Raw genomic sequence first — 72089 nt, forward strand, 5'->3', positions numbered from 1 at the left:
ACATTCTGAAGATTGTAAGAGCGCTGTCTCAAGTGATTCGGTTGTCATGGAAACCCACACGCATCGCCTTTGTAAAGATTTTAGAGCTCAGTGGCACGCTGATGACGCCAGGCATTGAGGCGCGCTCTGAATAAAGGATTCGTCAGAGAGGAATGTGGGGATATTGCGTTTTTCGATCATGCCGTGCTCTGATTGGTCGAATATATTTACCTGTACTTGGCGTGAGCGTGGTGCCGGTAGCGGATGCATAGGAATTACTCATCAAAAATGATGCATTTGAATATCTGCTTGGTCAGTGAAATCACCCCGACACCTCATGTAGTTCATTGTGATTATAATTAAGGCATAATTTACTGCAATAAATAATAAATGTTTTTAATGCTCATATTTGTGAAGATCGAAAGAGAGAACATTTTGGGGAAAAAGTAAATAAATAAATCAGCAAACTAAAATTTTAATCTAAATAAAAAATGATATAATTGTAATAAATTATGCAATGATACTTAGTTTTTTTGTATCACATTTTATTTTTGCAGATTTTAATACAGTACAATTATTGTATCCAGGACAGTATGTTTATTATTATTATTGCAGTATTACAATATATTGTAGAATATAATGGAATCGCTATTAAGAATGAATGGGAAGGAAGGAAGGAAGGAAGGAAGGAATAAATAAATGGGGGAATTCCCTTCTAAATTTCTTTCTCTAAATTAAACACAATTTCCTTTTTATATAATATAATATATAATTTTCTTTTAATTTTGGGGTGAATCATGACCTAGACATGTTCTCCATAAGATTCTGTCTGGTCAGTGTACGTAGACAGCCAGTAAAAGCCTAATAAGATCATTATCTGTCTCTGCTGACTGAGCTGAGTTTGAATCTGTGTGTTTCCATTGGGGATCTTCTTAAGGATCTTCTTAAGGATTAACGCTGACTGTGCTGGTTCACATTGCCCATTCACATGGCCACCTGCCAATGGACATCTGTAATTGATTGAGAAAAACTGCTGTGTACTTTCTCTCTCTCTCTTTGATAGGGTTTAATTTAACCCCATAAATAACGTGATGAAATAGAAACACAATCAAAATATACAAAACTTCGAATCCTAGCCTAATGCACAACTGCATAAATACATATATTTTGCATGAAACGTCAGACATGTGCAGAAACATTTACTTCTTGTAGGATTTATGTGTCTGTGTGTGTACGAGAAAGTGAGACTTATCTGCGTCTGACCCGGTTAACGTCTCGCTGCCGGCGGCGTGGAATGTGCATGTGCATTTAAGTGTAGTAAATGTTTAGTTTAGAAAGTGCATCTGTGCGCACATGACCTGGCCCATAGCGGGCTGTCTGATTGGCTGGTGGGGAGGGTCGCTAACAGGCTGCCCATTGCACGTGACTGAGAAATCATGTGGAGTGAGGGAAATAGAAAGGAAAAAAAGTGTCCCCTAAAATATAGGCTAATGGTGAGTTGTGATTCTGTGTATGCACATATTTTCATCAAAATGTGACTGTGTATTTTATTTTCTCTTTTATTTTAGCACGTGGAGGCCCCCACCTGGCAAACCCCCCAACGGTGATAGTGATGGTAGGGCTTCCTGCTCGGGGCAAAACCTACATATCAAGGAAACTCACACGCTACCTCAACTGGATTGGTATTCCCACAAAAGGTACAAAAAAATCAAGAAATGTTAAATAAATAAATAAATATGTTTATTATTTATTATTATTATTATTATACACATTTTGCAGGAATTCTTAATTACTGAATATGTGTATTTTTAGTTTTTAACGTTGGCGAGTATCGTCGAGAGGCAGTGAAACACTACAGCTCTTACGATTTCTTCAAATCGGACAATGAGGATGCTGTAAAAATCCGACAGTGAGTTGTGTGCCTGAACTACACAATGCCATAATATGAAAATGAATTCTTCTTCAACTCGTTTATGTAGATATGTGGAGTAATTAATCAATTTGTTTTGGCTCCAGGCAGTGTGCCTTGGCCGCTCTAAGAGATGTCAAGAATTACCTCACTGAAGAGGAAGGTCAAGTGGCTGTAAGTACTGTATCTTTTAGTACTGTCAAACGATTAATCGCATCCAAAATAAACGTTTTTGTTTACATAATATCTGTGTATATTTATTATGTATATATAAATACACACACATGAATGTTTATATTTAAGAAAAATAAAAATGTTTATATATTAAATATATTTATATATTATATAAATTACATGATTGTAAATATGTACATGTAAATATTTTCAAAATATATACTGTATGTCTGTGAATTTTTATAGACATAATCGCAAATTTTGGATGTGATTAATCGTTTGACAGCACTACTGTAGATGTATAAACAGCTTGCAGAACATTTAAAAACAGAGCAGATCCTCAACGCTGTATCTTTCCACAGGTTTTTGATGCTACAAACACAACCAGAGAGCGACGAGATATGATCCTGGAGTTTGGTGCAGAAAATGGCTTCAAGGTCAGTCATAATATCTTGAAAATTGCTTTTGATGACAATTACAAGGACGAAGACCACTAATACAAATGTACTTTTGCAGATTTTTTTCATTGAGTCTGTTTGTGACGACCCAAATGTCATCGCCTGTAATATCTTGGTAAGTTGCATGATTAAGAGTTTCAAACAATATAATTTCACTTTATATGCATAACTTAATTATATACATTTTTGTATAATGACTGCTAAATTGCTGACGTGCAAAAGTGTGCAAAACCACTAAACTTTGCATTAATACTTAAACAGGAAGTTAAGGTGTCATGTCCTGACTATCAAGATTGCAACAAGACGGATGCCATGGAGGATTTTAAGAAAAGAATTGAATGTTACAGAATGAACTATCAGCCGCTCGACCCTGACCAATATGACAAGTATGTTAGCAATACACACACACCCCTTCTTTGTCAATGACTTGTCTTTAATATTCCAAGATTAACCACTTTTTGTCCTCACAGAAATGTGTCATTCATCAAAGTGATTGACGTGGGTCGCAGATTCCTGGTGAACCGCATTCAAGACCACATCCAGAGTCGGATCGTTTACTACCTGATGAACATCCATGTGCAGCCGCGGTCTATTTATTTGTGTCGCCATGGTGAGAGCCAACACAACTTGCAGGGCCGACTGGGCGGAGACTCTGGACTATCTACACGTGGACGAAAGGTACTATGCTCATAAGTCTTGGAAAAGAATGAAAATAATGCTGGAGGTTCGACTTATGTTGGGTAATTACTTTTTAATAGTTCTTGACTCATCTTAAAATGACATACCTTTCATAAACAAGCATGTTGTTGCCAGTTAGCTCAATTTGGTGCCAAGGACGGTATTTGTAAAGTTTGAAACGGGTGTCCTAGCCAAGAGTACTAAATTACCTGTGTGTCCAATTTGTCCAAACTCTCCTACAAACCATCCTACTCTGTAGTACGCAGGAGCTCTTGCTAAATTCGTGGAGGAGCAGAACTTGAAGGGCTTGAAGGTTTGGACAAGCCAGCTGCGTCGTAGTATCCAGACCGCCGAGGCCCTCAACGTGCCGTATGAACAGTGGAAAGCCCTGAATGAGATTGATGCTGTAAGTTCTCCAGCATGCATCTTTGGTTTGGTGTTTCTGCAAGGGTGCTCCATTTCAATCTCCTTACAATGTTCGTATGTTGTCTACAGGGTGTGTGTGAGGAGATGACTTATGAAGAAGTGAGGGAGAGGTTTCCAGAAGAGTTTGCACTCAGAGATCAAGATAAATATTACTACCGCTACCCCTCTGGAGAGGTACAAACAAACGAAATGCCTTTATTTTACTAAGACAAAGTGTAAGTATGTGTCCTTAATAAAATGCTTCTGTCTTTCTCCAGTCATATCAGGATTTGGTTCAGCGGGTGGAACCTGTGATAATGGAACTGGAACGACAGGAAAATGTTCTTGTTATTTGTCATCAGGCTGTAATGCGCTGCCTATTAGCCTACTTCTTGGACAAAAGTGCAGGTGAGATTCTTAAATAAAACCTTATGTCATCATTTACTCACCTTCAGGTCATTTCAAACTCATATGAGGTTCTTTCTTCTATGGCAAACAATAGAGGTTTAGCAGAATGCTCTTTTCTACACAATCTTAAGATAAAGTTCCACTTAAGCGCCAAAAAAAGTCCATATGGCTTCTGAAGTAATTGAAACTTTCTTGTGTACCCTGGTGACAAAGCAGTACACTTCAGCATACTTTTAAAATAGTAGGTAAAACTAGATTAAGGAACACTAGTCACTATTAACTAGCTGCTTATTAGCATATTACTAGGTCATTGGCTGTTTATTAGTACTTTTATAGCACATATTAATTCATGACCATATTCTAGATCTCTTAACCCTACCAAATACCTAAACATACTGTAACTATTACAACAACTACCTTACTTACTATCAATAAGAAGCAAACTAGGAGTTTGGAATGACATGAGTCATAAGTAAATTACTTTTCCATACTTATTTGCAGTGCAATCATACTAACCTTTAATTTCCCGTCGGTAGATGAAATGCCGTACCTGAAGTGTCCACTCCACACAGTACTGAAGCTGACCCCAGTGGCTTATGGTAAGATTATTATCTCTGATAATATTTTATCTAATCTGAATAACATTGATAAGTATAACATAAACTAACTGTGTGTGTTTTTTAAAGGATGCAAAGTTGAATCCATCTCTCTGAATGTGGATGCAGTGAACACGCATAGAGACAGACCAGAGGTAAGCACAAACATTATACACTTGCATATACACTACACACAAACACTGTACTATTTCAGTTTCTAATCTCTTGTTCTGTCTTCTCTCTCTAGGAGGTGAAGAGAGGCCCGAGCACTTTGATCAGGAGAAACAGCGTGACCCCTCTCACCAGCCCTGAACCCAATAAGAAGCCCCGCATAGAGGGTCTGGATGATCCGATTATCAGAGAGGTGACGCCCGCCCAACTGACCCTGTGTTCAGCTTCACACACCACTCTCGCTCTGTCCACACAGGTGAGCCACAGTTACTGTCCTTATATCTGTGTCATATCTGTCATATCCATAACCCTGTAGTGACATTCTAATCATTTCATGCTTCATCCTTTCACATTCTCTTCCTGTTTATCATGTTTCCTTCTATTTATTCTTCCTCATTCCACTTTATGTACTACAGCACTGGCTTAGTGAAGCTTGTCTGTAAGTATTTCCTCCTTCTGTTTCTTCCTTATCTTTTTCGAGTAATTGCACTCCCTCAAACTTTCAAAACTTGACATCACTTCCTTATAATGGGCCATACAATTAATTTTACTTAAATTATCGACTTTTAATGCAACAAGAAATGTTTCATATATCTTTTGGTTGTTGACGTCCAATATAACTCTTGGTTTTGTCACTTTGTGATTTATTAAAACTAACCAATCAGATGTCCTCATAATTATGATGAGCTCAGTACCTAAAGTTTAGCCAATAATGACAACCTTATTTGCATATAGAAGACTTAAAGGTACAGCAGAAATCTTGTTTGTTTTAGAGGTAGGGTAGAAAACAGTAGTGATGTCAAACGATTAATCGCATCCAAAATAAAAGTTTTGCTTTACATAATATAATATGTGTGTATACTGTGTATATTTATTATGTGTATATATAAATACACACACATACAGTATATATTTAGAAAATATTTACTTGTATATATTTATATTACAGATAAATATATTTAATATATAAACATAACATATTTTTCTTAAATATTAACGTGTGTGTATTTATATAGACATAATAAATATACACAGTACACACACATATATATATATATATATATATATATATATATATATATATATATATATATATATATATATATATATATATATATATATATATATATATATATATATATATATATATATATATATATATATATATATATGTGAACAAAAACTTTTATTTTGGATGCGATTAATCGTTTGACCACTAGAAAATGGTCATGTAAAACAAAATTACAAAAGATTATGAAGTTTAAATGTTATAATTTTACAATATGGCCCCTTTAAAGGTAGTATTAATGAAGATATATTTACACTATCCTTTATGTTTATATCTTCATTTATAAGATCTTCACTTTCTCGTTTGTTCTGTTATTGATCACTGTCTGTCTCTCGCTCATCTGTTGCATGCTTAAAGACGCACTTTTTTACATTATCTACAAGTGGTATCAGTGCTTCTCTTTCAGAGGTAATAGTCATAGAAACTAATGTGATAGAGTAGCTAAATAGTACTGCAGATTTATTTAAATAGTAAATAGTATTTGCAGACTGCAAACATTTTCTATACTGATTTTGGGATAAAATCTACAGAATCTTACAGATTGGATTTTAATCTTGTAAAATGTGTTAAATGGAGGTAGAATTGCGCCCTGTTTACACCTGGTATTAACATCTGGTATTTATAGCTAACACAGATGCTAATAACAAAATAACAGGGTTACAATTAGCTAAAAACATTGCCAAATAAACTCATAAAGTGTGCAAAAATATGTAGAGATTGCATTTGTTGTTCAAATTCTCTGGAAAAGTTCTGTTTTTGAGTGCAGATTCCATATAGGCTGGCCAAAAACAATAACAACACAGTTTTGTGTTATGCTAACTGCTGTTATGCTAAAATGCTGTGAGCTAGCAGCTAGCTTGTTGAGTATACCAACTGTTCAGTTATTAACAAAATGATCTACATTCTTTTTTTCACAGAACCTGAAGATATGCTCCATAGAGTGCCATGAACCCCCTCAGCTCTGCCTATGAGATTTTAAGGCTGCATTGCTTTACTCAGCACGGAAGAGTTTCCTGCCGAGCCGCTTCCGCTTTCCCTCCCAGAGAGGTGTGTGTGTGTCCATCTTTCAAAATATGGACACTGAGTGCAACATGGGTTTTTCTATTTGTCCTTCATGAATTCGTGATTAATGTACGTATCATGTGGTTTGTCCTAGTAAGGAGTTAAGTGATTTCTGTGTGTGTTTTTGCGTATGAAGGTAAATCAGAGCCCAGTGGCAGGGATTAAACAATGTTGTCAACCACCCCCACATTTTTGGACACTATTCCCTGTTTACGTAACAGGATACCACTTGTAGATGTTTTTATTCTGGTCTTGGCCAGTTTTTTTAACACTGACAGTAAGAATATGCCCTGAACTTTGAAGGACGATGCTAAAACAGACCAAAGATCACCCGCAGACGCTTACGGGCTGATTCATGGCTTTTCTGCACGCACTTTCAAATATATGCTGCAAATAAATTGCACATTATAATTGCACATTTAGACAATTTGCATTTATTTGTCTTAAATTCTGAGGGCAATAATGAATATTACCATTTGTAATGCTGCTCGCAGTTTTGAAAGCTGTTTAAAAGTTCTCATGTTGTCCACTGCAGTTTCAGATGATTTGTGTTATGGATATGGATTGTGAGTGTGTTTTTTATGTAATTTGTGTGTTTTTAAGACGTGATGACAAGGTTGATGTGCAAGGTTATAAAAACAGGGTGTTTTATGAGTGTTTGGATGGGACAAAGTGAAGCAGTGTTTATATTTGTTGTTTATATTTAATGTATTTTATGGCGTGACAGATATCAGATACATTTTTATACTGTTCATTTATTAATTCCCTAGAGTGCCTAGTGCTTGAGCTATCAGGCCAGAGCTGCTTTTTTACATTCTAATATGAGAATTTTATTGGGGAAAAAAATAACATTTGGATTTAATTGTACTTTTTATCATTTCGGTTTCAGTTTTGTTAGCATGTCAAAGCCTAATTAAGAGATTAAACTAGTGTTTGATATTGTATGTACAGATTTACCCGTGTAATCCAAATGTTTACAATTTGAATTTGTAAGAGATTTTATAGGAATGGAGTAAAATTTTAACACTTTTGAATCTAAGTACCAGCTTTAATTGTAAATATACAGTTCTGAGAAGACATCTACTTGCTTTGAACAGCCATTTTGGGCTCCATTTTTAGTGTAAAATATTCTGTTTATCACACGACTAGGTGCAATGTTGTACATTGGCTCTTAACGGTAATTCATCTGATCGCTTATGATACTTGAACCTCATTTTGTAATATCTTTCCTTTTTTTTGTAAAAATAATATTTATTTATTTGTACTAGGCATTGTGTTTCGAGCACTTTGTTCATTACTGAGATCATACAGTATATCAACAAGTCTTGTAATTGTCTCTTTCTGAAGAAAGTGAATCATTTATATGCATTTACTGAATCAATAAACAGTCTAAAAGAGGATTTGTGGGTGTTTTATTTGTTTTCACAGAACTGCATTTCCTTTTCTTGCAATTTTTCCATAAATGGTCAAATATAGGGCGACAGTTTCCCATCCCACTGAGCATCCTGCAGCTTTCAGTCAGTCTTCTGTTTTTATTTAGTCACACAGCACTATCACCCCTCATCCATTTCACCCGCAGCCACATCCGCCTCATTTCTAATGAGCGCTATCTGTGTTTTATGGTCCTCTGGACTCTTTGCTTTGCTTACCTTTCGGAGCAGACTATTGCTATCAGTGGAAATCTGATGTTTAACCAGTCAAACCTTTCATTTACCATTCAAATTATTGTGAAATTATGCAATTTACATGAAATGCTAGTCACATGGCATCTGTCACATGCCCACAGTTCACTGCAACAGGAGTGCAATATTAGATTAAACTTGAAAACATGGAATGTGTATAAACAATATAATAACCATTGTAAACAAAAACAACCTTTGGTTGCAGGATCAGCACAGACAGCAATAAAATAGCAATGATAGCATTGCATGGAGAGAATATATATTTGCATGATTCTCAGGAAGAATTTTTAAATCTTTGTATATATTTAATTATTTATTATGTGTGTTTGTTTTATCCATTATAAAAATATACATTTTACTGAAAAATATAAATTTTCCTTTCATTGCCTACATATATAAATAAATAAATAATATTATTTGCTAATGCGCTTTCAACCCTGTTATGCAATTTTCCTCCTTTTAAATAAATGTTTTCATAAACTAAAGAAAAAATTTAATGTGATAGCTTTGTGGATAGAAAATATAGCTGAATAGGATTGGTTGATTTATTACTTATTTGTTTGTTTGACTGTTTATTTGTTCTTATATTTATAATAATAATTCATGCTTTAACTAAACTTTATATAAAATATTTTTCTACTATTGCATTTTCATAGAAATCGTAAAAAAAGTTTCTGTACTTTAATTTAAATTTGTCCTCCTTTTAAATAAACAGTTTTGTTTGATGCATGTAATTATGGGAACAACGTCATATTGCTGATCTCATGGTTCAAATAGAGGTAGCTGTTCTCTCTATTTCAGTAAAAATCATCTTCAAGCTCGATAATCAAGGATAATTTTTTATACAGCATTTTTGTGGCTGCATCTTCCTACTTCCTAAATGTCTATCACAATAACAGGCATGCCATTGAAACTGGAATATATATAATTTTCAAATATGATTTCTTAATCAGCGCGAACCTTTTCAAAAGAAATGATCTAAAATCCTAAAATAACACCCAAAATATACTTAATTATACCCCTTGATTTAAAATGACCATGTAGAAAATGACAGTGTAGATCAGTGTATGTGATATTATCAGCCAGCTCTAATGGTTATTTATAGCTCAATGTTGAGTGTGAGCTTTAGGCTAAAGGGATGCAGGACACACATCGGCCCACTGCAATCAGATCAGTGTGAAGTCAATCAGGCCATCCATGTTCCAGCTTATCACATGAGACGAACCCGACGCCCCCAGTTATTCACGTGCAGATGGATACAGTCAGCTTATCCTGCACGGTATGGAAATGTCCCACCAGTTGTTTCCATTGGTTTTAGAAATGTCTATAACATCTGTAAAGCAACTCGTGATTGTGGAATGTCGCGCATATTTTAAATAATAGTGGATTGTTATTATTAAGACCTGACAAAATGTAAGCCTATAAAAAATTATGATGAGCATAATTTTCTTTCCTTTGTGGACATTTACTATTCAAACAGGAAGTTGAAGGGATTATCCTTCTTTTTTTTTTAAATAGCCAGTTGGCTTTGGTTTACGTTGGGGTTTTTCAAACCTGTTCCTGTAGAGGACTGTCCTGCAGAGTTTGGGGTACTTGCAAGTTCTCCTGCAATCGATCGAAGTTTGTGTGAGTCGTTATTACAAAGTCAGGTGCATTCAAGAGCGATATTATAAAAAATTAAATTCTGCAATATTTTTTATTTTTTTATATTCTAAGACATGATGAATAAAGTGATTAATTATATATTTATTTATTCTATCCCACTTGTAATTAGGCTACTTTGTGGTGCCGCTTGTGCATTCAACTCTTAACTCATAAATACAATCTGCGACATGACTTGAGTGCAGCATTAGCTCCTCCAACCCTAATTAAACACACATGAACCAGCTAATCAAGGTCACTAGAAACTTCCAGGCAAGCGTGTTGGAACTGGTTAAAGTGTTGGCCTTCCAGTAGCAGGACTGGACATTCCTGGTTTAAGTTATAGCAATGAACCATGATGTAGCTACAGTGTGCTAGTGCTCATTGGTTGCACGTGGTATGAGGAAGATAGTAAGCATTATTTATTATACAAAAATTTAAATGTTGTCGATGACCATAATTATGTGAAATGTGATGTCGACAATATTTGTCACCTAATATCTTGCTTTGCAAGAAGAAAACAAAATCTTAGATTTGTTTTATATTTGGGATGTAATTTTTATTTATTTTTCGTTTTTTTTCGTAATTGAGGCATGGTGATTATTATTACTAACTGCTAGCTATTGTAGGCTATGTTAGCCTATGTGTTCTCAAATGTGCTTGCATTTTGCGTGATTTGTATTTCTGAGAATTGACCGAAATGGTTATAAATATTTTTGTGACGATGCAAACTTGAGTAGGCTAGTCTGAGGGAATTATGTTCTAGTTTATATTGTAATTTTAACCAGTGCATCTACAGTATGATTGACTCAGAGGTGTGAGGCACTATGTATTTTTTTGGTTTGCCAGGTAGAGAACGTTTTAAATGCACACATGCTGAAAGTCTTAATTTCAGTAGCCTAATTTCTGCAGGGATGACATATTTTTGTAGGCCTAACCAGAGGTTCACCCTTGTTCCCTCAACAAAAAAGCCAAGTTTTTTTTCTTTTTTCTTTTTTTTCCATTGGCTTTTGAATTGTTGCAGAAAATAAGCTCTGTGCCCAACAAAAGTGTATGATTCTTGCACTTTTTGTTTGTCATTAATCTTCACAAATGAACTTTTAAGAATTTTAAAGCCTAAATAAAATCAAGTAAAAAGCTGAAATTATAGACTGTACAAAAACAACACCACAGTCGCATGACTTCAACTGCAAGCTTTTGAAATCTCTTTTAATCTTAATTTAAAATGTGTTTGTTGGAAAGTTTGAGTTTCTTTCTTTTTGAAGTTTGGTTTTTCACAAATTGTGCAAGACTCATTGTACTGTTTTCTCACAACCGGACACTGTGGCTGAAGGAAGTTGGATCAGGGTCATGATGATAATAATAATGAAACCACACAGCTTCCTGTGGGCAGAGCTGACATAGATGAGCAATGGGCAAGAAACTTCACTCATTCTCTAAAAACAAAGACGACTCTGACTACTTTGCCAACTTTTGCTTGTTAAATCATTGGATAATTAATGCTCATTTATCCAAATCTGCTCAGAGCAAAATTATGAAGACAGACAGACATTATGAAGTTCCCATGAGGTGGTTGTTTTGGATATTGTGGTCTATTTTGGTCAATGGAAAACCATAACGTCATGTGTAAGATCCAGTTGGCCAGTGGTAGAGAGACAGAGAGGGAATGTAGCTTAAAGTATACACTGTTAGACATTTCTGTAATTTCTGCAGTTATTTACTGTATATCACCCAGTATAATACTGCAAATTCCCTTTACAGTAAATAACTGTAATACCCTTTGCATCATGGGAATTTTCTGTGACGTCAGACCCCACATACAGAGACTTACTGTATTTTTTAAAATTGCTGTATACTACTGTAACGGTCTCTTTGGCGCCATTATACTGAGGTTCTTTTATTTTCCTCATTTCTTACATTTGGATTGACACGATTTGCCCTACACCGTGTCTACAACGCCGCAACAGCTTGGGACTGACTACTGGATGTGTTACATCGCTTCTAATGATTGGAAAATCCGTTTGTACTTCGTGTCAGAAACCGCGCGAGCGCTTGGAGTACATCTGTATGTCAGAAATATACCGGGGCATCACTTTACTGTCCTCATCCACTGTAGATAATATATACAGTATATAATGGGTTCTATATAGTTTTTTATCGAGTCGCGCCGCACCACTCCACTCGCGTCCGAGGAAGACACGGAAGCAGCGGGGCAGCGCCGCAGGTTTTTCCCGGGGATGAACCCGCCAGAGTGGGAGAGCTCCGGAGAACATCTGCGCTGTGTGTCGATGCACCTTACGAGAGAATAAGACCAGCAAGCAAGGTACAAATATATGTACGTTTGTCTGTGTGTTTGTGTCAGATTTTTGCACACCATACCTAACATTAGTAACATTTACCGTTAACATGGCGGTAACAAACTTTACTATGGTAAACTGTGCTGTCATTTCAAACGACTTTTGTCAGCTTATTGAATTAAGTTACCGAATTAAAATAGTTTTTAACGAGCAACGCTTATCTTATATTAACATTAGGTTAACTAATGTGAAATTTAGTTCAGGTGTTAGTAGTTAATGTTGGCCAGTAGCCTGAGAAAATAAAATCCTATGTTAAACAAGTTTTATGGCTAGCTGCCTTTTCTAGTTTTAGAATTAGTTTGTTATATTTTTTTAATGGAATTTAAGATTTACTGCATTTATATTGTATTTGTGTTTTAAAGGCAACTGCAATGAAGCATCAAGAAAGACATGAGCAGGCCAGCCACCCTGAGATTGATAATTCATGGTAAGAGAAGAACTATGGTTTTGAGAGGTTTGTGTATTCTATATGGGGTTTGCCTTTTAAAAGTGTGTCATTTCTACTTCTTGTTTTTCAGAGAAGACATTTCTGTCACTAACAAAATGGATGGTGAGCAAAGGTGGTGGCCACGTTTTGGAGCAGCACCTGGGTTTTGCAGATGGCTATGCATTCTTTGGCTGTTTGTCTTTTCCCCCCATTATGTTTCTGTTGCCTAAAGACTCTTTGTGAGGATGAATCCAGAGGACACAACATAATGCACTGCAAAATGTCCTAAGACAGGAGAAATGGTGAAGATGCACTGTTCCAGCATTGGAAGACTGTAGTTTTAAGTGTTATACATGCAATGTTTTAATAAAGCATTTTATATTTTGTAATTATTGTCTGTTTTAATTGAATGCCAGTAGTACCTATGTAGAGTAAAAAAAGAAAACGAATTCTATATAAAAATTAATCAACTCTAATGAAATCTATATTAAAATGAATGAATTACAGTAGTATATTGATTAATTGGATTTGTTTTCAGTAATTTACTGTAAAACAGTACAATTTGCAACTGTAAATCAAATACAGTTTGCTACTGTAAATCTTAATTACAGTAACTTACTGGCAACAGAAACTTTTAGCATGGTAATGGATATGACAGTGTTAATGTATTTGGTCTTTGTGGAATAGATCTGCTACGCCGCTGAATTACTGCTGCTGTTGGCTATTGCTATTGTTGTAGATTACTGCTGCTACTGCAAAGTACAGGAATTGCTACTGCCAATACATACGTCGATACAATGCTGTGAGTTTTTAAGACACTGCTGCTGCACAAATAGCGTATTAAAATAACCTGTATAGCAGATCTATACAGGTGGAGCTGGGGAGGTGGAGGGCTTCAGAGGAACTCTGAAAGCACACTGCAAACAAGCAAGCTCATTAACTACATATGCAACATTAACTAATCAGCTTTTGCCAAGTAGTTTAACACTGTGAATATCATCAGTTTGCGTTAACAAACCATCAGCCTGCACCTAGAGTTTCATGACAGAACTTGGTATTTCTTTTTAATATGTATTTTGCATTTAGCCACAAAGAATGATAACAAGCTATGTATTTTAGCATTTTAGCTTGTGTTTATGGTGGCTTCACACACGTGTCATGGCCATCAACGTTATTTCTCTCTCAAGCACTTAAAATTTTTTTATTTATTTATTTATTTTTTCTGTCTGGCACAGCTAAAATAAATATATAACTGTTCTACTGGCTGATTTGACATGATCCTGCTAAGCTCCGTGTCTTTAAATAGAGCTGTAATTCTCTGGGATTATAGTTCACGGTGGTGATTTAGCATGGCTGGCAAATACACACGCAACACAGCTCCCACGGTTCCTCATTTACTTAATCATGTAATTAGCCAATTAATTAACGTATGGTTTTGAAGAGGAAAAGAACCATGCTTAAGTCCTTTTTTGCAGCTAAAAGTGACATGCTACGCATTATATGCAAAAAAGTGTAAATTTACATTATGATGACAAACCATGTTCATTTGGGTCAGGTGTTCTCGTTAAATCCTGAGTCAGATCTTGTGTTAGATCTCGTAAGGACAGGAAGGCTGATTTCTAATCCTGTCAGTCAAAACTGACCCATCAGGCACAGGTTTACCTGCGTCACTGGGCCTAAAATGACAACAGTGCTACGTGCTCTGCAAGGCCTGTTGGAAGCAACAGAAGCAACCTGTGCACGCTTTTATCAAAGATAAAAGAATTTTATTTTCTAATTGCACCTTGAACGCTTCATAAAACTCTATTATCTGTGTCACAGAGTCTGTTAAAAGAATGTCCTAAGTTCAGTGTTAATTTTAGTACGTACTTTTATAGTATTTGTTACTATTTTAAATTGGCTTTTATTTTTATAGATTTTCAGGTTTTTTTAGTTTAAGTTTTAGTAATTTTGTTGTGCTTTTGTCATATTTGATTTTTTGTATTGTATTTATCTTTATTTTATTTCAGTTTTTTCTTGATTTTAGTACTTAAGCATATTTTATGTCATTATTAATTTTCATTTTTCAACTGAAATGTTATAATTAAGTACACTACTGTCAATGACCATACAACAAACAAAATATGAGGTATTAAATATTATCATGTGTATATATAATAAATCATGTCACAGATGTGTCCGTAGAGTTTTGTTGCATTGAATCTGAAACAGGAGGAAAAATTCAGGACAGTGGGCATAGAAATGACAATCAGAGAGATCATGGAAAATGATAAGAAACTGCCTGCGTCATTTGTATGGGATTCTATTATCAGCTATAAGGTGATGATGTATGTCTTTATCAACTATGCCCAAACAAGGGAGTATTGGTTCAGTTATCTAGTATGAACCATGGTGATGGATATGCACCTAAAATGAAACCAATAAGTAAACCAATTTCAATTACATCTCAAATCATCATTCATCCCTGAATGATGTTAATTTATTTTATATAGTTTATTTATTTTCACTTATTTATTTAATATCTTTTTTTTCTTTTCTTTTTTTTTGCTTAGGCTAATTTCATATATCTCGGCCTGAGACAATAAAACTAATGCATAAGAGCAGAGGTCTTCAACCCTGCTCCTGGGGACCCACTGTCCTGCAAAGTTTATTTCCAGCCTGCTTCAGCACACCTGCCTTTGTATTTTTAAGCAGTCTTGAGGAGCTTGATTAAGTGCTTCAGGTGTGTTTGATTAGGGTTGTAGCTAAATTCTGCAGGACAGTGGGTCCCCAGGAGCAGAGTTGAAGACCTCTGCATAAGAGCATTATTGCATTCAACACAATACTGAAATGGCCTGCGATTCTTTGTTTAGATTATGGTTTAAAATATTAATAATTTATGACATATTTTCAAATTTATGATTTAATATCTTGGTCTGTGACAATAAGCACAACACATAACTGCATTATAAAAGTATCAAAGGTAAATGATAAAAAGCCTGATAATAAAAACCAACCATTGGGACATAAAAGTGGCCATAATTAAAGTGACACCCATCAAAGAATAACAGAAATATATGTAACACCCAGAATGAAATGGGAAAAATCCTTGTTTCAATTGGCGCATCCGTGGGGTATTAAGATATCGCCTGAGATGGCAAACTGGCACTACCGTCCTCATGTGGCACGATGCTCTCTTTCACATTTGCCCCTCCTCCTTTTTTCTCTCTTTATCCCTCGTTCACGGCTGAATAATTAATCCCAGAGTATGTTGTGTTCGGGCTCACGTACTCACTTACTGTCTCTCCGCCCCACTGTAACCCCGCTTTCACACATGCATGCTCATTTTTGCCAACATGAACACACAAATAGAAAAGAAATGCTTACTCAGCATTCTTCTTTATTCTGATGCGACAGTAGAAGTGTGACCGAGTGCAGAAGTGACTGTCCTTGGTTTAGTTAACTTGGCATCTTTCAGAATTTCCATGGAAACACTTCCAAGCTTCACTTTCACGGTGCCCACTATTCATATTCACTGAAGGAGAGAATTAGAGTATACAACACTCTCAACCAATGAAATGTGCTGTGTTTATGCTATCTATCTATCTATCTATACACATCCACTTAGTTCACATATGGAATATTAATAGAGAATATTGTTTAACAGTATTGAACAGGTAATATTACAGTTTAAAAAATTAGAACATTTGGAATTCTATTCTATTCTATTCTCCATTTTACCTTAGCAAATGACCCCAAAAATCTCAAATGTGTCTTTTCAACAATGTCATGAGCTATGCTATCAAAATTGATGAGTTTCATAGGGAAGCATGACTGAAAACTCTATTAAGTCTTTTAATTATGAAAGTTCTCCCTGTGCTATTTAATGGGGAAATGTAAATTAAAGCCAGTCTTTTTGGACCCAAAGACATAAAAAGTGCAATTTTTCAGCATTTTCTGAGCTTATTCATGTGATGAAATTATATAAACACTAGGGTTTGTTCTTTTTCTTTATTCCTTTACAGTGCCGATAAAAACATGATGTCTGTGTCTCATTTGTACCAGACCTCGCCCATTTTTCCCAAAATTGCTAAGGTTTGAAGAGCGGAGGAAGAAAGAGCTGGGCGGAGTGAGAGAGAGGAATGGATGGGAGTGGAGGAGAGACTTTCAGGTGGACGTGAGACTTCTCACATTCACTAGATGAGGCTTGGATTAGTTCTTTTTTTCCCCTGTCCTGCCTTAAAGGGGTGAGTGTGCATTGGTAAACCTAAACCAGGCCCTGAATGTCATCCAACAATTGTCCCTGGAGTCCTGAACAGTCAGACCTGAGCGTGCACAGTGAGCGTGCACTTATTAGCCATGCTAAAAGATCGAAATGAACATGACTTAACAGGTCTGGTTATTTCTATATGACGTACAGTTGTCATAACTACAGTTGTCCAAGCAAAACTGACTTAACACTGTAACGCTGAGTTACAAAACATCCAAACTTGTCTTTGACACACAGATGAGGACACGTCCACACAAATGCAGAAGCGATTGACATACACCGTTAAACAAAAGGACAAAAGGTTAATATTGCAAATGGTGGTGCTTCCAAAATGTGTATCTGTGCACGTGTGGCCTAGACATCTGACAGTGACCACAAAAGCTTCACTGTTCTTCAAAATGTACAGGAAGTAATGTGAAACGTGCAACAAGCAAACAAACCTGTGCACACATGCAAAGGCTAATAAAAAAGGAATCGCATATTTAGTGGTGTTTATTTTGCTTAGGAATTTCTTCGCATCATTTACTAATCAGCTTGTGGAAGACAAGTATGTTATTATTTTTTGTGGCTGTTTTAATTGGATTGGATTACATATTTCTGGCGGATGATAAAACAGGCAAGAAATCCCCCTGATTTGCACTGCAGGAGCGACCCAAGCCTTTTTGAAAGGTACAAATATGTACCATTAAGGTACTAACATGTACACTTTAAATACTAATATGTAGCTTTAGGTACTTATGTGCACTGTTTAGAGGTAAATAAGGTACAAACATGTACCTTTTGAGTTGTGCATTGGCAAGCCAAGTGTACGATATTTTGTACTTCATTTTATTACTATATTGCTATTTTATTATTTTGTTCTATTGTTTATTTTGAAATGAAATGAAATAAAACGGTTCATTTCTCTTTGCTTGTATCACTGAAAACAGACGCAGAGTCATTTGAATTAGACGGCTCATGCGTTCCCAGTAAATTTCCTTGGCTCCTCTTTGGCCATGATGTCATTGAGTGGACAGGAATCCGAAGGAGAAAAATAAACAAGTGCTGCATTTGCCAAAGTATTACATCACAATCACAAGATTACCGGCCAGAATTGCGGCGACAGTACCTCTAACATGGGACATTTCACAATGTCCCTGCTTGCGATAACAAAAATCAGAAATGCAAATAAAATTAAAAGAGCTATTAGGTATTTTCAAACAATTAAGTAGACGTAGTTTAAAGCTGAAGCTGCACTTAATATTTCTTTGCTCATTTTTGGAATAAAAAAAAAAAAAAAAGGAAAATTCACAAGATCATGCTAGCTACATCACTAGCCTAATAAAAGTGTTATTGTTTTATTTCACATGGAGTTCATACGCACAGCCAAACACTACTAATTTTATCTCTGTAAAACCATTATTGGACACTTTCACTCACAGAATAAAGTAACAGCACACTGCACATTAATAACACATTACTACAGTGACAAATTGAAAACTTTAGCGTTTTCCTAACAATGCATCCACACCACTAGGTGTCAGAATAAATCCCAAGATTACTGTTTAATCATCCAGTGCAACAAAAACATATATCAAGAATACCAGAATATAATGCTAATGTGTAAGTTATTGTGTTACTGACCATGCTAAATGTACTGTAGAGCAATAGTTACCACAGAGAGTCACATAAAAATAACCTGTTTTGAAGAAAATGATGAAGATGTTTGACCATCCAGAGCTTCCTGCCATGATGTTCAGGTAAGTGTTCCCCTGGTGTTGCTATACAGTGGTGTTTTTTTTTTTTTTTAGTTTGTTGCAATGAGTTTGTCCAGTCGCTTAGAAAAAAAAAGTTAACTGACCATTTCAAATGACAGGACTTTCCAGACCGAGAAAAAAGAAGTTCGGGATGAGATCACCAGGACCGCTTTTAATGTTACAAAAGTGTTTTAAATCCCAGTATTAGTCACAGGTTAAACTGATTCTCCTGTTTATCTTTTCATAAATGTGTTTTATTAGTGGGTGTGTGTGTGTGTGTGTGTGTGTGTGTGTGTGTCCTGAACTGACAGACTAAGAATGTTAGTCAGTTTTGTAGTTATATCCTAGCAAAGTATTGCAACAAGTTGAGAGCACAACGAGTTCTTGGAACTTACCGTTGCCACTTTTGGTGCCTGCTTTCACAAGTGGACACATAACCTTTTGAACCTTAAATGAAGAATCTCAAACTTCTTATTTCTACCTACATGAGTGTGTTAAGAGATACTGATGCTTCATGGCAATCCATGTCCTCTAGTTCAGCTGACATGTACAGTAGTTGTATCATGCACACTCAATGTTAAACCTAATCCACTTACCACAAAAACAGTAATAGATCACTTCCTATACAGTACATGTCATACGTCATGCCACTGGCTGTCGGCCAGTGTTTCAGCCTTACAATAAAGACCTCATAGTCTGTGTTTTCTGGTTGTGTTATATCTAAAGCTGTAATTCCATTCAGCATCCTATGCCAGTTTGTCACATTCTCCTATGCCACTTTCTCCATTTTCGCCTCATATAATAAAATCATTTCTCATTCGAATGTAAGAAATGATGACTGAACAATGAAGAAGGTAGTTGTGCTCAACTCTACAATGGCGACTCAGTGTTTAACACTTATGAAAGACTGATCTTGAAAGTGTCTAGGCTGGATGTGTCATACTGTTGTCTGCTCTTGACCCTGTTCACTTTAGATCTCATTACTTTGCCGACTGACCCTGACCCCCATCTGGATTAACTTTCTCTCAATGCTGGACCATCAGCCAAGCACGTTGTGCACATACTCAAAGAGGAGTGCATGCCTATGTTCAGGTACAGGTGTGCGCAAACACTGACAATGTCGCATGCAAATTGTGTACGTGACACTTTCAAATGGCAACCAGAATGCTAACCTGCGTGCATTGAATCAAGCCGCTCAAACTAAAGCTGCCCATATATCCTGCCACTAAGCTCTAGACAGACAGACAGACAGCTAGACAGACAGATATATACAGTTATGTCCATATATATTTGGACACTGACACAATTTTCATAATTTTGGCTCTGTATGCCACCAGAATAGAATTAAAATGAAACAAGATGAAATTGATGTGCAGACTTTAAGCTTAAATTCAAGGGGTTGAACAAAAATATAACATACAATGCTTTGTAATTACAACCATTTTTCTACACAGTCCCCCCATTTTCAGGGGCTCAAATGTAATTGGACAAATAAATATAATCATAAATAAAATGTTCATTTTTATTATTTTGTTGAGAATCCTTTGCAGGCAATGACTGCCTTAAGTCTGGAACTCATGGACGTCAGCAGAGACTGGCTTTCCTCCTTTCTGATGCCTTGCCAGGCCTTCACTGCAGCTGATTTCAGTTGTTGTGTGTTTATGGGTCTAGTTTTGTCTTGAGCAAGTGAAATGCATGCTCAATCGGGTTAAGATCAGAAGATTGACTTGGCCATTGCAGAATATGGCACCTTTTTACCTTCAAAAACTCCTGGGTTGCTTTTGCTGTATGTTTTGGGTCATCGTCCATGCTTCCAAATGCAAATGGCACACTTAGAATCAACTCCAGACCTTTTACCTGCTTAATTGTAGAAATAATGAAGGAATAGCCCACATCTTTTCATGAAACAGCTTTTGAGTCAATTGTCCAATTACTTATGGTGCCTTGAAAAAGAGCTGTAATACATATTAAAGAGCTGGAACCTTTCCTCCAATTTTGATGTGAATACTCCCAAATCAAAGCTCAAAGTGTGCACTTTAAGCCCGTATTCATTATACAACTGTAACTTGAATATGTTTTGGTCAGCAGCTAAAATAATTGGTAAATTGTGCTTGTGTTCAGATATATATGGACCTAACTGTAGATAAATAGACAGACAGACAGACAGACAGACGATTATAGATAACTAGACAGACAGTCGATAGATAGATATATAGATAGACAGACAGACAGACAGACAGACAGAGAGACAGACGTTGTCGCTAAGCGACTTGATGCCATAAAACTCAAAGTACTTCAGCTGCAGTGACATGGCTACATTGTTTAACCTTGACCAAAGTGGAGTTACTTGTGTGCATGTATATGTTTATGGAGTCTTTAAATATACAAACTGATCAATCAGCCTACTTGGAAATCGGTCAATTACTCTATGACTCTTTATACATGTGATGCCAGGTTAAAGGTGATTTGCAGGGTGTGACAGAGAATTTGCATGAAAGCTGCGGGCAAAGTACAAGCATTTACCCAAAGCATATGACTGTTCAACACTTCCAAACTGTTTTGAAAAGGTCTGAAAGTGCACATTCATACATAAACAGACATATATATAATAGACAGATACACACATGGTCAGAATTGCTGTTACCTTTGGTAAATATGATCAAAGAAGGCTGTGAAAATGTATCTGCATTGTTAAGTCTTTTGATCTTTCATTTAAAAGAAAATCACAAAAATCTCTATGAACATGAAAGTATCCAGCCATGGCTTGATGTTTCACAGAAATATAAATAGGAGCGAAAACAAAACAAAGGCCAAATTCCAAATTAATCATCCATCACAATGAGAAGAACCAAAGAATATATTTCTGATGTGCAGCAAAAGATAATTGAGCTTCACAAATTAGAAAGTGGCTTTAAGAAAAGAGCTAGAGCAGTGAAAATTCCCATTTCCACCATCAGGGCAATAATTAAGAATTTCCAATCAACATAAAATGTTACTAAACTGCCTGGAAGAGGATGTGTGTCTATATTGTCCTAATGTATGGCGAGAAGGAGAGTTTGAGTGGCAAAAGATCCTGGCTAAAAAGGATCGCAGCTGGAGAATTGCAGAAAAAGGTTAAGTTTCAGGGTCAGAAAACCTTAAAAATATACAGGTGCTGGTCATATAATTAGAATATCATCAAAAAGTTGATTTATTTCACTAATTCCATTCAAAAAGTGGAACTTGTAAATTATATTCATTCATTACACACAGACTGATATATTTCAAATGTTTATTTCTTTTAATTTTGATGATTAGAGCTTACAGCTCATGAAAGTCAAAAATCAGTATCTCAAAATATTAGAATATTTACATTTGAGTTTGAATAAATGACCATCCCTACAGTATAAATTCCGGGTATCTCTTGTTCTTTGAAACCACAATAATGGGGAAGACTGCTGACTTGGCAATGATCCAGAAGACGAACATTGACACCCTCCACAAAGAGGGTAAGTCACAGAAGGTCATTACTGAAAGGTGTGGCTGTTTACAGAGTGCTGTATCAAAGCATATTAAATGCAAAGTTGACTGGAAGGAAGAATTTGGGTAGGAAAAGGTGCACAAGCAACAGGGATGACTGCAAGCTTGAGAATACAGTCAAGCAAAGCCGATTCAAACACTTGGGAGAGCTTCACAAGCAGTGAACTGAAGCTGGAGTCAGTGCATCAAGAGTCACCACGTTCAGACATGTTCAGGAAAAGGGCTACCAAGCCACTTCTGAACCAGAGACAACGCCAGAAGCATCTTACCTGGGCTGTGGAGAAAAGAACTGGACTGTTGCTCAGTGGTCCAAAGTCCTCTTTTCTGATGAAAGTAAATTTTACATTTCATTTGGAAATCAAGGTCCCAGAGTCTGAAGGAAGAGTGGAGAGGCACAGAATCCATGTTGCTTGAAGTCCAGTGTGAAGTTTCCACAGTCAGTGATGATTTGGGCTGCCATGTCATCTGCTGGTGTTGGTCCACTGTGTTTTCTGATGTCCACAGTCAACGCAGCCATCTACCAGGAAATTTTAGAGCACTTCATGCTTCCTTCTGTTGACAAGCTTTATGGAGATGCTGATTTCATTTTCCAGCAGGACTTGGCACCTGCCCACACTGCCAAAGGTACCAAAAGCTGGTTCAATGACCATAGTGTTACTGTGCTTGATTGGCCAGCAAACTCGCTGACCTGAACCCCATAGAGAATCTGTGGGTATTGTCAAGAGGAAGATGAGAGACACCAGACCCAACAATGCAGATGAGCTGAAGGCCACTATCAGAGCAACCTGGGCTCTCATAACACCTGAGCAGTGCCACAGACTGATCGACTCCACGCCACGCTGCATTGCTGCAGTAATTCAGGCAAAAGGAGCCCCAACTAAGTATTGAATGCTGTACATGATCATACTTTTCATTTTCATACTTTTCAGTTGGCCAATATTTCTAAAAATCCTTTCTTTGTATTGGTCTTAAGTAATATTCTAATATTTTGAGATACTGATTTTTGACTTTCATGAGCTGTAAGCTCTAATCCTCAAAATTAAAAGAAATAAACATTTGAAATATATCAGTCTGTGTGTAATGAATGAATATAATATACAAGTTTCACTTTTTGAATGGAATTAGTGAATTAAATCAACTTTTTGATGATATTCTAATTATATGACCAGCACCTGTATATAAAACAGCCACCTACATCACCACATGTTGTTTGGGAGGGCTTCATGAAAAAAATCAAGAAAAGAAAATGCTTTCACCAAAAAACAAGCCCCAGCATATTCAGTTGTCAGACATGACTGGAACTTCAAATGGGACTGGCTTCTATGGTCAGACGAAACTAAAAATTCAGCAAACACTCAAGATGGGTTTGGTGAACACAGGGATAAAAAGTACCCCATGTTTACAATGAAATATACTGCTGTATTTTTGATGTTGTGGGCCTATATTTCTGCTGGAGGTCCTGTTTTGATCTTCCAACCGGACAATAATCAAACACAAACCTCAAAAACAACACAAAAATGGGTCACTGAGCACAAAACCAAGCTTCTGCTATGGCCATCCCAGTCCTCTGACCTGAACCCTGCAGAAAATGAGTGGTGAACTGAAGAGAAGAAGCACCAACATGGAGCTGGGAATCTAAAGGGTCTGGAGTGATTCTGGATGAAGGAATGGTCTCTGATCTCTTGTCAGGTGTTCTCTAACCTCATCAGGCATTATAGGAGAACATTTAGAGCTGTTAAACTGGCAAATGGAGGTTTCAAAAAGTATTGAATAAATGGGTGCCATTAATTGCGGCCAATAAGTATTAGAGAAAAACATTTATTTTATAATGATATTCCCCCCCCCATTTTAAATTCTTATTCTCCAATGAAAGGTTAGATTTTTGGGAATTTTTAAATAAAAGATCAAAAGGATTAACAATGCAGATTTATTTCCACAGCCTTTTTGATCATATTTACCAAGGGTGCCAACAATTCTGACCACGTGTGTGTATGTATGTAGGCTATAAAAATATATTAACATTCATAAGACAAGTGAAAATAGAGAGCAGACAGACAGCACGTGATAGAAATTCACTGCCATTTATGGTTTTACACCTGCATAGCATCATAAGAGTGGACTGTGTATAAATGCAGGGTGTGTAGTGCAGGGGAAATGTCACGAGCAAACGTGTGACCGTTTATACAAGTTCAAGGTGATGAAATTTGTTGTCTGAAGGTGAAAGATAAGTTCGTCCTAAGAAGACAGTCGAGACAATAATCTGTCTCTGTGCTAGTGGCACTCTATAAATCGTACCAAGCAATGCAACGAATAAAATGCAAATCTTAAGTGATCAGTCACTTCAAAGAAGTCGGCTTTGTCCTCGTGCTGGATGGACCGAAAATCACATGCAATAGTGTTATATCACATTGATATACTGCACACTGAGTCATTTTCCTGACAGGGATGACTCAGTGGTCATGTGCGCTACACATTTGTACTCGTGCTTCCTGTCTTTCCTGTTTGATTCAGAAGGAAATATTGACCTCTAGTGGACTTGTGATGCCATTGTGGATTTTATTGAATCTGTGCTCCCTATATGGCTTAATTTCTGTAGCTGTCATAGTTACGTTATACCAAATGTGATTTGCCAAAATTTCAGTTACTTAATACTGATTTATAACTTAACTTTGGTCTGAAAAATTGCGCCAATAATCTGTCCCAAAGATCTCACTCCAGAAATAAGCTTTTCTTTTATGTTTATGGCTTTGCTGTAGCACAGTTTAATTTATTCAAGGTTTTAACTTTTCATGCACTGTAAAATAACCATACATATAATATAACAAGAAAGGATCATATAATAAGTAATAATTTCTAGATATCTCAAAAGAAATTATAATGCTAACTATACAGAAAACATCATTTTGTAATAAAGATCTTGTGTCTCTAAATATATTCAGTTTTTGCACCACACATCAATTTCCAAGAATTCATATATAACTTTGTACAATTCAAGAACATAGAACCTAACTGAGCAGTAACTTAAAGTTTGCTACACAATGATATTTTACCACTATTCACACCTCTATACAAGGCCTTCAGAATTCAGTATGGGACACATAATAAAGTAAGAAGATTATTAAAGATACGGACACCACTGTATATTCATTCTAATAAAACACATAATAAATTTCATGATGCACAAACAAACAAAAAAGTATATTGGTATAATAATACTTTTTCAAACAATCATCACAATATGAGATTAAGTACAAATTCAAATATCAAATTCGTCACTATTGTCAAATACATATATCTCCCTCAAACTGGCCTGTGAATTAATTTTTTAAAATCTTTTCTAATCTTTAAATTATTTCACTCACATTAATAATGTCTACATTGTGCCGTTTCTATTTTTGACACACTGCAGATACTCCAGGCATTTTATTTCTCTCGTTTGTTCATTTAAAATAAAAGGATTACAATTTCTGGACAGTACATTTAAGCAGTAGTGGTGGAGATTTTTCTGGTGTATCATTAAACCAGTAGGAGGCGACAAGCCTCATTCACTTCAACTCTTTCAAAAATGATTCATTCTGGTAAGGAATGAAAACCCACTTTTGATTCTGTTTTAAGTATGTTTGGAAATCGAATTAGGCAATACTGTGTCTACAATATGTTACTCAATATTACCTTCTTATTTATGTTAGTTTTTGAGTCCCCAGAACCAACACATTCTTCTTTTGCTAGTTCATATGTTACCTCACATTATTTTACCTCACAAAGAGGCACCAAATAATATCATAATAACAATACAGACACAACCATGTCTAGAGGCTGATATGTTATTCATGTGAGTGTTTGCCTTTTGGTTTGGCCTTTTTCACAGTATATGCACAAGTGTCTTTTGTTTGTTTGTGAGTCAGGGGCTCTTGAGACGGGTCATGGCGGGGTTGATGAAGGAGAAGTTGTTGAACATGGTCTGGTCCACACTGTTGATCATGATACAGTCTGTGACGGAAAGTCGAGGCTTCTCGTTTATGAACTCCTTATCGAAGTTACTACAGTCACTTGCTGATTTCTGTAAACAGAGAGTTAGTGTGTCAGTCAAAGGTCAACTCTGTTCCAAAATCTACAGTAGTGAGCTGCTGCCTTGCTGTTTACCGTAACTCAAATGGAGCCTCAAAAGTTACTCATTTGAAAAGTTTATCATCGTAATCATTTCTCAATAATGTTGCACACCACAAAAAGCATACTCAGTGCTAGCATTTTGCTAAGCTAAAAACACAACATTCTAATAACACTCTAACAACACTCTATAATTAAAATCGTGCTTGATTGAAATCAAAGACATACATCTTGTTGCGTCTTCTAATTTTTTACCTCTGTGAACCATAAATGCTTTTTTTATTCCAGAAGTTCATGTTTCAAAACATATTCCTTGCATTCAAGTCACCAAAACAAAAATATGAGGAACAAAATCTTTACATTTTGTTAGTTTCATCAAGACTTACGAAGACAACTAAATCATTTTAAAAAAATCTCCTTGCAATTACATATATATTGGCCGTTCTACAGAATTGGTGCAAACTGCTGTCCCACAACCGAAAAACACATTTAAAAAGCATTTATGTATTCAAATTTTAGATGTTTATTAAGATATATTCTATTATCTATTGAAACCCACAATAATATTTAAAACATCAGTAAGCTTAATATATATAAAATCATCATTTATTGGGTACTTTCAATTGGGAGGTGGCTGTCCCGAACCCTAACCCCTAAATTTCAACTTATGAAAATGATATTGAAATAATTTTTGTATTTTTTTTTTCAATTGTAGTTTTTAAAAGTATCTTTTTGATTCTTTTACAAAGGGAAGTAAAAAAAACATTTATTTTCTTTGTAAATTATGAAACATTATGTAAAAAAAAAAAGAAAAAAAAGTGTCCCGCATTTTTCATGTCACTACCGAAACAATGCATATTTTAGTCTATTGGCCGAGACTGATTTGAACTAAACCCCTAAATTTATGATCAGGAAATATTCCTGTGTCCCCCTCTCTCATAGCTACAAGGTGTGAGTAGATAGATCATCATTTTGAGGTAAATGTGTTCAAAAGTCTGAAAAAATCTGTGTAACTTTAAGGAACGTCACTACCAAACACCTTTTTCTGCAATTAAGCACACTTTTTTGAGAGTTATTCCATAACGTTTAGTTTTTATTAGTGCTGTCAATCGAGTAAAAAATTTAAATCGCGTTAATCATGATTAATCGCAAATTTAAAATACTAGGATTTACCTGTAAATGTGTTGAAATAAAGAAATGCATGACAAACTAGTTTAAGGAAACAGAACCTTTCACACTTCCACCAAGTATGAGACATAATCCTTATTATTCTTTTATCATTATTCTTTTGTTTTTATTCAGCCATTATCAGCCTTTAAACTGGCAATAAAACGTTTACCAAGCCACATCGCTTCAATCCCAGTATACATTTACCCAACTATTATCAAAAGTATTTCTAAATAAATACAACAAAACATTTCTTGCGACATTACATGAAGTATTATGACAAAATGCATTATAAGGAAGAATTGGACCTGTTCTGCAGCTGCATTAGAGCTAACATTAGCATCATGTTACATAAGACAATTTATGAGATTAACAGTACACTTTTACTCAGAACTCACTTCAAACCACCATCGAGTGTTTGTTATAACCTTCCTTTTACGATCACATGTGGAATTTGGTCGTTTACTGTTGTTAAAATATGCTATTCATAGCCTTTTATATCTCTGCACAAATTAGCATTTCAGATGTACACATTCAACCCAAGAAAATCACATACAGACCATATCCTATTGTAATCGTGTGTTTATTATCTTATATAATCTATAGTGGCTGTTGTCATGTTTATTTCTGCTGTATAAAAGCCTTAACATGTGTGCTCTGCTGAAACCCACATTGTTTGTGATGTTACCGCCTCTCCGTTCTTAAGTTGCCAGGGATACATTCCAAGTAATAATAATAATAATAATAATTTTTATTTATATAGCGCCTTTTCTAGCACTCAAGGTCACTTTACAAATCAGGCTTAATACCAAAAAATAAAAAAATAAAAAAGCTAAGAGTAATATACAGAAACCACTTACAAGATTAGATTACATACAGAAAGAATGAAGATAAACATCCATAACAGGGTACAGTTCACAGTCAATGACTTGAAGAGTAATGGTCAGAAAAAAAAGGGTTTTTAAGAGGTTTTTAAAGGAGAGAAGGGAGGATGCCTGACGGATAGTTTGGGGAAGAGCATTCCACAATCTGGGAGCAACAACACTGAAGGCCCTAGCTCCCATTGTCACCAGATGAAACTTAGGGGTGACTAATAATCCCTCACTAGAAGATCTTAATGAACGGGCAGGTATGGCAGAAGTAAATCAGATAAATAAGAAGGAGCAATGTTTTGGACATTGGAACTTTTTTAAATATATTTTTTCAGCAATAATCAGAATTTCAGAATCGGAACATAATCAGATTAATCAACTATTCTGCAATTTTTCGGATAATTTTTTTCACTGAGCCTGTTGCATTCTGGGATTGCATTTTAAAAGATTCATGCAATCCGTTTTGGAACAGCTTATGAATGAAGAGTACGGTTATCTTTAAAATGTTATGTAGGTAGGCAGCTCATTAGGTTTTGGAACGGAACAACAGTCTTTTACGGCAGTGATGAACTTACCACAGTAGGCCTGAAGGGCGGCTCCACCTGTCGTTTCTCTAGTGCATTCCAGTCCATGTCTCTGAAGAACGCATGCTGTCGTATATTTCCTTTCACACCTAGCCTTCGCTCTGGTTCCCGGACAAATAGCTAGAACCATTCGGAAAACCCAGTTATAACAGATTGAGACCCACAAATCAGAGTAAAGCGTTCTTCTATTTAACATTACCGCTGACATACCTTTACAAGAATGTCTCGTGCGTCTCTAGTTAACCAGCGTGGGTAGCACGGGTCATCTGTGCGAATCGACTGAAACAGCTCTTCCTCATCATGGCCATGAAATGGGGACTGGCCAATCAACATCTCATAAAGAAGGACACCAAATGACCACCAGTCTACAGAAGTCCCATATTTCTGTCCAAGCAGAATCTGTAAAACATAGATTCTGTTATAATAACATAGATTCTAAATAAAAATAGTGTACATTTTTATTCATTGTTTTGTGCAATCATTTTTTACATATAAACGATTAAAAATCATATATCTTAACTATAGTAAATGTGGTAGCGATCCTCACCTCAGGAGCGATGTAGTCTGGTGTTCCACAGAAGGTGCACGTTCTAGCTTCTCCAAAAATGTTCTCTTTACACATGCCGAAATCTGCGATCTTGATGTGACCATCGATGTCTAGCAAAATGTTATCCAGCTTAAGATCTCTGTGGAGGCATAATACGCATATAAATATATGGAAACATTGAAATATCTGTCTATCAACACACTTTTAGCTCATACTTTATGTAATATAGTTTCCACAGTAGTGTATACCTGTACACGATGCCTTTAGAATGTAGAAACTGCAGCCCACAAACGATCTCAGCTGCATAGAACCTATCGATAGAGAGAACAGAGGAGGTGTAAGAGAGTCAAACCCAGAGAAAAGAAGAGTAGGCAGAGTATCAGCTTTTAAAATGTGTTTGTGGGGGCTGCATATGAGTCTCACGTGGACCGTGGGAGGTCAAATCTGTGGCAGGTCTGGATATGGAACATTAAGTCGCCCCCATTTAAGTACTCCATCACGAAGAAAAGATTTTCCTTTAGAGACCAATACAAAAACAGATCAGTTCAGACCGGTCAAATAAAACCTCATTACTTCAGTATGCGAGAGTGACTCAGTGTGTGTCATGGGGTGGGCGGAATGTCCAGAACCTTATATTGTAGTATTTCATGGCCACTACTTAAATTCATAGGCCTTGAACAAAAGTTTATAAAAATAATACTATTTTTATTATTTATTCACTATATACGGTATTATTACAGTATTACTATATACTGTTGTCATTAATTACTCACCCTCATGTTGTTCCAAATCCGTAAGACTAACTATACGGATTTGTGTTAATTATTATAACACAAATTAAGATAGTTTTGATGAAATCCGAGAACTTTCTGACCCTGCACAGACAGCAATGCGAAACATTATATGGCCCAGAAAGGTAGTAAGGACATCATTAAAATAATCCATGTGACATCAGTGGTTCAACCGTAATGTTTACACTTGTTTACAAGCAGAGGAATGCACACTCACGTCTTGCTACTCTCATGAAAGTGTGTTGAAAACTGACACGATAGAGAAGAAATCGTCAAATAAAGTCATTATTTTTGTTTTCGGTCCCACTTTATATTAAATGGCCTTAACTACTATGCACTTACATTTAAATCAATCATTTGATACAATGCACTTGTTGTGTACATACATGTTTTTACATTGTACTTATATTTTCAAAAATACATATGTAATTACATCTGTAATTAATTTTTGTAATTACATTTATAATTACACTGTTGACCCATCTCTTACACCTTAACCCACACTTAAACCTACCCAAACCACCCAAACCTGTCCCTAACCTTACCCCGTATCCCACCTCAATAGCAGCAAATGTGTTTTGCAATACAGTATGAACACAATAAGTACATTGCACTTATTTTATTATGTAAGTACATAGTAGTTAAGGCCACCTAATATAAAGTGTGACCTTGTTTTCTTTGCGCACAAAAAGTATTCTAGTAGCTTCATAATATTATGGTTGAACCACTGATGTCACATGGACTATTTTAACAATGTCCTTACTATGTTTCTGGGCCTTGAACATTTCAGTTGTGTTGCTGTCTATGCAGGGTAAGAAAGCTCTCAGATTTCATGAAAAATATCGTAATCTGTGTTCTGAAGATGAACAAAGGTCTTACAGGTTTGGAACGACATGAGGGTGAGTAAATAATGGCAGAATTTTCATTTTTGGGTGAACTAACCCTTTAATAGCCCTTTCTTATTGCAGACCCTTACAAGAAATTCAACCTTTTTTAATAAAAAAAAAAAAAATTAAACCATAACCATGTTTTAAAAACCATAAAACAAAACAAGTCACACATCAATATATAGCAAAATCTCTACTGATTGACATTTTTCTATATGTCATACTGCCCATCCCTAAGTGTGTCGAAGTGTATTACCTTGGTCTGGAAGGTGCAGTAGAGGTGTGTGAGGAAGGGGTGTTCCCAGGCCAGAGACAGCACTCTTCTCTCCACCATAGTGCATTCAACATCATCATCCATCAGAACTACATCTTTCTTCAGGGCCTTTACTGCAAAAAACTGCCCTGCGCCTTTCAGCTCAGCCAGGAATACCTACAACACATATGCACATAAGCAAGATTTATAGAGAATTACATGAGTATGCATCCAGAATGATGTTCCAAAATGTAGTTTTAACAGGCTGTTGTCTTGTTCTGTCTAATTCAGTTATGCCATATATAACAGCTGTCCATGAATGTTACCAAAGCTAGTTCCTTAAATTATTAAAAACATCCAAATCCATATCCAAATTGGCCAGGTATGCTCAGGACGTAGTCTTGCAAACAGTTACCATGTTTAGTTTCAATACGGCAAAGTTTTGCCAAGATTCGGTTTAATTTCCTGTTTGGTATCCTCACAGTAGTATTCAAAGGTTATTCATTGCAGATTTGTTATTTATATCAGTTTGACCCATGGAATCAAAGGATGTCTCGTTTCTAGGCCAGTCGTTTCAAACGTTGGTACTAGGCTATACACTGTAGTTTAAATGAAAATACACTATTATTACCTTTCCAAAGCTTCCCTTGCCCAGCATCTTATGCAGAGTAAAATTATCTAGGTTGAATTTGTGGTGCTCTTTGCGTGGGGTGGCATACAGGGGTTCAGTCTGTTCAAGACTTGGCCTGCGGCCCTCAGCCGGAGTGTCCCATGAAATACCTTGATGATCTGTAGGGAGGAACCAAGAACAGTTGGGCGTAAATGGATTGAACAGGACAGCATTAATCCATTAAATCAAACAATCAATCAATCCAAAACCTAGTAAGCTTCTTAGCCAGGCAAAATTTTAGGCACAGTAAGCATGCTTCAGATGCCAAGTCTGATCCAAATGGAAGATAATAAATGATAAATTATGCTTCATAAGTCATTCTGGCTATATGATAAGACTGTATCTCACATATCTTTATAGGATAGGTCAATTCCAGAATGCTCAGTTATGGTGGATTATGTCAGAGAATGTTACAAAAATTTACATCCATTACTGTAAAATATTGACATAAAATAGTTCCATTTAATTAAAATGGAATGTTTTACCCATTGTTTTTTGGCGCTATGTAATTTTTGTGCTTATGACATTGTTAGATTACCAATATGCTAATGTCAGATTTTACTGGAGTCTTCTGTTATTTGAGCTTTGAAGCCAGTTCAGTGTCTACTTCCTTTCAATCCTACCTAGTTCCTTATAAGCTTCTGGTAATTTCTAGAGTGGGCATGTTTCGGTAAACTGAAAGAATTTTGATAATGTTTAAACTCAAGAAATGGCCAACTCCCAATGCAGCGTACTTAACACTAAAATCTGTTGCTGACTGAGACAGATTCCCATCTCAAATCTGCTCAGGATTGTGAATATGTTGTTTATGCATATGTTATATTTACCTTTGCGTGGTAGAGGTGGTGCATGCGTGAGGGGTGAAATTGGTAAGTGGCCTGAAGGCTCTCTAGTGACCCCTGCCTGATTTACGCCCACTGGACCCTCTCGACCAGCAATCTCAGTATCCCGAGAGCTGCGTGCCTGCTATGGAAAGAAACGCACACATCAGATCAGATTAAATAACCTGCACCACATGATAATCTAGGTCATTCACGCCATTTGTACTATGTTGAGTTAGACAGAAAACATCCTCTATAGCATTGCTAGCATGTGGTCCTATCCTATCCATTCGAAGACTTGTGTTGCATTTCGGGGCAAAGCAAAAAAACATTGTCGAACAACAATATAAAATGCGGGAAACTATTAATTGCTTATTCTACAATTAATTGTACTATAAACTGTCCTACTATTGTAAAATACTGTAAATCGATAAACTGTTCGACGTGATGACGTTTAATGTCTCCGACAGAGCCTGTCGTCCTATTTAGCAACTTGCTAGCAACTGTCTTTTTTTAAGAAACGTAACAGTTTAAAAGAATCACGAGAGGGGTGTAACTGGTGTGTTTTATGTTGTATAATAAAACGTGAAAGTATCTTGAGCTTGTGTGAACCACGGACCTTATTTTAGGGAATTTAATCAAACTCTCATTCAAAAACCCACTGAGTCTGGGACGATGGAACCGGAAGTGCTAATATGCTAACTCGTGGGTTTTTGCCTAGAAAGTGACCATAGTTCCACCACTCTATTAACATGTAGAGATTAACTAACTAGTCATCAAGATTCTTCTCAAACTGCACGTATAAGAGACAACTAAATGTCCAGTCACATTTTGGCAAAAGCCACTTTTTAACCCTTTGCAAAGACTGCCTAAAGAAATATTTTGCCCTCAGGCAAAATTACCGAATGGATTCCTATCAAAATGACTGGATTTCATTCAGTAAAATTTTGCCAGACAACAGTAAATGGCGTGAGATTTGTTACATGCTCGTGTCACAGTGCGTAGCATCTGTGGTTCATAATATGTGTCATCCAACCTGTTGAGTGCTCTCAATCATAGCCAGGGCCTCTGCCATTAGCTTCTGGTTGACGCCACAAAGGTTTGCTACTTTCCTCTGACATTTATGGTGAACGTTCATGCCACACTCTGCAGTAAGAAAAAATATTCAAAACATTAAACTGAAATGTATGTCTAACATTTAAAAAAAATAAAACTATATAAAACAGAGATAAAGAATATAGAAAAACTACATTTCAGAAACTTGATTTGATAAAACAGGTCTTATGAATGTTTAGGGGTCATTCTACAAAACAGGTGACATTTGCGTCCTTGATTAAATTTCCTTATACAGTATATGTTTAAAAAATATATTTTAAAAATGAATAGCTCATGGTCAACTCATAGCTCAACTTTAATATATATTATAGGGTAAACGTACCTATTAAACTCACCAAAATAATGTTTTATTAAAAATTATTGTTTATTTTAAACAACCTTTTAAAAGAATAATTGAAAAAAAAAAAAAGGTTTTATTTGAAGGTACAAAGTCAATCACAAAAAACATAACACTAAAATCAAGCAACAAAGCATTCAATTTGATTAGTTAGGCTATCTTATATAACTTGTAACTTTATTATTTTTTATGTAACGCTTTGTCTTTATTCTCTTTATTTATTATTATCAAAAATGTTGCACATCAACTCTTATTATCTCCATATTATCCTCACCCTTTTAATAATTTAATTATTTCATTAAAAAAAAGACATTATCATCCTTTCTGTAAGTGAACAAGCAAATGTTTTTGTTCCTTTTTATACATTTTCTTGCATTTTATTGTAAAATTTCAGATTAAAAAATAAAATTGGAAAAAAAAGCCTTGTATTCCTTTAAACAGACTTATGTCCTAACATATGTATATGTATGCATTTATGTTTGTGTGTGTATGTGTTGTACCATCTCATTTTTTATTTAATAATTACATTTAAACACATTTTTAGATACTATAGACATTTACTTCAAAAACCACCTTTTTAAAATGGATAAAACACAGAATAATCCTTTCACAGAATGACCCTTAGACATTCATAGTTGGCATGTGGTTGTGTAATGAATCACCTTCACATTTAAGGCCCTGCCGAGCAAGACCCCATAACAAGGTTCCACAGTGCTCACAGAACGTGGGGCTCATGTAGTTATACACTTTAAACCTGTGAGGCATGTCAATCTTAAAACGTTCCTTATGGATCTGGAACACACACATACACATAGATTTAGTCTGGAAAACATATTGTACACACACTGACACACCAGGTCAACAAGGAAAATGTCCAAAACGCCATTCGTGATTTTCAGTGTGACTCAGTAAAGTGTGGAAAGACTGTTTTGTGGTGTCTACCAATTACTGAAAGAGGAAGGAGTCTGCAACAAAAAGATGATTCATTTTCTTAAATATTTATAATTATGCATTCATCTGCAATAACTAAATCTTTTCTGAATCTATAATTAGCCTAAAGTTGCACAACATGTCTAAAGGTCTCTGACTTACTGTAAATTCAGGGCACCAAAACCCTTTTGTGAGGGGAAAACCCAAAACAAAACAAAACACTTAGTGTGCTTGATATGATTGAATTAAAGGGTGATGAAAAAGAACCTTGGGTCACACTTTATATTAGGTGGCATTAACTACTATGTACTTACATCAAAAAATAAGTACAATGTACTTATTGTATTCATATTGTATTGCAAAACACTTTTGCAACTATTGCGGTGGGATACGGGTAAGGTTAGGGACAGGTTTGGTGGTATGGGTAGGTTTAAGGGTGGGTTAAGGTGCAAGGGATGGGTCAACAGTGTAATTATAACTGTAATTACAGAAATTAATTACAGATGTAATTACATATAGGTATTTTAAAAAATATAAATACAAAGTACATAGTAGTTAAGGCCACCTAATATAAAGTGGGACCGAACCTTGTATTTACCATGGTTTCTTTACTGTTTACTGCTGAGCCTGTGCATTTGGCGATGACTTTGTCGATACACTTTTTATGGATGGCGGCATTGCATTCTGGGAAAAAAGAGAGAAGTGTGTAGAAGGAGTCCTGACACTGATTCAATGGAAACTTGTATAAGAACTGGAACAGCAATGAGGATGTGAAAAAAATGACTTACGCCGACACTGATATCCTTGTTTATTCAGGCCCCTGAAGTAGGAAAAAAAAACATTAAGAAAATATTAATGTAATGTATAATTAATATACAGTGCTAATTTTCTTGCATATGCATATACAAATATATATTTTTCACTATTATATGTCATACATACAGTGGCCCAGTAGTGCACAACACAACGAAGTATTCACAATGGAAGCAAAGCACAACATAATGAAATTGGCACAACACAATGGAAACAAGCTGCAACACAATAAATTTAGCACAACACAATGAAATTAGCACAACAAAATGGAAACAAGCCACTACGTAATTAGCACAACACAACAGAAACAAGCCACAAAGCAATGAAAATGGAAACAAGTCGCAACAATGTAAACAAGTTGCGACACAATGAAATTAGCACAACAAAATGGAAACAAGCCACTACGTAACTAGCACAACACAACGGAAACAAGCCACAACACAACTAAATTAGCATAACACAATGGAAACAAGCCACAACACAACTAAATTAGCACAAAACAATGGAAACAAGCCACAACACAACTAAATTAGCACAAAACAATGGAAACAAGCTGCAACACAATAAATTTAGCACAACACAATGAAATTAGCACAACAAAATGGAAACAAGCCACTACGTAATTAGCACAACACAACGGAAACAAGCCACAACACAACTAAATTAGCATAACACAATGGAAACAAGCCACAACACAACTAAATTAGCACAAAACAATGGAAACAAGCCACAACACAACTAAATTAGCACAAAACAATGGAAACAAGCTGCAACACAATAAATTTAGCACAACACAATGAAATTAGCACAACAAAATGGAAACAAGCCACTACGTAATTGGCACAACACAACGGAAACAAGCCACTACGTAATTAGCACAACACAACGGAAACAAGCCACAACACAACTAAATTAGCACAACACAATGGAAACAAGCCACAACAAAACTAAATTAGCACAACACAATGGAAACAAGCCACAACACAACTAAATTAGCACAACACAACGAAAACAAGCCGCAACACAACTAAATTAGCACAACAAAATGGAAACAAGCCGCAACAAAACAAGCCACAACAAAACAAAATTAGCACAACACAACGAAAACAAGCCACAACACAACTAAATTAGCACAACACAACGAAAACAAGCCACAACACAACTAAACTAGCACAACAAAATGGAAACAAGCCACAACAACTAAATTTGCACAACAAAATGTAAACAAGCCACAACACAATGTAATTAGCACAACACAACGGAAACAAGCTGCAACACAACGAAATTAGCACCACACAAGTAATTTGTCCTATGTGTTGTGCTGTGGAGATTTCTTTGTGTTGTGCACTACTGGGCCACCATACATACACCTGTATATCATGATATAAATTTGATATTGGGTAAATTTTGTTACATTTAGTATGTTTTAGTCTTTTGTAGTTTCTTTTTTATTTTTAATTGATTCAATGATTGACTGATGTTTTAAAGAAGCCAGTACAGTGCACAGTATTTTAAAGAAACTTTGTTGTTTTCATAGTCTTAGTCATAGTCAAATGTTATAACTTGCTCTGTTGATATAAACAAGGCAAAATAAGATTAATATTTTTATTGCAGTAATCAATATTTTTTTTACATGTTTTCATCCGATCAAATCAAAATAGATAAATAGATTCATCCATAAAATTCCACCCCATATTATTTTACAAATGCTGTTTCATGTTAAATCTACAGAGGACTGTAAATAAGTTATTTTTTGAGAGTTTTGTTTTAATATATAAATATTTGAGACGCATAATACCAGACGAACTCCTTGCAGACAGAACAGAAAGTCGGCTGAGGGAAAAAGGTGGCGGTAAACTCGTGACATTTGACCACATGAACTTTGGCCTGTTTGATGGCTCCTCGTCTGTGATGCAGGGCGAACACCCCTTCTTTTTCCCGTTCGGTTTCTCCATTTCCTTCACCGTGACCTGCAGCATCTAAAAACAAACAAGAACCCAAATGAAAACACCACAAATTATTTATGTCATTTTGAAAACTCAACCAAGCTCCGTCAGCTCATGAAAACATGATAACATAATAATAGAAGTAATAATGCTAACATTAATCAGTGAGAGATTGTGTGTGGATCTGAATTAGAGAAATACTCACCACTCCTCTCCAAAAAATACCGTGCTTCCATCAATAAGCGACCCTGCGGCTTCAGTTCCACCTATTACAAAAATAAATCTTATTAAATAATTGAAAATATATTTGAAACATTTATAACACATCCATTTTTATCGATTTATTTTAGTGCTGGGCAACGATTAATCACGATTAATCACATCCAAAATAAAAGTTTTTGTTTATATAATATGTGACCCTGGACCACAAAACCAGTCATAAGGGTAAATTTTTCAAAATTGAGATTTATACATCATATGAAAGCTGAATAAATAATCTTTCCATTGAAGTATTGTTAGGATAGGACAATATTTGGCCGAGATACAACTATTTGAATATATGGAATCTGAGGGTGCAAAAAATTTAAATATAGAGAAAATTGCCTTTAAAGTTGTCCAAATGAAGTCCTTAGCAATGCATTACTAATCAAAAATGAAGTTTTGATATATTTACAATAAGGAATTTACAAAATGTCTTCATGGAACATGATCTTTACTTAATATACTAATGATTTTTGGCATAAAAGAAAAATTGATCATTTTGACCCATACAGTGTTGCTACAAATATAACCGTGCTACTTATGACTGGTTTTGTGCTCCAGGGTCACATATATGTGTGTGTGTGTACTGTATATATTTATTATGTATATATAAAGACACACACACAGTATATATTTTGAAAATATTTACATGTATATATTTATATTCATATAATTTATATTATATATAAATATTAGGGGTGTCAACGTTAACGCGTTAACGCATGAGATTAATAAAAAAAAAAAACTAACGCGTTAATATTTTTTTAATGCAGATTAATCGTTTGATAAGGTTTGACCCCAACTTCTTGCCGTCATCGCAGTGCGGAAGGTTATCTATCATTGTGTGATGAGGGTACAGCACCAGTGTTACCAGGGTAACGGCACAAGTGGGCTATTTTGAGAATACAGTCGCGGGAAAAAATTACAGAGCTGTGGGTTGCGGTTTATTGGGCTACTTTTATAATGTACCGGGTACATCTGATTAACACGATTAAATTTTTTAATCGATTGACAGCACTAATAAATATAATGTAATATATTTAAAAATTACATATTTTTCTTAAATATATACATGCATGTGTGTGTGTTTATATATGCATAATAAATATACACAGTACACACATACATTATGTACACAAAAACATTTATTTTGGATGTGACTAATTGCGATTAATCGTTGGCCAGCACTAATTTATTTTTTATTTATTTAATTTAGTGTTCTAATCCACCAAAAATTGATTTGTTTTTAATAAATTACAACAAAAACAAAGGTCAAGCTAACTCAATGGTCAATGGACTGTATCAGCACTGATAAAACATTTTTCCATTTTTCTTTCTCACCCAGATCTCCAGTTTGCCGTTCTCTTTCTTACAGCGTGAAGCGAGGGTGTCGAGTTGAACAGTAGCCTCCGTCTTTAGCTCAGCCGTCTTGTCCTTGACCACCACATGCATTACTCGTCCTCTGTGGACGTGAGCGTCAAACGTACTGCTCCAGGGAGGATACATGGTGGGCCGCTTCTGTTTGTACACCTGACCCTTTTCTACAGACACACACACAAATATAATACAAATATATCTCCAAATCAGTTCCACACCGCTGACAGTTTGACTGGACTAAGCTTTAAAAGTATCAGCACAAGTAAATCACTTCATGTGTGTTACAGCATTCTAACTGGATTTACCGGATCTGAAACTAATACTAGTGAAATGGCACAATGCTCTTTCTGTTTGATAGTAATCTGACAGCCTTTACTGCAGGATAACAAATATAGAGCCATGCAAATGAAACCCTGCAATTTTGGTAGAATGTCAACATTTTCCCTTAGTTAAAGTCAACATGACATTTAAAATCAGCTCTGCTTTTTTCGTAATGCATGTTCCTGGTCTTATTGCGCACGAAGCATCAACGTTACTATTTCATCAAAATATCTCTTAAAACGACTTTCCTTTTTGCTGACATCATCAAGTCCTCTTATTTTTAGCCCCTCCCCTTCAACCACCTGACTTCATTCAGTGTATAATGCCTACTTTTCTTAATCCAATAAATTCCCAATGGATAAAATCAAGTTTAGGTCTACATTTATTTATTCATTATATTATATTGTTTCACTTGTTGTTAAAACAGGTTGCGAACACTTTCATTTAATGTGTAATTTGACATAAAAAATTGGACATACAGTTTATCTGACTTATACTTGAAAGCAAATCAAGAAGAATCAAATTAATAAAGTAACTATTTCTGCAAAAGTGCATTTGTAATTACCTACTGTATGCATGCTTTTGACAAATGAGGAGTTTTAATACATCATTTAATACAACAATGAGGATTTTTAATGCATCAACATATTTACATGCACAGATGTCTGTTTATTTATTTATTTATTGGTTCAATTCTTTTGTTTCACTTTTTGTTAAAACAGGTTTGGAACACTTTCATTTAATGTATAATTTGACATTAAACACATAAAAAAACAGGGCATTCAGTTTATCTGACAAGTACTTGACAGTGAAGATGATTCAGAAGCGTTTGAGACTGACTTGACACTTTATACTTTGACAGGTATGTGTGGTTGCAGTTGGTTCTAGAGAATGAAACCAAAGAGGTTGCTGGGAAAGCCTTGTGTCTTTAGTACTGCTTCAGTGGCCATGTTTGAGTAATATGCATGTGTGTACAACTACTTACTTATTTCATCTGATCTGATGATCTGATTTACACCCACGTTTTACCAGCTATGGACATCCGTGCAAGTAAATATATGGTGCATAAAAGTTATCAAAAATGTGCACACAGTAGATGAGTTTAAATGCACTTAAATGCATTAAATGCAGAAATTTGTTTCTTATTGATTTTAAGTGGGCGTTCTAATTATTTGCAGTATAGAAGCAGTGAAACATTGCAGTGATCAATGCTCTTAAAGGAATCTTTTTTTTTTTTACTTTACTTGCACGTTTATGACAGAAGTAGTGATGTTTGATTTATGAATGAATCATTCTTTTGAGTCTTTCAAATGAACTGGTTGATCTAGTTCTTAAATTCTTAATTCACTGAATTCATTATCCAGTTGCAGTGGCTTCGGAAGAATGAAGTGCAAAAATCATATGGAAAGTTTTAATTGTATTTTACATTCTTTTAAAACTTAAAGGCAACTGTTCACATTCATTTTATGTGCTTGGAAAAGGATGTCCAGAACATTGTTTAAAATATATATAAAGATGGTTATTTGGGTTTGGAACAATACGAGGGTGAGTAAATAATGACAGAATAAAATTTTGTGTGAACCATTTCTGTAGGACTTGTAGAGTTTCAAATATAGTTCCTACAGTAATACGTATAAAAACATCAGACGGCATCTGCAAAACATTTAGTATTTTTGCATATTTGGTCGTCAAATGCTTTTAGACATAATGAAAACAGTTTTGGTTCCACATTTGGCATCTGTCTGTCATCATGAACTGATGCAGAATATTCTAATGACTAAGTACCCCATTTGAAATTGTGGTATGTGTGTGTGATAGACATATAGGCGTGCTTTATGAATCAACCTGAAGAGTATGTTTAATAGGAAAGAAACATACCTCCTTTTTACTGATAATGGCACTTATGACACACACTTCCCTTAAAGCAAGAATTCAAACTAACGCACAAAACATCCAGTAATAGTAAGTTTTGTTACCAATTTTTACCAGACACACTTTCACCTACTGAAAACTGAGTAGGTTGAACCTGTGGGTGTTTCTTCCACTATGGGCAATTTCGTCTTTTAGTAAACAAACTTTATTAAAATACAATTTTCAAATTTTCAAATCACATTGATATTTAAAAAGTAACATTTTAACACATGCAGGCATCACAGGAGATTTCTTTTATTATTTTATTTCATTTCCACCACATCTGAAATCAGCATTCATTTTGCTGGAGATTTGCAGTTGCAGAAACCTTTTAATTTTTAATTTATTTAATTTTAATTTTTTTTTGCATTAGGCCTATAGCATTTTATGTACAATAGATACAATTAAATAGTATTTTCAGTCTTTTTGCATAATTTGCCAAAATTACAGCTTGATGCCCAATAAAAATATTCATTTAAAAAAAAAATCATATTTACCTTGGTTTATACTTATTTTCTTTGCACATCACATGATTCATATTTAATTATCAAACACTGTTGTCTACTTCATAACTAAGTACAGTAACTTGGGGAAAAAATTAGGGGCAAAATTGTTGGTTGTTGTGATAATGACACCAGAGTTATGTTATATTAGTTAAACTTTTTAGTTAAATTAAGTTAAAACGTAATTATTCATATTTTAAATAATAGATTTCATATTTTAAGCATTTCATATTGATAGATTTTCATATTTTAAGATTAAAAGTGGGACCAGGGTAAAACTATAGAAATATATATCTTTTGAAATTTGAAAAAAATACTGAATGCATGGTAAAAGTTTCTAAGACAATTTTAATGTGACCTTCATAACAAAAAGTGATGATAAAAATTTAAAAATGCCTATAACTAAAGAAACTACTCCGTGATGTCTGTTGTCTATCTCTGTTTTTCACACTTTTATTTTAAACTGTCCTCATATATCTGAAGCAAAAGCATTTCTTACCAGTCTCCACAGCCTCTTTCATGTAGACGGCACAGTATGGATTGAGTACTTCTTCATGGTAGGCAAGCCCAGGGTCCATCTCAAAACTCGAAAAACCAATCCTCAGGAATGGAGACATAACTGTAAACTCCCAGATCCAACAGCAGTAGCCTCAGATATACAGTTTCCTGTTAAAGTATGGTGGATAATTCCACTGTAAGGATCTTCTGTACAGTGATGCACTCCTATTTGATGTTTGTTTTCATGTTTGTGATGTCCGATGTATGGGTTTCGAATCTCAAGCGGCTCAGTAGAGGGGCAAGCACTGTATAGTACAAGTCTAGAATGGTGGTGTCCTTAGCTCCGTGGTATCCAAAGTAATATTTTTTCAATTTAAGTGTTTAAATTTGTCCTTTGTCCATCAGATCCGGCTCTCTTTCCACTGTTTTAGAAGGAACGATGTTGGGATGAAACAGTCTACAAAAAAACAGAATAAAATATAATAAATTCAAGTAAAGTACAACAATAAAGAGCTAAAAATAGTAAATTAATTTAAAATTACAATAATATATTTATATTAAATGAATATTAGTAAATGAATAAAAAGTCGTACTATTTTATATACAGTGTATTAGCAGTTTTAGCAGAAAAAAATAAGAAAATAATTAATTGCAAGCACTTTATTTTAATTTATTTTAATTTTAATATCATTAGTAATTAGTACATTCAGTATTTGACACTTTGATTTTCATTTTTTAATGTTCATATACAACTCTGATTCGTTCATCATTGTTAATAAAGTCACATAATGACGATACTGTTCAATTAAGTCTCCTTAAACCATTAACTAAAGCTCAGATGAAAAAAGGCATAAACAACCCGGTTGTAAGGATCATTCTGATATGCTCTCTGTCAAATGGAAACACAACTGAAGTCATGCTTTAACTTCTTTCCATACTAGACATGCCCATTAAATTAACATGACACCAATTTACACCAACCGATAACACTTAACATTTCATAAACTAAGCAGAAAACACACTGACTTGTTAAACAGTTGGACCACAGAACCACAGGAAACACTTAGAGTACTTACCAGTTGAAAGCTGTAAGGTAACTGGTGAAGGGAGAAAACCAGAGAGAAAGAACTATTAATAGATGTGAAATACAAAACTACCATCCCAACAGCCTGCCAGGATTCACTTCCCTGCTGAATCACAAACATACAGTACTACCACACACGTCATGGTCACACATTTACACTTTGCTCAAACTTGATGTGTATATTAAAGTTCATGTTACAAAAACAGAAACCAAACTAGATTTGTAGTTTTTTTGAAAGAAAATGTGAGTGGCAATAACTCCCCGCCAAAGTAAAGTAAAGTATAAAGTAAAATTCTTGGCCGAAGCCGAACAAAATTAAACACTGGGCTGAAGGCTGAAGGCCAAATACCGAACACCCCCATCTATTTTGCCTTTTTTTTTTTTTTTTTACAATTGCATAAATTAAATAGCCAAAATGTGCTTTTTACAGTTTTTTCCTGCTTTTCAAATAAAAAATCAATTACAAAACAACAATTGAAAAATATTTATTTAACACTGAACATTTTTTAACATTCTAGCAGACATTATACCAACAAAGCACAATTTAACTTAAAAATAATAAGTTAGTAAAATAATATTTTTTTTGACATTTTTGAGACCCCCTTCTTGAATCAGGCATACATTTTCTACTGTACAAATAAATGCGGCCTTGCTGAGCAGAAGATAATTCTTTTAGATCCCAATTTGACCACTATGTGTGAATATAATAAATGTATTAATAGAGCTGTTGTAGGGTATTATTTTCATTATTACTATCTTACTTCTACAGAACAACAGTAAAATTACAATACTAACATTTTTGAATGTTGATGGAGTTCTTTTTTTTCCTCAACTTTTATTTTGGCAGAAACCCGCAGGCAGACCTCAGTGCTTCTTTTTGTTGACAACAGTAGATTTATAAATTATGTTTGTCGCACGTATCCCATTGTCACATGCCTTTGAAAAAATAATAAAAATGTTACTGAGCAACCGACGAGTAACAGTGTTTCAGCGCAGATTTTCCTTTTCCAGATTTTCAAAAACCCTTTTTGAATACGTGCAATTCGTGCGTGTATTGTTTAAGGCCATTTCGCGATTTCAATCATCATACAGTAACCAGCATCAACCACCTCTTCCTCTTCTCATCGGAGACTTGAGATGCAGTACTAAACAGTCTCTCGCTGTCGGTGTTTCGTGCTTGTAATGATTTTTACGTATGTGTATTTTGTAATGACTTCCACACTGCAGACATGTTTGCTGTGCGCACCTCTATTTGATCGTGTCACATCATTGTTCGGTACATCTTATTCGGTATTTTCGCTTATTCGGCGGAACACTGAAACAGCTTTTTTTTTTGCTATTTTTGGCCGAACATTCAGTGCATCCCTAATTTGTGACATAAAGTAAATTGCCACATTAAATAATTTTAATTCATGCTTAAAAATAAAAATCTAAGTTACAATGCAAGTGAATAAGTCCAATTTTGGAAGCTTTTAAAAACAAAAATGTGAAAATTTTAGTAAATAACTTAACAGTAGTTACAGTTGTAAAGTTGTATAGCAGTAAGATGTTGTGTTAATATAAAGTCATTATCGTTTTAGGTTTTTAGAGTTACGTTGCCATGAAATTGAACATAACTTTACAAAATATGTTAGTAAGCGATTTTACCACACTAAAATCATGTACACAAAATATTTACAGTATATCTTGTAGCTGTACTATTAAAAAAGTGAGCATTTTAATGTTTACGGATTGCGATTGGCCCCACTTCCATTGTAAGTGCCTCACAGATTTTTATTTATTTTTTAAAAAAAGGAAACAAAAACTGTATTTACTTGGTAATCAACATTACTAGATGGTTGCTAGGGGGTGGCTAAGAGTCTCAAATTTTCAGCGGCTTTATTATATCATAATGTAAGAATTGTAAGTGATTAACAGATGATTTTAGATGATATAGGAAGAAAGTAACATACTAAAATCGAACAGAAACAATAAAAAAGACAGGGAAAACACGCATATTGTTATACTGAAATTATATATATATATATATATATATATATGGGTAGAGTGGGGGAAAATGCCCCCCTTAAGGATTGTGTAATTTTTTTTTCAATGAAACAAAAGTTAAATGTGTTCAGAAAAGTTATAGTTTTAGTGACAATGGCATAAATTATAAACCAAGTATGAAAAATGTCCAGAGTTTTCATGTTGTTAGATTTTTAACAAAAATTTAATTTGTGCCAAGGGGGCGTTTAACACCACCTGTGGTTCAAAACGTCCCCATGGGTGGGGTAAAATGCCCCCCAGTCTGACAAAGCAATTTGCTTTAAACATTTACAGCAAAATCAGAGTACAGGCAGTTTTAGCTTAAAAAAAAAAAAAAAAAAAAAAGAATATAATATAATCAATAATTATGAATTACAAAATTATAATTGTCTATTTAAAAAAAAAAAAAGTTAGCTGATGATAACTGGCTAGCTAACTAGCTACCTGATGCTAACTTGAGGTAATTTTTAAATATAAAGTCCAAATATTTTTATTCAACCAACTTGTTAGAATACATTTGATGGAAAAATTAAGGATTTGATGTTCAGAACAGAATAACTACAGTAATTGCCCATTGCCCCCTGGGGGGCGTTTTACCCCACACACTATGTTTGAAAAAAAATCATGTCATTCTGAAAATATAATTATATTTTTATTAAATAACATGTACTCCCTACAGGCCCTACTGTTCTCATATCATATATAACTGTGATGTTCTACAAAACAACAAGCTTTAAAACACTTTTTCTCTTACTGCTGAAAATTAGATGATTTACTGTGAAATCCATTTTCTCTCCGGTACATCACCAGTGTTAAGCTTCATGGTGAAAACTTCTACATCACTCCGTCAACGTAGTCCATAGTCACAATAAAATTTATCTTGACATTATCTTGTGGTTATTTTGGGAAAAACAGTAGGGGGGCGTTTTACCCCATGGGGGCGTTTTCCTCAACTCTACCCTATATTATATTGTTAAGTGATGATTGTTAAGTGTGTGTTTTTTTTTCTTAACTCAAGTTTCTCAAAACTCTGGCTTAAACTCTCTTTCTTTCTCTAAATGTGTTACTGCCAAGTATTTCCTGTCGTTTGACTGACAGCTCAAACCGCACTTCCTGCATCACTGAAGGACTGTAGCGCAGATAGCGAGCTGCTGCTCTACCTGCCTCTGCTACCAGGATAGAGAGAAAAGACAAACAACAGTAGACAGATAGAAAGAACACAGCTGGACACAGACAGACACTTTAATGTCAGAACTTTATAGTACGTCTTTATTGGCTCTCTGAACGTGATATTTCATCAAACAGTGTGTGGGGTCAATACTGACTCCAGAGTCGACAGAGTTGAACTATCCCAGCATGTGAAAGCTGCAGGGGTGGAAGAAGTGTGGGATCAAACCACAAACGCCTCCATTGAACTCACACACACTGGACTGGACCGAACTACAAATACATTTGACCTTTCGCAAGCCACTCAGGAGGTTAGACTCATGAGGATTGTTAAAGGAATATTCCATGTTCAATACTTAAGACCCTGTGGCTCAGTTATCACAGAAAATCATTCTCTACTCTCAATTTGTGAAAACAAAAATGTTTTTAGATTAATCCACATGCAATGGAAGTAAAACTTGAAGTGTGTATAAGCAGAAGTGTAAAGGTTGTTTTTTAAAGCACTTGTAATAATTCCTCTGTACAAAAATAAAACCAAAATGTTATTTGGGATTTAGTCATCTAAATTATCTTTTTGAGATGGAACTACTTTTCTTCTCTCCCTCTTCTCTTCTCTATAAGAAATGTTATAAAAACAGTATAAAAAAATGTTCCATCACATCCCTTTCTGGTATCCTTGGGCGTGTTTTTATTCGTGTATTGTTTTAGACCCTTTTAGGTTTTAATATTGCATAATATGAAACTGTTTTTGCACTGATATCAGACATACTCATTTATTATAAAATCTTTTAATTTGCATTTATTAAGTTTCACAATTAAACATAGTTAGCACATTTTATATATATATACACGTCTACAAATTACATTTATAGATACATTTATATATATATATATATATATATATATTACACACACACACACACACGTATATATTTATACGTCTACATTTTCATATGCAAGATTCATATGCTTTTAAGAAATGAATACTAAAATTAATTTTATTCACATTAAATTGATTAAAAGTAACAGTAAATTCATTTATCATATTACAAAAGATGATGATAATTAGATATGTTTCTTGATCACCAAATCAGCATATTATAATGATTTCTTAAGGATCATGCGTCACTGAAAAATAGAGTAAAAATAGAATAAATTCAGCTTTGCCATCACAGGTATAAATTACTAATTAATTTAATTTAAAAAAATAAAACAGACAACCGTAATTCTAAATTGTAATAATATTTTACGGTATTAATATGAATTCATTTTAATATAATACTTCACTGTTTTTGTGTTTATGATTACATAAGAGACTTCTATTTAAAAAAAAGAAAAAATGTTAACGTAGACCTAAATTAAACATAAATTAAGATATTATGGTATATTACTGTTAAAAATATAACCAGGACTGATGTGATGACAACATCTAATGTTTGATAGTTTTAAATTTTAGAGTCAAGTTTTAACAGCTATAAATTCAAAAACAGAACTACACTGTAAAAAAAAACAAAAAACAAAAAGATGAGCCAACTTAAAATTTTAAGGCAACCAGCTTCAGCTTCGTTTTAAGTTTATACAACAAAAATTTGAGAATCTCCCACAAAAATAAGTTGAGCAAACTCAAAAATCTGCTGAAGCTGGTTGCCTTACAATTTTAAATTGGCTCAACTTTTTTTGTTTTTACCGTGTACAGTGTTGTGCATTGCTATCTGAGAGGTAAAGGCAAAAGCGTGCATTTTCTATAAACAAACAGAAGAGGAAGTGTTTTTTTACAATAAAAGTTTTAGCACTATATATTGTATGGTGTCTATTGCGAAAGTGCTAAAAATCAGATCTACATCTAGATAGCATCTTACACCACACGTCATTGTTCCATTGCCTTTTAAATCCTAAAAAGTAGCTACTAAAAAGAATGAAATACTGAAAAACATGCAGCACAATCACAAGATTTTTTTCCCCAAAGCCTGCTAGGAAAAACTCCCTTTTCATTCAAAATTTACAGCTCCTTTTATTTGCTGTTATTGATGCTGGTATTGATTTATCAAGCTATTCTTGCACATGTTGGTCCATCGTAGTATTTTTAACCCAAGGTTTACTACCACGAGGCAGTTAAAATAACATGGCACACTCCACAAACCATTGCATCTGTTTTTGAGGTTTAGTACTCTGTTATCCTTAGTAAAGATGTCAGCATATAACCACTGAGCTGTACAACTTTCAGCCACATATTTCTTTATAAATCTTTGATTAACATCAATAAAAATAGGAAGTATCATGACAAACTTTGCAGTTTGATAATTAGCTTTGATTAAAGCGATTTCAGCTTCAGTACATACAGCTGAGTATATTATAAAATGGAATATAGGAAAATACATAAATGTACTGGTTAAAAAATGTCTTAGAAACTATTTCAGTAATCCATTTTAACTTAAATTACATAACACTGACATGATTTGTGCTCTTGGTAAAAATGTGGTTGGAAATTACACTCTGATGCGAGTAAGATGTTCCAGTGCCCGACATTTGCAGTTCCTCTAATTCATGCATATCATACCACAGAAGGTAGCATGTTCATATTTTTCTTGTTATTTGATAGTTGTTTTTTTTTTTTTTTTTGGATTACCCTAATTCCAAAATGTGCATTTTTAATATGGATGGTGGATCAATTGCATATAATTATGTCTGCAAACATCACACACTGAATTCAGACACTGAAAAAGACATTACAAAGCACCTTTATATTAACTAAATCATAATTCATCAGAAAAGGTGATTCTTTGGCAATAATAGTGTGATTTACAAGCAGCTTGTGTCAAATTATTGGCAGTAAGAGGTCAGAGGGGATGTTTAGATATGATGCATAATGTCAACATCAGTAAGTGACATTAGTAAGCAATAAAAATGGATTCAAAGAAGCCAAAGTTCAAAAGATTTTTCCAACAATCCACAAAAAATGTATCGAGTTAAATCTCTTACATATCTCAGTTTTTTCTCTTATATTTAAATGAGATTAAATAGAGAGCATGTGAGACCTTTCTACTGTTGAAAAGACCCCAGTAATGTCTCAAACTGAGCTCAGATTTGCCAAAATACCAAAATCTGCTATTAAAATTCACAAATCTCAACATTTCTTATCAACTTGTGGCAACTCATTTTGTCTCATTTTAGGAAAAACATCTCAGTCAACATTGACACTTCATATACTTTAAACATGCTGTAACCCCGAGCTTTGAAAGAGCAACATTTGAGATATTAATATAATTTGAAACCTATAAAAGGGCTGCATTCACCACCTTGGTAAGGCTAAAGCCACTACAGTTCAGCAGGTATTAACTGACTTAAAATAGACCAATTAAAGCAAAAAGTTCTCAAATACTGGATATACAAGTTCTAAATCCTTCTATAAACTAAAAATCCAGGCTTATGCTTCCAACTGTAACAAAAGCTCGTGATCCACAGCTTTAGCCACACTTGTGTGGGCATTGTAAGAGAAAACAGTGTGAAAACATGTTTTCTTATAACTGAAAATGCATCCCACACATGTTGTTTTCTTTAAAAGATCAGCCTGTGTTTTTAAAAGAGCAGGTTCTCAAATGTAAAGTTTACTTCTACACTGTTTTCTTCTACGTTTTGTGGTTTCCTGCAACTGGCACACGAACAGCTATAGTAAAATCAACTGGATAAGTTTGCAGAATGTATGCGAAGATGTAGGCTACATCTTATTAGTGAATTTCTAGGCAGTCGACAACAGTTACATCAGCAACACGGAAAGACAGGCTGTCTCTTTTCTATCCATATTCTTAGTCCTATTTATACGTATTGGTTTTTAGAGTTAAACCAAGCTTAAATTGAATTTGAAGGTTCATACATAACGTACAGAGTATGAAAATAGCACTTACCCAGTGTAGCTCGAATGAAGGCAGCTCTTCAGCGCAGTACTCTGAAAGTACGCCTGCTTATGGAACTTCTGTAGACCTGCGCGCACGTGACGCGCGCGTTTCACACCTCTCATCACACACTAAAGGAAGCAGAAAGAAATGGTGCGGTTTGCAGAATTGCACACTCTTAGCTGCAAAAATATGGGTCGTTGACTTTAAATCAAGTGATTTTTGTCGTATGGATCCAGAGATGTCAGTATTGCGTAATAACTGTTTTGTAGCCCGTTTTATTTATTTTTATTTTTTGTTTATTTACTTATTTTAAGAAGCAGAGTATTGTTGACAAATTCTATACATTTGTCTGTCAATATTTCCGCAAGCAAAGTCGTTCTTTCTGTCGGCTGTAGTACCGCTAAGGATGCCCGTGTCACTATTTTTGAGTCGAATCTTTTTAATGAATGAGTCAAACGGTTCAGTAAAACGGGTTGACATTTGAACGACTCACTCACAAAGGGAATCGTTTAAATTATTAAAAACACTGGAATTGGACGTTACAAAAAATATTTAAAAAAAATGCAAATGTATTTTACAGAAATATGAGAGATCCATTTTGATAGACACAGGCACTAGCAATAGGCTAGTTGTTCTATTTTGGAGACTTAAAAAAATAAATAAATTTCTGCTAATAACATGTAGCCTATTAAATTGCAGCTGGCTGTTTTTAATATTTCAGGCTTATTTTTAACAAGCAACAATGCTTTTTTTTCCAAGAAGGTAGGCCTACACTCTCAACGGGGCAGTTCCTTTGTGGTTCCTTTTTGATTGTCATGTGACACACAGCAGCCACAATACCACTATATAACTTATGTCCCTACTGAAAAAAACAACAAACAAACAATAAAACCATCACAGAACATTTTAATAGTTTCCACTACAAATACCATTACGAACATTACAAACCATCAACTTTTAACCATTAACTTGTGCACTCCTTATTTGGGAGTCACACTCATGGTCTTCACGGTCAAAAGTGACCGGACACCTTAAATGTAATTTTTTTTTTCTTCAGTAAAATCAATCTAATATATTTTTGTTCAATAATATTTTTTCTTTTTTCTTTTGTATTTTGAGATAATTTTATGGTACTAATGAATATTTATGATTATGATCCCATTGAAAATTGTACAAAAAATTTTTTTCACATTTTTTTCAAATTATTTTTCAATTTATGCAGTATTTCAGATGAACATAGACACTAGGCCTTTAAAATCAATTTTTTTGAATGCAGATTAGCACCTCCTGGTGTGAGAAAAGAAAGAAAAACCACTAGTTGCCTGCATAGGACTCTATAGAGAGTCTTGTGAATTCCCTAGTTGTTTTTAGACATAATTGTTTACTTTTATTAGGTTGTGGATATAAATGTATATTTAGGCATTCTCAAAGACTACTTTTTGTCAAGGTTTATATTTTTTTTGCATTATTATTATTATATAGGTTTTTGCATTATTATTACTACAGTCAACCCTGAACACAGAAAGCATTTTGTTACACAAAACTATAAAAATGTAACAAAAATGAAGAGGAATGCTTTATCAGAGCCTAATCCTTCAGGGTCTGATCTGATTTCAACCTCTTATTTCACTCAACTCATTTTGGCTATATGGTTATAGCCATACCAATTTATTTGAGTGTGTATTATGGTGTATGTGTGTGTGTGTGTGTCTGTGAGTGTGTGTGAGTGGATGTATCTGTTTTACACTCTTGATGTTTTAGAGTATAACCCATTCCTTGTTGTCCACTTTTTAACTGTATTGAATTTGAATTATTGATTTTATTTTACATAGTTGCTGTGTTACAGGCACACCAGTTCATTGGGGGGTGTGTGTGTACAAGTGTGTGTGTGTGCGCGTGTGTATGAGTGGATGTGTTGATTTTGCACTCTAGATGTTTTAGAGTTTCACCCCTTCATTGCTGTGCAATGTTTTTCTGCATTGTTGGGGATTTGTAGATTGTACACACAAAAGTTTTCTGTATTTCTTTAATTTTTTCCCGTTTCCCATTCATTTCCATTTTGACCGAAGACCATGAGTGTGACCAATTTTTTTACGACCATTTAACTTTTTCGAATCATGCCCTCAATTTCTTTTGTGTGTTCACATACCAAGTGCCATAAAAGTCAACGAGTTTCGGACCATTCTGGTGAAGCTACGATTTTTAAAAATTCAAAATGTAAAATTCTCCGGTCAGAAATGACCGAAGAGCGCACAAGGGTTAAAAAATGGTTTTCTGTAGTGTGTTTTCAGACATATTCCATTAGTATTTATTGGTTTTAACAAGCCACCAATAGAAGGCAACCAATTACCAGTAGAGACCAACAGCGTCCATTACAGTTTCCAGTAAAATCAATACAAGTCCCATTATAACCAGTAAAACCAATTTTGTAATGGTGTCCATTTATCTTCAGCAGGGGTTTTATTAAATTGCTTTTATTTTTATTCAATATATCCCCAAAATATATCATGAAATATCTCGATTCTCAAATATGTGTAAGTAAATGCATTTTTCACCTTTATAGATTATGTTAGTTGATATCGAACGATGGGCAAAGTAGTCTAATACAATCTATTAACTATGCATACAAGCCCGTCGTTTTTCTTAAGTACCAGATATGGGTGTCATACAATAAAATATTTGTAATACTTTTAAATGCTTTGCATTAAATGTGAATTTAATAAAAACAATGTAAGTTACTAATTAGTCTATAACACTTTCATTGAACAAAAAGAGAGCAAAGAACGTTTCCATTATCAAAGAACATTTTCACTTCAGTCCAGCGAGTTCAAGCACTCTCAAATACTGCCATAATAATCTCTAAAGCTGTTTACACTGTGCAATTAATATCTTACTTACATTCGTACATCTTTACTTTTTTGTTTCTGATGAGAGATTTACAGGTGCATCTCAATAAATTAGAATGTTGTGGAAAAGTTCATTTATTTCAGTAATTCAACTCAAATTGTGAAACTCGTGTATTAAATAAATTCAATGCACACAGATTGAAGTAGTTTAAGTCTTTGGTTTTTTTAATTGTGATGATTTTGGCTCACATTTAACAAAAACCCACCAATGCATCTCAACAAATTATAATATGGTGACATGCCAATCAGCTAATCAACTCAAAACACCTGCAAAGGTTTCCTGAGCCTTCAAAATGGTCTCTCAGTTTGGTTCACTAGGCTACACAATCATGGGGAAGACTGCTGATCTGACAGTTGTCCAGAAGATAATCATTGACACCCTTCACAAGGAGGGTAAGCCACAAACATTCATTGCCAAAGAAGCTGGCTGTTCACAGAGTGCTGTATCCAAGCATGTTAACAGAAAGTTGAGTGGAAGGAAAAAGTGTGGAAGAAAAAGATGCACAACCAACTGAGAGAACTGCAGCCTTATGAGGATTGTCAAGCAAAATCGATTCAAGAATTTGGGTGAACTTCACAAGGAATGGACTGAGGCTGGGGTCAAGGCATCAAGAGCCAACACACACAGACGTGTCAAGGAATTTGGCTACAGTTGTTGTATTCCTCTTGTTAAGCCACTCCTGAACCACAGACAACATCAGAGGCGTCTTACCTGGGCTAAGGAGAAGATGAACTGGACTGTTGCCCAGTGATCCAAAGTCCTCTTTTCAGATGAGAGCAAGTTTTGTATTTCATTTGGAAACCAAGGTCCTAGAGTCTGGAGGAAGGGTGGAGAAGCTCATAGCTCAAGTTGCTTGAAGTCCAGTGTTAAGTTTCCACAGTCTGTGATGATTTGGGGTGCAACGTTATCTGCTGGTGTTGGTCCATTGTGTTTTTTGAAAACCAAAGTCACTGCACCCGTTTACCAAACATTTTTGGAGCACTTCATGCTTCCTTCTGCTGACCAGCTTTTTAAAGATGCTGATTTCATTTTCCAGCAGGATTTGGCACCTGCCCACACTGCCAAAAGCACCAAAAGTTGGTTAAATGACCATGGTGTTGGTGTGCTTGACTGGCCAGCAAACTCACCAGACCTGGACCCCATAGAGAATCTTTGGGGTATTGTCAAGAGGAAAATGAGAAACAAGAGACCAAAAAATGCAGATGAGCTGAAGGCCACTGTCAAAGAAACCTGGGCTTCCATACCACCTCAGCAGTGCCACAAACTGATCACCTCCATGCCATGCCGAACTGAGGCAGTAATTAAAGCAAAAGGAGCCCCTACCAAGTATTGAGTACATATACAGTAAATGAACATACTTTCCAGAAGGCCAACAATTCACTAAAAATGTTTTTTTATTGGTCTTATGAAGTATTCTAATTTGTTGAGATAGTGAATTGGTGGGTTTTTGTTAAATGTGAGCCAAAATCACCACAATTAAAAGAACCAAAGACTTAAACTACTTCAGTCTGTCTGCATTGAATTTATTTAATACACGAGTTTCACAATTTGAGTTGAATTACTGAAATAAATGAACTTTTCCACAACATTCTAATTTATTGAGATGCACCTGTAGTCAGAGAATTCAGTCAGCGAGCGCGCGCGGTGACGAAACAGCGTGTTTTAGCAATGACTCATCTGAACGACTCTGATTGGTCCTTGCATTCATAAGCTCAACAGAATCGTATGTGATTGGTTATAATGCACAGTGCTTTAAAAACGTGCGTGTCTCAGGCTCTGTGCCAGCCAGCGAACGCAGATTTGAATTTAGCAGCTGGTGATGTTTTTCTTTTATATATATATATATATATATATATATATATATATATATATATATGGGCGTTTCTTGAACTAGGGGCACTTTTAGCCTTGTGAAATTGAATTAAAAAAAAAAACTGGTTCAAAAGTCAAGTAACACAGTCTCATAAATTTAAATAATTTGTCTAGTTTTAAGGTCTGTAAGAGGACAAACTTAGATTACAAGAGAAATTGTTAATATTTTACATTTTTCCGACCTGCAATGAACAAATGTCATTTCCACCACATCTCAATATACAGCTGTTATTTAAATATAAAATAACTTATGCCACTCAAGAATTGTCTAAGATCATTTTTGTAACTAGTTTTACCAGTTTTTCCACAATGTAAAATAATTATACATTTGTCAATGAGATAAATTAACTGCCCTAAGGACCAAATGCTGAACTGTACACCTGTCACACTCTGAAATTTAATATCGGTTTGGGTAAGAGCTTATTAGAAAATAAATAACTTGAATTTTTATATTAAGTAAAGCATGATCTCATAAATTGTGGATACATTTTGAATGTGTGATGAGAACTTTTTAATTTTTAATTTTATTTTTTTAAATGTGTGGTGATGGAAATGACAATGAATTAACTGAATGTAGAGAAACAGCAGATATATTTATTAGAAAAAGTCTTAAACTCATCACACTCATTAAACTCAATTCACAAAGTCATCAAACATATCAATTGTACTTTGTAACCATAAATGTAATTTCCACCACAGAGGCAGTGTGGTGGAAATGACTGTGGTGGAAATGACATTTCTGTAGTTTTTTGTGAAAGAAATGGAAGATAGCTTCACTGATTAGCTTTGAATTAATACTTAGCATTTCATGTATGCAAAATACTCTTATTTAACTTAACATATTTAGCTTTTTAAAAACACCCATGAAGGTACAGCATGTTTGGAAATGACGTAGAATATTAACTGATCAAGCAATATTTACCTTGATTTTTCTTCATATGTTGTTGATGAAAATTTAAATTCCCTCCATATCCAACATGTGCTCTGATGTCACTGAACATTTCCATAGAAACCACCTAAACAATCTTTCACACAAACTTTTTAAAGGGACATTACAGTGTTGTGGTGGAAATTACACCAATACTGTGCAACAGCTATATTTTGTATAAAAAGTAATATTGAAAGTGATTTCACATTAAATACTATAATGTATTTGAATTCTTTTACTAGTGCTTAATTAAGGTACATTAATAGTTACCAGATAAGTCATATTTTTAAACTGTATTTTCATTGTTGAATTTTAAAAGTCTGGGTGTGCGACAAGGAGACAACAGTGGTTTTGACACCTATAAGGAGGTTGAAAAGTATGAAAAAATCATAATAGAAAGGTAGTAAAAAGTTTTTAATTTGGTTTTATTGTTAGTTTGACAAAGAAAGAGGAATTTGTCCAAAATTATATGTATTTTTAAAAATATGACCAAAGAACATAAAAGTGCCCATAGTCTAAGAATCACCCATATACATATTGTTTACAGGACAAACTGTATGGAAGCAGAATAATGACAATAGTTTTTGAAACATAAAGCATGCTGAATTCCACAAATCGAAAAAAGATGCATTGCAATTAACAGTGCTTGTATTTTAATGCCTTGTATTTCCAGGGCTTGCATTTTTAGGTCCTGAAATTTAACATAGTTGTTTATTTAAGCTGTGAATATTTCAATTCAAAATATTTCACACACATTTTCATAATAAAAAAATTAAATAATTCATATTCACCTACCAGAATTCACTTCCAAAATATTCAATATGTTTAAAAATACGATGTATAATATTCGACAGGCAAATTTCGGTCATTTTTGCCTACATGTAAGCAGCTTTCTCTACCACAGAGATTATAATGCTCTTTTGCCCAACTTTGAAGTACAGAACTAACATTACATCTGAGGAAGACAGGTGCATCTCAATAAATTAGAATGTCGTGGAAGTTCATTTATTTCAGTAATTCAACTCAAATTGTGAAACTCGTGTATTAAATAAATTCAATGCACACATACTCAAGTAGTTTAAGTCTTTGGTTCTTTTAATTGTGATGATTTAGGCTCACATTTAACAAAAACCCACCAATTTTTGTTAATCTCAACAAATTAGAATACCTGTTGGAAAAAGGCTTTTTGAAAACCAAATCTTGTTTTTTTTTTTCTTTTTTTCTCTCTCTCTGTAAAACACATTTATTCTTAAATTATTTTCATATTGCATATTTTTCCAATTTTAATTTTTGTTTTGAAAGTATGGTAAATACTGGTAAAATGTACTAACAATGACATTGGAACATTTTGATATACCATTGAAATAACAGGTAGCCCATCTGAATTATATAACAATTAGGCTATCAATCTCATAGTAGCCTACCAAAATGTTATTATCAGTAGACGTGAAATCTTATTGTAGTCTTCAAATCTGGGTACTGTCTTATGTTTTAAAATCACTTACAGAGGAAGTTTGGTCGCATCAGGCTAACATGACAGTCACGATCATGCTGCTGTAAGCTTTTCTTTTTCATTTGTTTTCATTCGCGATCTTTACAACACACATTACATATTTCATGGCACACTCGTTTTATGCGTTTTTGGCGCCACCTATTGTTGTGGGTGTATTATTGACATGTCAAAGTCTAGACCCTGAATATAAGACGAACGCGTTTTTTCAGATGTATTTCCAAGGAAAAAAACATAGTCTTATATTCGGGTCAATACGGTACTTCAAAAGACCAATAAAAAAACATTATTAGTGAATTGTTGGCCTTCTGGAAAGTATGTTCATTTACTGTATATGTACTCAATACTTTGTAGGGGCTCCTTTTGCTTTAATTACTGCCTCAATTCGGCGTGGCATGGAGGTGATCAGTTTGTGGCACTGCTGAGGTGATATGGAAGCCCAGGTTGCTCTGATAGTGGCCTTCAGCTCATCTGCATTGTTGGGTCTGGTGTCTCTCATCTTCCTCTTGACAATACCCCATAGATTGTCTATGGGGTTCAGGTCAGGCGAGTTTGCTGGCCAATCAAGGACAGTAACACCATGGTCATTGAACCAGCTTTTGGTACCTTTGGCAGTGTGGGCAGGTGCCAAGTCCTTCTGGAAAATGAAATCAGCATCTCCATAAAGCTTTTCAGCAGAAGGAAGCATGAAGTGCTCTAAAATTTCCTGGTAGATGGCTGCGTTGACTGTGGACTTCAGAAAGCACAGTGGACCAACACCAGCAGATGACATGGCAGCCCAAATCATCACTGACTGTGGAAACTTCACACTGGACTTCAAGTAACATGGATTCTGTGCCTCTCCACTCTTCCTCCAGACTCTAGGACCTTGATTTCCAAATGAAATGCAAAATTTACTTTCATCTGAAAAGAGGACTTTGGACCACTGAGCAACAGTCCAGTTCTTTTTCTCCACAGCCCAGGTAAGAAGCTTCTGACGTTGTCTCTGGTTCAGAAGTGGCATGGTAGCCCTTTTCCTGAACATGTCTGAACGTGGTGACTCTTGACTCCAGCTTCAGTTCACTCCTTGTGAAGCTCTCACAAGTGTTTGAATCAGCTTTGCTTGACCGTATTCTCAAGCTTGCAGTCATCCCTGTTGCTTGTGCACATTTTCCTACCCAAATTCTTCCTTCCAGTCAACTTTGCATTTAATATGCTTTGATACAGCACTCTGTAAACAGCCACACCTTTCAGTAATGACCCTCTGTGACTTACCCTTTTGTGGAGGGCGTCAATGTTCATCTTCTGGATCATTGCCAAGTCAGCAGTCTTCTCCATTATTGTGGTTTCAAAGAACAAGAGATACCCGGAATTTATACTGTAGGGATGGTCATTTATTGAAACTCAAATATTAGAATCAGATACTGATTTTTGACTTTCATGAGCTGTAAGCTCTAATCATAAAAATGAAAACAAAAAAAACTTTTGAAATGTTTTACTTTACATGCAATGAATCTAAAATATATGAAAGTTTCACTTTTTGAAATAACTTACAAGAAAAAATTAACTTTTTCACGACATTCTAATTTATTGAGATGCACCTGTATATTGCTTTCTCACCTGTATATTTAGTTTCTGTAACTTTGTATCATGGCTTGTGTGACACTGTGCTGTAATACTGGGGTTCCCCTCATACATCACACTCCAGGATTCTTGCGCCTCAGTGAACTAATACAGTGATATAAGACCTCAGATCTCAGAATACACTTTATTGATGATCATGAGACCTATTTTAACAGTTAAGCAGATGTAGAATATGAACGAACGCGCAAGGTTTCACGCTGTTTCCCTCAGAAATAGGTTAAAGAAAACACATTATGCGGCTCGTGCACTAATAATGACAGCTATTAGGCTTGTTTGAGATGCGCCTCGCCTGAAATGTACAGTGAAGGGAGGAGTGAAATAAGCGCTGTCAAAACGGACAGTTCTGACCTCTCGAAGTGGAACAGATACCAATGAGATCAAAGGCAGATATTGATTATTCTCACTCATATGCTGTACTGCTAATAAATGCGATATAATTTCAGTTCTGTTGCTTTTATATGACTATAAATATGATGAACAAGACACTCAAAGTGCTTGCTATTTAATCCCATACGAAAGGCGTATTTATCATCCATTTCTACTTTAATACAAACATGTATTTTAGATTTTTATAGAAATATGACAACAATCTACAATCTCACACAGAGATGGCACTGTCATAGTGTTTGGGAATATTCATGCATAATTTAAATACACAATCTCATGAAATCAGATTTAAAAAAATAAATAAAACATTTTAGCAGAGAACACAGCATCACGGTTGTCTGAACCAATGAGCATGAATCTGTGTCGTTTCCCATCATGCTTTTGATCAGCACAGTCGAGTGATGAGTTCTCCAATGAGAGTTCTGTGGGGAATTCACATTGAAATGTAAGTATTGTGTTTTCATTTACTCAAATACCTAGCGAAAGTGTTAAAAGCCAGGGGTTTTTTTTTAACACAAAGCCCACAAACAATAAGACAACCAGTATATAAGGCAATCTTTCCCTTTGTTGTGTTTTTGTAGTGCTGTCGTGCAAGATATGTCCACACGTTTTAACCAAACTTGAGCACTTCAGTATTGTATGCATGTGCTGCTGTGTCATATTTTCTAATGTTGCACCAATTTTTACATATGTTTAAATATGTTGTACATATTTTCAAAGACTGCACCACTGTCTAAATATTTTTCATAAGTGTTTCCGTTTTCTCTTGTTTTATGAATATTCTGGAGAAGATGAGCCTGCTGGGGAGGGACTTAAAAATACAAAGTAATCAAGTTAATAGACACATTTTTGCTCAAATTCATTGTGCTGTTGTTGTTAACAGGCATGGTTTATTTGCTCTGCCTTAGGATTGCAAGTGTCCTGGGACAGGTGAAGGAGTGAGTGGGGAGCTGGTGAAGCTACTCAGGGTGGACATCCAATTCCGGAGAGAAGAGCACGGGAGAGCAGGGAGAGAATGGAGAGACAGTAAATGATTTATTAGCCATTCTCTCAAGAAGAGAAAACAGTGGAGAAAATGGGTACATAAATATCTTTTTTTTATGTCACATTGTCAATGAAACAACCCAATTTCTGAAATTCTTTTATTTGTAAATGAGCCGGAGTAGTTGCTGTACATTTTGTATTTTTTATGCATATTCACGTGTAAATAAAAGGGAAGTAATTATGTAAATTGTTTTAATGCAGCTTACAAAACCTTCTTTTATACGTAAATTTTTTGTCCTGTAAATACATTTTTTACACATTAAAAATGTGCAGGCCTCCCTGCTCAGCCCAAAACCATTAAAAACCTGTCCAGCGCTGGCACATTCAGCTCTATCCTGCAGTGCAGGGGTCTGGTCTGATTTAGCGAAAGAAGGAAAAGAGAAATTGTTTAGAGCTATGACAAAGTAATTAGTACAAGAAATATTGAGGTACTTTAGTAAACGACTTGTAGTAATACCACAATGGGGAAAAAAATAGTCATATTTAAAACCTTAGTTGAAGGGATAGTTCACCCAAAAATTTTAATTCCAAACCTGGAACAACACTGAAAAAAATTATTCATTGAATTTACTCAATTTTTTTAAGGTATGTGGTTGCAATCAATTTATTTTAGCTACATTTAAATAAACAGATTTAGTTGACTAACTTTCAACATATTTTTTTAAATTAAATGTAGCTAAAATAAATTGTTTGCAACCACTTACCTTAAAAAAAAAAAAAATTCAGTGAACTTGAGGGTGAGTAATTGATTACAGAATTTTCACCGGCCAAAGAGCACTGTTCAGCTGTGACAGCTGCCACTGAACATTGAGCTGAACAATACCCTATTTTCATTTTATTTTTTTTAACAGTTATTTTTATGCTTGCCTAAAAAGTCCAGGTTGCAAACCTGTCTACATATGATCACCATGGTCAAGACAATAAACCATATAAAAATCGCACCTTTGTAAGATATCAGTCAGCATTTGAACTGCTGTCTGTCTGTGTGTGTGTGTGTGTGTGTGTGTGTGTGTGTTAGGGTTAGGTTTTGTGTTTTGTAGTTTTTCGTATGTATCATTACATTATTCAAGTAAGCTCCAAGCCAATACCTGCATTTAAATTGTAATCCGGCAGTTAAGGTCTCAGCAAACCAGTGTAATTTACATGGCTCCACCTATCCTGTCAGGATGGCAGTTCTCCTCTCACACCGTTGCTATACGACAGGAGCGGCAATCGGGAACACCTGGTGGCGCAATTAGGAAATCCTGCGAAGGCGGAGCATCTCATGCACTTCGGAGGCGTGGCCTTCCAAGTCAGTGGACTTCGAAGTGCGTGCACTTAACTTTGGGACACAGCTTTGGTGGAGAGCAACTGCGCGCGACTGCTCAAACCAACACAGCCGCCTCACAGTCGCGAGAGTTTTTTGTCAGCATGACATCAGAACAAGGCGGACTTAACTCGGACACTTTTTATTTATTTATTTTAAAAGATGTTTATGGTAACTATTTATTTGTTTTTCTCTCTATATTTATTTTTCGTTATTACTATTATTGAGGTATTTACTGTTTTGTATTCTGGTTGTGTATGTATTTTATTGCTTTGACTGTATCCCCTGTGAATGTTATACGTTTAATAAAAAAAAAAAAAAAAAAACTCGGCACTTTTCTAACCGGCATGCATCTCGCGGTGATCACCGGTGATCGGTTCTGCGCAGATTTTGCTCATCTCAAACAAGCCTATTACAAGACCAAACTCAGATCTTACTGATGATGCAAACAGATGAGGATATGAACGCAAGTTACGGAACGCGCAAAACTGCACGTTAAACATTTCCCATAAAGAAAACACTTAAGGTGGTTTGTTGCCTCAGTGATAATAAATGATTAAATTCAGCATCTAATTAATAAAATATATTACTGTATATTATGTATATTTAAGCAGATGAGCCCACAACCAACAAGTTTCACCAAACCATTTTTTCTCCCATAGAATACCAAGCACGATTGTTTTAGCTTTGATATCCGCTGCATATTCGCCTAGGCTGCTTTAGGGACCGTCTGCAAATTTACCTCACAGTACAAAACGAAGTAATAATTTGTTAAATTATTTAAATTTAATTATTAAATTCCAATAATTTATAATTTACTGTAATTAATGTTTACAGTAAATGAATAATTGACTCAAACTGACTAAATATATATTGCCAATAACTCCCCTTAGACAATAATTTCCCTATGTGTACATGTCTACACAAATATTTTTATAAAATAAAATTACAGTAATTCACCAAAATGGGATTTTTCGTGTTCCAAATGTTGTATGTTACTAGTGACCAGACTGACTTACTACAGTTGAAATTTTGCCAACATCTTCCTCACTGTACATACAGTACATAATTATTCTTAAGAAATTACTGTAATTCACAAAGTTTTTTTTTTCTTTTCTTTCTGCTCCAAAGGTTGTAGTAGGCTACATTCCTAGTGACTAGACTGACTTACTATAGGTGAAATTTTGCTAATACCTCCCTTAATGTACATAAAGTACATCAATATTTTATATTACAACCTTTGGAACATGAACAATTCCTTTTGAGGTCTTACAGTTTTTTTTTTTTTTTTTGTTTGTTTGTTTTAAAGGGGTGGTTTACTGCGATTTCACTTTTTTCATTTTAAATAGTGCGTAATGTTGCTGTTGGTGCATGAACAGTATCTGCAAAGTTGCTGTCACGGTTCATGGATTCACTGACTCGCCTTTGCTATGTGTGTGCCTGTTGTATGAATGGGCGCGGCTCATCAGCACGGCTCGTTATCGCTGATGAGCTGATCAGCGCCAGCTGTGTTGAATGAGAATGTCCTATATATTGTTTGTCACCTCGTCTTGTCTTTGTCAGATGGTTGTGGAGGTTCAGGTTCGACTCACAGTTTCTCTCCCTCGCTCCAGTTCCTGTGTTCCTGTTCTGAGATTCGCCTGCCTGTTCTGAGGATTGTCTGCGGTTCGTCCGTTGCGTTCTGCCCACGGAGTCCTGCGTTTGCCGAGCCTGTTATTCTACTGTTGCCTCGTTTCTCACCTGCACTACCTCTTCTATTGTGTTTAATAAACACCTGTTCTCACTTGCTATTGAATCCGTGACTTTTTCCTTCGAGTCATGACAGAACCATCTGACCAGACTATGGATTCAGCGAGTGCAGCCACCTTCGAGCAGATGTATGCCGGTAATCACGCCCGCATGGACCGTCAGGATGAACAGATCGGTGCCTCGGGTCGGGGGATACAGGCTCTGGTAACGCAGGTGTCCGAGCTCACCTCTCAATTACAACGTCTGAGAGGTCCCACTGCGCCAGCACCGCCCCCGCCTTTTCCCCCAGAGAATTTCAACATCAATCGGCCAGAGCCGCGCATCCCCACCCCCGAGAGGTATTCTGGAGAACCAAATATGTGCCGAACTTTTCTAACCAAGTGTTCGATTTACTTCTCTCTCCAGCCCGTGACGTTCTCCTCTGAGGAGAGTAAAGTGGCACTAGTGATGACGCTGTTATCTGGACGCGCGGCTCTGTGGGGAACAGCGGTGTGGAAGAATCAACACGCATGCTGCTCCTCGTTCCAAGCACTCGAGCAAGAGATGAGCCGTGTGTTCGATCGCGCAGTCGCCGGACGTGAGGCGGCTCGCCAACTTGCTGATCTCCGTCGGAACAACAACTCCGTTTCCGATTATTCCATCCAGTTCCGGACGTTGGCCGCCGAGTGCAAATGGAACGAGGAGGCGCAGTGGGACTTGTTCCTGCATGGGTTGGCTGATCGTGTTCAAAAGGAGATTTACACGCTGGATTTACCCAAGACTCTGGATGAACTGATTGAACTGGCACTACGAGTCGATGCACGATTACAACAGAGAGAGAATCGATCGTTCCAGACTCCAATGGGGGATTTCGCTGAGTTTCCCAGTCTCAGGGGAGTGAACACGGTCAGCTCCTCGAACGATCCTGAACCCATGCAGGTAGGTCGAGCTCGGCTCTCCCGGGAGGAGAGAGAACATCGCCGTTCGAGAGGTCTGTGTCTCTATTGTGGAGAGGCCGGCCATTTCATCTCCACCTGTCCTTTAAAAGGCCAAGCCCGGCGGTAGGACAGAGGCTACTGTCGGGCGGGATATCTTTGACCAGACCCTCGAACGCCACCCTCCTCCCGGTGAGACTCCAGTGGGCAGGCCACACCTTCAACGGCCAGGCGCTCGTGGATTCGGGAGCGGAAGGGAATCTGATGGACTTTTCCATGGCACAAAGACTTCACGTCCCCATCACACCTCTGGAGCACAGTATCACCATCCACTCACTAAGTGGACAGGAACTTCCGGGCATTACTCACACCACTGGACCCATCACACTTATCACTTCGGGTAACCACCCCGAGAGAATCTCACTCTACCTCACTCAGTCACCGCACGCCCCTGTTGTCCTGGGTCATCCGTGGTTAGTGAGACACGGACCCAGGATAGAGTGGGGTCAGAACTCCGTGTCCAGTTGGAGTAATCAGTGTTATGCCTCATGTCTTTCGTCTGCTGTTCCGTCTGTTTCTTGTTCTGTGTTGCAGGAGGAGCCAGTAAATCTGTCTAACGTGCCACCAGAGTATCTCGATCTGAAGGAAGTGTTCAGTAAGTCTCGGGCTGCTTCTCTTCCTCCGCATCGTCCCTATGACTGTGCTATAGATCTACTGCCAGGTACGTCTCCGCCTAAGGGCAAATTATATTCGCTTTCTGTTCCAGAAAGGGAGGCTATGGAGAAATATATGTCTGATTCTCTAGCAACTGGATTAATCCGCCCTTCCTCTTCTCCAGTGGGGGCAGGATTCTTTTTTGTGGGGAAGAAGGATGGCTCTCTGCGACCTTGTATTGATTACCGGGGGTTGAACAGCATCACGGTAAAGAATACTTATCCTTTGCCGTTGATGTCTTCAGCCTTCGAGAGGTTGCTGGGAGCATCAATCTTCACAAAATTGGATTTACGTAATGCATATCATTTGGTTCGCATCAGGAAGGGGGATGAATGGAAGACTGTGTTCAACACCCCCAGGGGGCACTTTGAATATTTGGTTATGCCGTTTGGGCTTTCCAACTCCCCAGCAGTCTTCCAGGCACTCGTCAATGATGTGTTGAGAGACATGGTAGACCAGTTCATATATGTTTACTTGGATGACATATTGATTTTTTCCTCGTCTCTCCAGGAGCACGTTCAACACGTCAGACGAGTGCTTCAGAGGTTGCTAGAGAATGGGCTTTTTGTCAAGGCGGAGAAATGCGCTTTTCATGCACAGTCTGTTCCTTTCCTAGGGTACATCATTTCGTCTGAGGGAATGCGAATGGATCCTGAAAAGGTTAAGGCTGTGGTGGAGTGGCCAAGCCCAGATTCCCGTAAGGCCCTACAGAGGTTTCTGGGGTTCGCCAACTTCTACCGGCGTTTTATTCGCAACTTCAGCCAACTAGCCGCACCTCTGACGGCCTTGACCTCCCCCAGGACGACGTTCAGGTGGTCAGACACAGCTGAGGCTGTGTTTGCTAAACTGAAAGGCCGCTTCGTATCAGCCCCCATCCTTATAGCCCCTGATCCATCACGTCAGTTCGTGGTGGAGGTCGATGCGTCAGAGGTGGGGATAGGAGCAGTGCTATCCCAGCGCTCTCCCACAGACGACAAGATGCATCCCTGCGCGTTTTGCCCGTCGTTTATCGCCTGCGAACGTAACTACAACATTGGTAACAGAGAGTTGTTGGCAGTAAAGTTAGCGTTGGAAGAATGGCGTCATTGGTTAGAAGGGTCAGGGTACCTTTTATCGCCTGGACCGATCATAAGAACCTGGAATATATCAGAACCGCCAAAAGATTGAACTCCAGGCAGGCTCGGTGGGCACTTTTTCGGTCGTTTGATTTTTCTCTCGTACCGCCCGGGTTCCAAAAACATCAAACCCGACTCTTTATCGCGTATTTTTGACCATTTCGATCGCCCGTCTACTCCCGAGTGCATTTTACCCGAGACCCTATTTGTCTCCACACTCACATGGGAGGTCGAGTCGAAGGTCAGATCGGCCTTAGAAGGGGTAACGCCTCCGCCCGATTGCCCACCGAATCGTTTGTTTGTGCCGGAGGGATTACGGTCCAACGTTATTCAGTGGGGTCATTGTTCCAACGTAGCTTCCCAGATAGCAAAAATAATTTGGGCCAGATCTGGTCCAGACCCATCGGACGTTCTGGACCAGATCCGTGTAACGGACTCGGGCCGGTGTCTTTTGGCACAACGGGCCAATACCGGCATGGATCCGGTTTTTCCGGATCTGGGCCAGAACTGGGCCAGCTCCAGACCAGATGTGGATTCCTTTATGGTGATTTGGCCCAAATGTGGGCAGGATCTGGTCCAGTACCATGCCGGATCTGGGCCAGCTCATTTTGTGTATTATTATATATGCCTTCATACACACACACACACACACACACAAATAAGTTGTATACATATCTAGAATTCAAACACAATTTGTTTATTTGTAAAGTGCTTTTCACAATACATATTCCAATGCAGCTTTACAGAAAATGCATTTAAAAAGAGTATTGCATTTAAAAGTTACAAATAAAAAGAGTAATGTCCATATGCCACAGTATTTGTACAGTTACCGGATAATACAAATCATACAAGTAGATAATGACTATTTAAGTAGAAATGATAAATACCTTTAAAGCAATGATTACAAGCATCTTACCCAGACAGCAAGGAGTGTCAGCCCAGATCCGGCCCACAACTGGCCCACATGGATTTCACACGGGCCAGATGTGGGCTGGATCTGGGCCAGAACTATGTTGCTGTCTGGGTACATAATACATAATTAAATATATTTTTTTTGTCTTATGGTATAACACGAAGGTCTTAGACAACAAAAAGTTTAAAGAAATGATTTAGATGTACAGACAATTACTGTCCTGAACACTATTAAAATAATATTCATATTAAAACAATTGAATTACTACACTACATCTTTTCTTTTGATAATTTTTGCATCAAAAGCAAAATTAAAGTTAATTTAAAAAACTACCCCAAGTAGTATATGTCTCTACTTCTAGTGCTTACTGTACATAATATTAAACAAGCTTAAAACAGTGCTACACAATGAGAATGAGAAGAATCTGAATAATTACCACAGGGAAATTTTATATCACAGGGAAAGGCCTTACAAATGTGTGTCACCATTGTGTGCTTGAGTTGGTTCTAGTTGTTCGAGTTTTCTGCAATGCCGTTTTTGAGGTAAATGCGAGCCGTCCATCTGACTCCACAGCTTAAAGACAGTTCCCCCCTTTTCGTTGTCTCTAAAAAAAAAAAGATTAATTATCTTTTTAATATTAAAATATTAATATTAAATATTATATACATACAGTACATATATACACAAACACACATAAGGTCAAAAGTTTACATACACCTTGCAGAATCTGCAAAATGTTAATTATTTTACCAAAATAAGAGGGATAAGACATTTACATGTTGTCCACAAGAGAAAAAATTGTTGAATTTATAAAAATGACCCCGTTGTTTACATCCACTTGATTCTTAATACTGTGTTGTTCCCTGAATGATCCACAGCTGTGTGTTTTTGTTTAGTGATGGTTGCTCATGAGTCTCTTGTTTGTTCTGAACAGTTAAACTGTCTTCTGTTCTTCAGAAAAATCCTTCAGCTCCCACAAATGCTGTGCTTTTCCAACATTTTTGTGTATTTGAACCCTTTCCAGCAGTGACTGTATGATTTTGAGATCCATCTTTTCACACTGAGGACAACTGAGGGACTCATATGCAACTATTACAGAAGGTTTAAACGCTCACTGATGCTCCAGAAGAAAAAATAATGCATTAAGGGGGTGAAAACTTTTTGAATTTGAAGAAGGGTAAATTGAACTTATTTTGTCTTGTGGGAAACATGTAACCCAGACAACAACATAGTGTTGGCCCAGATCCGCCCACATCTGGCCCACGTGAAATCAATGCGGGCCACATGTGGGCCGGATCTGGGCCGACACTGCTTGCTGTCTGGAAAGTATCTTCTGTAGCTTCTGAAGGGCAGTACTAAATGAAAAAAATATTTAGGAAAAATAAGAAAAATGTACACCTTCATTCTGTTTAAAAGTTTTCACCCCCTTAATGTATCGTGTTTCCTTCTGGAGCATCAGTAAGCGTTTTTCACTTCCAGTTCTTGTTGATTATATAATTATAAAATGATCGTACACAAAATTAATAGTAGTTATTATGATTGATGTGGTTTGGAATTCGGTAAAAGTGCTTAAAAAAATATGATCAGAATATTGAATTTACCTGTAATCGAGTAATTTTGTCCAGCTTTGTGTGTAACAAAGATAATGTTCATTCTGCTTGCTGCCCATAGGTGTAAAGTATAATAACTGATATAACAGAGAAGAAAAGCAAGGGGAATCTGTGCCACCTGTTTTATATATTAAAAAATACACAACTAATTGCATATTACACAGATATGTTATGAATGTATTTGTTTCATTTAGTATTACAAAGCAAGGAAGGCAATGTTTATGCCTTACACATAAGAGTCACAGTTTATTAACATGCTCCACTGTGGAAATTAGTGCATGGGACATCAGTGTCATACACACTTCCTTTAATCACCGACTTGAGATGAAAAAGGGTTTGTACCCAAATGACACACAGACTATAGCATTGCTAGATGACTATGACTGTCATAACAGGTATATTGTTCAGGATGAGTGTGAAGTTATTTGAAGGAGCATTTCTCCAGAAAGCTGCAAGCCTCAGTCGGCCCCAACAAACAGTATGTTTTGAACAGCACAAGTTGCAACATTATCAGGCACTTATTATTATCAATACTCAATTATAAATTGTGGCATTCAAATAGCTTGAATAACTCAAACTCCACTGAAAACTAAAAAATAAAAAAAATGGACTCACCTTACTATTTGACAGTCCCGGCTCTCAGGTGGAACCTGAAATTGAAACAGATCGTTATATAGTGTTGCTGGACAATTTCTCAGTTAATTTACCCAATTAACATGGAGCATACCGTTAACAGAAATAAAAGCATATTTTGGCAAAGATTTTATAAATAAAAACCATACCATGTATATCTCCTCAATGCCCCTCTGTTTCTATCATTCAGTGTGCCTGAAAGCGTTCTGCCTGCTTATTCAAGGGGACTGGGCTCGTCAAAAGTTTGGACACATTACTGTTTTTAATGTTCTTGAAATAAGTCTCTTATGCTCATCAAGCCAGCATTTATTTGATCAAAAATAAAGAAAAAAAAAAAATTGTGAAGTATTAAAAATAATGAAATGAAATAAAATAATGGTTTTCTATTTTAATATACTTCAAAATATAATTTATTTCTGTGATCAAAGCTGAATTTTGAGCATCATTACTCGTCTTCAGTGTCACATGATCCTTCAGAAATCATTATAATATACTAATTGGATACTCCGTTGTTATCGATGTTGGAAACAGTTGTGCTGCTTAATTTTTTGGGAATCTGTGATACTTTTTTCAGGATTTATTGATGAATAAAAAGTTAAAAAGAAAAGCATTTATTTATTCAGCTTTGCCATCACAGAAATAAATTTTAAAAGTAATTATCAGTTAAAATATGTTTTTTATGAATATATTGTAAAACGTAATTTATTTCTGTGATCAAAGCTGTATTTTCAGCATCATTACTCCAGTCTTCAGCGTCACATGATCTTCAGAAATCATTCTATTATTATTTGCTGCTCAAGAAACATTTCTGATTATTATCAGTTGAAAAACAGTTATGCTCCTTAATATATGCAGAAACCATGATATACAACCATTCAAATGTTTGGTGTGTGTTATTTAATAGAAATGACTGTTTTCATTTAGCAAACAGGCATTACATTGATAAAAGTAAAAACATTTATAATGAAGCAAAATATATATTTCAAATAAATGATGTTCTTTTGAACTGTCTATTCATCAAAGAATCATAAAAATGTTTCCAGAAAATGTTAAGCAGCAAAAACTGTATTTTTTTTTTTTTTTTTACATCTAATAATAATAATAAGAAGAAGAACCATTACTGATAACTGAGCACCAATAAAAATCCAGCACTAAATCAGCATGTTAGAATGATTTCTGAAAGATCATGCACTGAAGACTGCAGTAATGATGCTGAAAATTCACAGGAATAAATTACATTTTAAAAATATATTCAAATGATATTTCACAATATTACTTTTTTAATTTTATTTTTGATCAAATAAATGCATGCAGCCTCGAGGGTTAGTACTTAAACATTAACACTGCTAGCCCACCATGACAGGCAGCAATCTTAAACATAAAATTTTAATAGAAGCAGTCAAAATTACTAAAGTTTAAATTCAGTAATTAAGTTAAAATTCGTAAATTACGTATAATTACAG

General features: G+C 35.7%; 2 protein-coding genes and 2 long non-coding RNA genes across 7 annotated transcripts in view; 2 read left to right on the top strand and 2 right to left on the bottom strand.

The window, feature by feature from the left end:
• The window catches only part of pfkfb3 (6-phosphofructo-2-kinase/fructose-2,6-biphosphatase 3), a 9128-nt gene extending 821 nt beyond the window's left edge, over positions 1 to 8307 (top strand). The window contains exons 2-16 of one of the 3 annotated variants that reach the window (XM_058773857.1): positions 1548 to 1676; positions 1792 to 1888; positions 1996 to 2062; positions 2425 to 2499; positions 2579 to 2635; positions 2782 to 2906; positions 2991 to 3198; positions 3458 to 3604; positions 3694 to 3798; positions 3882 to 4011; positions 4548 to 4610; positions 4698 to 4762; positions 4855 to 5034; positions 5195 to 5217; positions 6205 to 6735. In XM_058773857.1, the coding sequence (XP_058629840.1) occupies positions 1548 to 1676; positions 1792 to 1888; positions 1996 to 2062; positions 2425 to 2499; positions 2579 to 2635; positions 2782 to 2906; positions 2991 to 3198; positions 3458 to 3604; positions 3694 to 3798; positions 3882 to 4011; positions 4548 to 4610; positions 4698 to 4762; positions 4855 to 5034; positions 5195 to 5217; positions 6205 to 6259 (1526 nt within the window). In that variant the 3' untranslated portion in view covers positions 6260 to 6735. Of the gene's footprint in view, positions 1 to 1547; positions 1677 to 1791; positions 1889 to 1995; positions 2063 to 2424; positions 2500 to 2578; positions 2636 to 2781; positions 2907 to 2990; positions 3199 to 3457; positions 3605 to 3693; positions 3799 to 3881; positions 4012 to 4547; positions 4611 to 4697; positions 4763 to 4854; positions 5035 to 5194; positions 5218 to 6204; positions 6736 to 6764 lie in introns of those variants that run through there. The other 2 variants (XM_058773856.1, XM_058773855.1) reach the window with 2 other exon arrangements.
• Positions 8308 to 12134: 3827 nt separating this feature from the next.
• Positions 12135 to 13224, top strand: LOC131538434 (uncharacterized). The gene is made up of 3 exons (XR_009270591.1): positions 12135 to 12555; positions 12952 to 13016; positions 13108 to 13224. It is a non-coding gene; the product is annotated as an uncharacterized LOC131538434 (long non-coding RNA).
• Positions 13225 to 25699: 12475 nt separating this feature from the next.
• prkcq (protein kinase C, theta) lies at positions 25700 to 58790 on the bottom strand. Of its 2 annotated transcripts, XM_058773489.1 has the most exons (20): positions 58614 to 58790; positions 51411 to 51529; positions 44309 to 44329; positions 43234 to 43689; positions 39964 to 40163; positions 38567 to 38627; positions 38214 to 38394; positions 36391 to 36422; positions 36201 to 36286; positions 35335 to 35464; positions 34256 to 34365; positions 33226 to 33364; positions 32360 to 32517; positions 31732 to 31905; positions 30221 to 30312; positions 30046 to 30108; positions 29798 to 29936; positions 29461 to 29649; positions 29242 to 29370; positions 25700 to 26580 (listed from the first exon to the last, which is right to left on the bottom strand). In XM_058773489.1, exons 4-20 carry the CDS (start codon positions 43349 to 43351, stop codon positions 26422 to 26424), a joined length of 2160 nt encoding a protein of 719 aa, XP_058629472.1. In that variant the 5' UTR covers positions 43352 to 43689; positions 44309 to 44329; positions 51411 to 51529; positions 58614 to 58790; the 3' UTR covers positions 25700 to 26421. The 2 variants fall into 2 exon arrangements, with proteins under 2 accessions (XP_058629472.1, XP_058629473.1); XM_058773490.1 differs by lacking the exon at positions 44309 to 44329.
• A 9444-nt stretch (positions 58791 to 68234) lies between these two features.
• The window catches only part of LOC131539301 (uncharacterized), a 4619-nt gene continuing 764 nt past the window's right edge, over positions 68235 to 72089 (bottom strand). Inside the window, exons 3-4 of the long non-coding RNA XR_009270823.1 lie at positions 70609 to 70643; positions 68235 to 68987 (exon numbers count right to left, since the gene is read on the bottom strand). This is a non-coding gene — a long non-coding RNA (uncharacterized LOC131539301). The remainder of the gene's footprint in view (positions 68988 to 70608; positions 70644 to 72089) is intronic.

Source organism: Onychostoma macrolepis, chromosome 04, assembly GCF_012432095.1.
Source record: "Onychostoma macrolepis isolate SWU-2019 chromosome 04, ASM1243209v1, whole genome shotgun sequence".
Lineage (NCBI taxonomy): Eukaryota > Metazoa > Chordata > Actinopteri > Cypriniformes > Cyprinidae > Onychostoma > Onychostoma macrolepis.

What these genes read in the sequence shown, in the direction of transcription:
- prkcq (XM_058773490.1), bottom strand. Translation starts at nt 43,351, where the DNA reads ATGTCTCCATTCCTGAGGATTGGTTTTTCGAGTTTTGAGATGGACCCT. An exon ending in TCTAAAGGCATCGTGTACAG is followed by an intron (nt 29,937 to 30,045) that starts GTATACACTACT and finishes ATGCCTCCACAG; the next exon opens with AGATCTTAAGCTGGATAACA. An exon ending in CAGACTACATCGCTCCTGAG is followed by an intron (nt 29,650 to 29,797) that starts GTGAGGATCGCT and finishes TATGTTTTACAG; the next exon opens with ATTCTGCTTGGACAGAAATA.